A 72,089-nucleotide genomic window follows, 5' to 3' on the forward strand; every position below is an offset into this window, starting at 1 on the left:
TATTTGGATGTTTATTGTATAAGTATATTGGTTTAGTTTAATAGGGGGGTATAAGGAAAAACAAGCAAGAATGTAAAAGAATGGCTCAAGATAAGCCAATTCTCTGCAAATACTTAAAGATTAAGAGACACTGTAGGACAGGTAAAGACCCAGGAGCACAAAACATGAAAAGAACTATAGTGAGGTTAAAAAGTATCCAGAAGAAGAGATAGCAGTTGTTCAGGGGAACCAGGCTGAGACACAGGTACCTGACGGGGTGTCTGGAGAAATTAGACCTGCTCAGGGATGGTGAGCTTTTAGGTATTATAGACATGTGTAGACTGTTTTAAAAGGATTTTTTTCTCTAAAAGCTTAGCTGCTACTGTTAAAATAAATAATATTTTGGTTTGAAGAAAACTGTTTGATCACTGTATACCACTGGTCACGAGCTCCCAAAGGGAAGAAACACAGGTGCCAAATGTTTTGGACCTGCTTGGGTAAAAACGGTGAATACACAGGGTGCTGTAGCCCAGCGTCTGGTCTAAGAGCAGGAGAATTGTGGAATTCCACCTCAGGCAAGGTAAAGGCATGAGGCCGGACACCTGAGGGGTGCCCTCAGACAGACCAGAAAGGGGACAGAGGTGCAGCAAGCTCTGTACTGGTATAGCTTCATATAAGCCAAAAACAATAACCACTTCTGAACCAGTAAAAGTATGTGTCATTATTTTGCCTTTAGCAAATCTCTCTCTAATACAGTTATATATACAAAAACATAAGTAAAGATGCACACAGAGCACAGGCACATACATATTCTCATTTATCTTAAATGAGTGCTTTATGTGACCTCGTTCCAAGAAATATAAACCAAAGACTTTTACTGATACACATTACAAGCTGTATACCTCCTTTTATATAAATTCAAATGTGCAGTAAGAAATGCCACCTTGTAAAATTTTCCTTTTCACATTTGGGCATAATGTAGTTTAGAGGCAGGATATAATGGTTTTATATTTGAGACAACCCCATATAAGCAAGCTTCATAATAAGGATTTAGGTTTGCATTTATTCATCAGTAAGATAATAAGTGCAGCCTCTTTTTCCCCGGTCAAGTGTATGCAGTGCCAAAAAGGGTAAGGCATTACAGCAGATTACTTTACATTCATTTTAATAATGTAGTTTAAGTAAAGATATAAAACTCTTTATGTAACATTGGTACCATACAGCCTTCCTCAAAGGTTACCCAAGCAAAAGTGATAGTTTCAAAGACATACTATTTCAGTACCTTTAGAATTTTCATTTTGGTGCGGTTGCTTGATAATCTTGCATTTTCCAGTTCCTGTATTTATCTTTCTTGCACGATTTCCAAGATTGCTATTCATTCTCCACCTTTTGAGGACTGTTTCTTGCAATTTTTTCTGACATGGAAATCTATCTCTTATGACCCTTAAGACCACCAAATGAGGCCATGCGACACAATTCAAGGGCATTCCTAAGCCCATTTCTCTACCATCCTATCTCCTGCCTCATCACCATAAATACCTCTTTGTCCCTAAAGTGTTGCTTATGAGAAGGATTGCCAAAGATGTATGGCAGGTGAGAGTTGTAGGTGTAGGAATAGTGATTTACCAGGGTAGAGGTTTTTATTCCTGGTATTTTCTTAACCCAAAGAACAAGAGATTTGCAGGGCCGTCCAGAGGGGGGACAAGTGGGGCAATTTGCCCCAGGCCCCGGGCCTCGCAGGGGCCCTCATGAGAATATAGTATTCTATAGTATTGCAACTTTTTTTTATGGAAGGGGCCCCCGAAATTGCTTTGCCCTAGGCCCCCTGAATCCACTGGGCAGCCCTGGAGATTTGTGTCCCATTATCCAGAGGTCTCTCACAAAAATAGAAATCAGAATGATTATTACCTTTTCTCTGGCTGCACAATAATAGTTTGGGACCCTTGAATTTTAAGCTGCCTTCTTCCACATCCCAGTAAAAAGAAAACACAGGCAATATGACAAGCTAAGTGATGACTGTTACCTGTATGAGGTACTACTTTATGGACTGGGTACAGCTTCCAGAGTATGTACTGAGGGCGTGTCTAGATGAACAGTTAGTGTGCTATAAACTGGGTGTAAATCTACAGCATACTAGCCTGCCACTCACTAACTGTTGATACGGACCCTGGCACCGCGCACTAAAAGTTCCCTAGTGCACTTTGTTCTACTCCTTTTTCAAAGCAGAGTAAATAAAAGCTCCCTAGGATACTTTAGTGCATGGCACCAGGATTCACATGGACAGTTAGTATGTGGCATGTAAGTGTGTTGTCGATTTACACGCCAACTGTCGCTCACGAACTGGTCATCCTGACAAGATCTAAGACTCCAATTTAGGAAAGCACTTATACATGTACTTAAAATAAAGCACCCTTTCTGAATAGGGATATGTTTGTGAATGGTGGCTGATATTTCTTGACTGATGATGTCCTCTTATTAAGAAGACTGGCTTTTAAGAGTGCACCCAAGTGAATGGTTAGTTCTCATTCTCAAGGGATTTTGGTACTTGTTCAAATCACTGAAATTGAGAGTAAATTTGAAAAAATTCTAAATCATACCTAGTCATTGACATTAGTAGAAAACTCTCTGAATTCCAGATGAGCCAATATTATGTTTTCCAGACTCTACTTTTCCTCCCACTGTTCCCTTTGCTCTTTGTGATATATGGTCTTGAATTAAGTATAATATACCTGATGGTTGTTCATGCAGCAGTGCTGCTTTTGTATAGTTAAATTAATACAACTTTGGTGGGAGGTTTTTTTTTTGGTTGGTTGGTTGGTTAATTTTAGTACAATTTACAAGTGCATTGTTCAGTAACTTCCCGATTACCCCCTCAAACACACCACAATCAAAATACAAGCAATTATAGCACTATTTACAAGCATAGAAATAAGTCAGGAGTAAACATGCTTGAATATTGTCAAATAACTTTTTATTATTAATTCAAATTCTGAATACTTAGCTCAGTGATATTGGTACAATTCACTAACAATAACACAAACGTGGTTTTGTTCATACAAAGGTTTATCCTTTGTGCTAAAATACACTCCCATATACACCAGGGTACTAGTATGTGAATAATATTTTAATTTGCTATTTGTCATTTGTTACTCCTTAAGCTTTAATCTTCTGTCAGCCAATCAGGGTGCAGAAACAACACTATTTGATGTAGGTGCCTACTCACACAACATGAACAATAAACTGTTTTCAAACCACCTGCAGTGTGAAAATTGTTTGGTAAATACTTACAAATAAAGATTACATTCACAGAAATCAGGATTTGTCCATGAACAATTGACAACTCATCAGATATTTTATTCAAAGCAAATAAATCAAGCAGCGCTGGACTGAAATTGATGAAAAAGTGGATACATTTTTCAAAAATGCCTACGTGACTTAGGAACCTAAGTCACATTGATTTTCAATGAGTCCTAGGCTCCTAGGGGCCCAGGTTTACAAAGGTATGTGAGTATGCAGATACGCACTTAGTAAAATTTTCAGAAGCAGGTTAGTCATCTCATTCCCATTGAAAGTCTATAGCACTTATGTCCCTAAGTACCAAAGTCCATTCTGAAAATAGTCTTTTAGGCATTTTTAAAAATTTTATCCTGAGTCACTAAAAAGCAACTGCCCATTACAGACTGAAAAAAATAATTTTAAATACCTTGGTATCCACCTGACATTTAGCTCAAATGAAAAATATTAAGCTATGTCCTACTTTTGAGCTATATCAGTAAAGATGTGGAAAACTGGTGTATCACCTCCTTGTTAAATTGGCCATCTTAAATTGCCACTAAAATTGTTACATGCCCAAATCTGATATGTTTGTTTTCATTGTTATCTATCCATTTACCCAATTCTTTTGAAAGTTACAGACAATTATTAACACATTTATGCAGAAATGCAAAAGACCTGAAATCTAAAGAGCTACTCTAAATGACCATGAAGATTTGAATGAGATGGACATTCTTAGCTTTCCTTCATCATTTCTGGGTACAAGAACTGGTTATTGTCTTCCTCGACATGGCACAACATGACAACATTGGGAAATTCTTTTGTTAGTGTATTTGTGCTCTCAACCATGTCTCTATTGTTCCTAAATGAGAAATGTATTTCACCTCCAGACACTCAAAGCAAAATAAATAAATCTTGTATTTTTTTTTTGGTGATATTTCGCTGGATTATTATGCCACAAAAGCTTCAAGGGTTCATCATGTCACTCAACCTCCCAAAAATACAGAAAAAGTGGTCTTACTTTGTCTGAAGGGTCTATTTACAACATAGTTTATCAAGAGTTAATAAATGATTAATAGACATACTAATAAATGATTAATCAGTTGTTGATTTTTATAAAGTACATCAGGTCAACAGGTTGCTTAATACCCTGTCTTATGTAACACTTTTTAATGATCTATTATACATTCTTATAAATATCTATAATACCTACTGTTCATGTCTTATAGCTTCTGTTAATTATTTATTAACCCTTGAAAAATCATTTGTAAATAAAATGTTTATACAAAGGATGACCGAAAAAGTTTTATTTTCATAATCATTAAGAGGTTATTATCCAGCATCAATAAAGACACTGAAAATCTTAGAAGGAACAAACCATGATTTTTAGAATACTGTCACAATGATCTTAGCGTCTCAGCCTCATAATGTGACAAATTATAGAAATACATATTTATATTCTCTACTTCCTATATGTCCCAGGAACCACAGAGAAAATTAGGGCTTTATCCACAAAGGGATGTAGGTGCCTAAGTGTCACTTTAGTCCCCTAAATCCAAAATTTAGATCTTTAAAATCCCACTCAGCAGCTGCCTAACACTGTAGTTGTGTAAAGTCCCTAGGCACCTAAAATTCCACTGCTGAAGTCCAGTAGGCACCTCAATTTCTGCCACTGGACATATGTACAGCTGCCTCAGTCCTGGCACACAGATACCTAGCTCATGCTTAAGTCCCAGTAGGATCCTCAAACTAGGCATTGCTCTATCTATCTCGCCTGCAGGGCTCGAGTCAGTAGACATTTTCAGAGGCCACCCATACATCAGACCATATACAAAATGGTGATTGTACACTATTTTTACCCAATAGCCCAGTGGTTAGAGCACTCATATAGGATATGGGAGACCCAGGTTCAAACCCCACTCTGCTTGATATGGCGCAGGGATTGATTGCAGGTCTCCTATCTCCCAGTGGCCTAACCACTGGGGTACAGGGTATACCAGGGTCAGTCTCCCTCAGTCTCTCCTGTTGAAGCAGTTCCACAATGTATAATATATTTGAATATGCATTGGGCCAGAGAAAAAGTTAAAATGACTCTATATCTCAGTGCTTGGAGCACTCACCCAGGATATGGAAAATCCAACTTCAATTTCCTGCACCAAAGTATTTTATACAAAGTGGCACAACTTCAAAAGGAGAGATTCAGAGAGACGTTTGTGTAAAATAAAATTTTAAAAGCCAGTAGGAAGGAAAAAATGAACAAATTACACACAAAAACATACTTTATGCAGAGAAAGTACATTTTATTTTTACTTATATATGTGTGTGTGTGTGTGTTTAAATATAAATATAGATATATAGCTAAATATATTTAAAACACACATATATAATTGAAATAGTAACATTTTAATAGGATTATTTCATTAACACTTTATAAAAGTAATCAAAGAACAGTATAAAATATTGTAAATATGTCAATTTTTAATATGTGAAGAGCTTGTTTCTGTCATATGTGATCTGTCACTGATTTCACCTTATTTTAATAATTAATAACTTCTTTCATATTGAATCAGTGGCTACATGTTGAAAGTTTAATGTCATAAATTCTGGCTCTATTGACATCAGTGGCAAAATTCCCATTGATTTCAGGATTCAGAGGGGTAGCAGTGTTAGTCTGTATCAGCAAAAACAATGAGAAGTCCTTGTGGCACCTTAGAGACTAACAAATTTATTTGGGCATAAGCTTTCATGGGCTATAACCCACTTCATCAGATGTATGGAATGAAAAATACAGTAAGCAGGTATAAATACACAGCACATGAAAAGATGGGAGTTGCCTGACCGAGTGGGGGGTCAGTGCTAATGAGGCCAATTCAATTAGGGTGGATATGGCCCATTTCCAACAGTTGACAAGGTGTGAGTATCAACAGAGGGAAAATTACTTTTTGTAGTGACTCAGCCACTCCCAGTCTTTATTCAGGCCTAATTTGATGGTGTCAAGTTTGCAAATTAATTCCAGTTCTGCAGTTTCTCGTTGAAGTCTGTTTTTGAAAAAAATGAAGAATTGCCACTTTTAAGTCTGTTATTGAGTGTCCAGGAAGTCATCTACTACAGGACAGGCCCAACAAAGAAAGTAATAGAATGCCACTAGCCATCACCTACAGCCCCCAACTAAAACCTCTCCAGCGCATCATCAAAGATCTACAACCTATCCTGAAGGATGATCCCTCACTCTCACAGACCCTGGGAGACAGGCCAGTCCTCACTTACAGACAGCCCCCAACCTGAAGCAAATACTCACCAGCAACTACACACCACACAACAGAAACACTAACACAGGAACCAATCCCTGCAACAAACCACATTGCCTACTCTGTCTGCATAGCTATTCAAGGACACCATCATAGGACCTAACCACATCAGCCGCACCATCAGGGGCTCATTCACCTGCATATCTACCAATGTGGTATATGCCATCATGTGCCAGCAATGCCCCTCTGCCATGTATATTGGCCAAACCGGACAGTCTCTACACAAACGTATAAATGGACACAAATCAGACATCAAGAATGGTAACATTCAAAAACCAGTAGGAGAGCACTTCAATCTCCCTGGACACTCAATAACAGGCTTAAAAGTGGCCAATCTTCAACAGAAAAACTTCAAAAACAGACTTCACCGAGAAACTGAAGAACCAGAATTAATTTGCAACTTGACACCATCAAATTAGGCCTGAATAAAGACTGGGAGTGGCTGGGTCACTACAAAAATAATTTCCCCTCTGTTGATACTCACGCCTTCTTGTCAACTGTTGGAAATGGGCCACATCCACCCTAATTGAATTGGCCTCATTAGCACTGACCCCCCACTCGGTCAGGCAACTCCCATCTTTTCATGTGCTGTATTTTTATACCTGCCTACTGCATTTTCTACTCCATGAATCTGATGAAGTGGGTTATAGCCCACGAAAGCTTATGCCCAAATAAATTTGCTAGTCTCTAAGGTGCCACAAGGATTCCTCATTGTTTTTCCATTGATTTCAGTGGGGTCAGGATTTCACCCATCATCTCCATTCAATTGCATAAGCCTTAACCATGCTAACTATGTGGGTCCTGATTCAGCAAAACACTTAAGCACATGAGTAATCCTCTGCCTATTCAGCAAAGCATTTAATCATGTTCTTAAAGTTAACATGTGGGTAAGTGATTTGCTGAACTGAGTTGGGGCTAGGGCCTGTATCTCTATTATTCTCCATTTTCACTATATTGCCAGTAGTCCCAGAGCCTTGAGCTCCAACCAACATGCCCAGGATTGTGAGAATTAACTCTGACTGGGCAGCTGCTAGAAATCAGTGTAATACCAGAGCTGGAATGAATTGTAGGTGCAGTTGCCAAAGCTTTCCTAGCCTCTCCTCCCTTACTTCTGCTAGCCCATTGACCAAGCCCTTGCAGTGAGCTCAGTGAAACTCCTTTAATTGTGTTTACAGGCAGTCAGCAGAGCCCTTCAGCAGACTAGGCAGAGCTGTTATGAAACAGGATAAATTAGCAAAGTTCTAAAGCAGCCAACCAACCCCGAGATGTGGTATGTCAAAGGAAAACACTGGCAAAACCTGATTCAGGAAAGCATCTCCATAAGGAGCAGCACTGCAATGTAGACCACCATCTTGGAGATGGCCCCTTCCCTTCAGTTCTTGTGAAGTACCAGTAAACCATTATTGTATATTTCCTGCTTATAGATTGTACTTCATCCAATATTGCATATTGTTTGCCATCTGTTTCAGCCTTCCTTAACCTCTTCTCCAATAGTCCTTATGTCACTCTAATTATCTGTACTCTTTTTGCCCCTGCAGAGCCAAATAGCCATGGCTGGGCAATATGCCATCCTCTGACCCAACAAGCCAGTACCTCTGAACTGTCTGATCTGGATTTGGCCATGGTAACCACCAGGCTGATTATTGTAACATACTACATCTAGGAATCAAATCGCTGACCTTAAAAAGGCTACAACTGGTTCAGAATGCAGAGGCCTTTCTGCCGAGCAACTGAGGCCTCCAAGAGCACATCAACTCAGCTGTCCCACTGGACCAGTTTCAAAGTTTGGTCCTCATCTTCAAAGTCCTATGTGGGATTGGCCCAGTTTACCCAAGGAACCTCTCCACCCTATGTGATCATGATGACTTCCCACAGCAGAACTGTGCCACTGAAATAATAGAACTGTCAGCTTCAAGAGTCACCCACCTGCTCACAGGACACACAGCTTTCTCAGGGACTGGCCCATGACTCCTGAGCTCATTTCCAGATGAGATCAGAATGACATCAAACCTCAGCATCTTCATAGTACAAATAAAAATGCACATCTTTTACCTAGCTCTTTTACAATAATGCCCCTGAAAAGCAACTCTCACTGACTGGTGGCTGGAGTCAATTAGAGAACCTTGTGTTTATTTAAGGGGAAAATGTGCCAAATGTTCAGATACAATGGGGATGGGCACAGTATAAAAAATTAGATATGAAGCTGGCAAATTATCTATTTATCTGTCTAACTATCTATCTATCTAAAAAATTAAAATTTGAGCCCAACATCATAGGCAGTAGCCTTTTAAAGAGTAACTCATGGTTCAAAGGAAATCTTAAAAGCATACTAATACATTTAGAAACAACTCTGCTTAGACAATAGATACTGCATCTGGTATCTTTTTCCTTGCAGATACTAAGACTATTTGCCAAAAAGCATGAGCTTTGTTTTTCACAGCTTCTCCTGACCTTCTTTATGCCCTTCTTATTTTTGTATATTGTATACTTTGTAAAACACGATTCAGTGAACTAGTCTGTGTAAGTCGCTAAGCTTTCTCTGGCTATGGTAAGATTTTTATACTGCCCCCTATCACCATAGTCTCTGAGCCTTCTTTATAAAATGGACTTCTTGATGTATGGGGCTCTTCTCCCTTTTTGGTACACAAAATACTCTTCTTTGGGGTACAGTTATGTTTTGTTTCCTTGGTTGCTTTGTAATTATGGGGAGGTATTAGAGACATTGAATTTTAGGGGGACAGGATTAGTATTGTGAGCATTGTTCTTGTTACGGTTTTCCATAGAGGAAAGATTTAGAAGCATTTCCTAAAGATAGTCAGACCTTGGATTGGCTGGATCTCCTCTGGAAGTTAGCAGGAACTAGTATCCTATCATGCCAAGCTTCAGTTTAGCATCTTCTCTTGACTTTAAGGCTCCATCTAATTTACTTTTGTAGTGATAGCAGGGCAAAGCTGGTCAATTTGCTTTATCCTAGATACAGAATCATGTGAGTCTTTGCCGAGTCTATAAAAATTAATGTATATTGCACATGCCATTTTCCCCTTTTGTTTCCTATTCTAGTATATGCATGTAAAGTGGTTTAGATTGCTAAGAAGTATCTGCATAATATATATTCTGTATTTTTGTGGCTGACAGTGACTTAGGTTTTGAGAGAGATATGCCAGTAAAAAGGTAACTATGTTAGTAGGAAGGGATTGACTATAAACATGTTTACAGTATGGCTCTTCTCTCAGATTATTTTAGTAGGGGAACATTTGACTTCTACACACGCCTCAGGAATCCTCAAACACACCAGTTTTCTGCAGCACTAATTGCATGGAAGACTGGAGTTATATGTATAGTAATTTCTTGTAGGAAAGCATTGATTTTTCTAAACACTTAATTGAAAAAATAGTATTGTGTATGCCTTTCAGTTTTCTCTAGCCAAATCCTTCTGTCCTGTGTTGGGCGTTTAAGACTCAAGGTGTGAGAGCATTGTACACCCTCCTGTTACATACAGAGGCAGCAGAGTTGAGATCTGAGAGGCAATGAAGAGACCAGGTAGCATGGGAGCTGCTCAGCCAATGTTCCCACACTGTCAGCTGGAGGGGAAAAGGAACTAGAAGAAAGGTGGCAGGGGAAAGGACCAGAGACAGAAAAGAAAGTGAACTGGATGGAGAGAAAAGGAAGAGCAAGTGTGGGGAAGGAGAGGGTCATGATGGACATTTACAGGGAAAAGAGAGATGAGGAAAGCTGTTGGCTCCTACAGCCCAGGATGCCAGCCTCCATCGCCCACTTGTTAAATTTTTAAACAAGCACCTTTGTGTTTTCTCCCATGCTGCCCCTCATCCTTGGGAGGAGCTCCCTAAAAACATCTGCTAAATTTGTTATTAGCCTCCTCCAAATCTGTCCTCAAAACTCTATATTTGCTGTGATGCCTACAAATAGCTTGACAACGGTGTGGTCACTGATGTGCCGAGATCACTGCCTGTCGTGCTGACCAATACTGTCTCATTGTTTCCTTATATTCCCATGTCTGTCTGTATCCATCTGTTTTCTCTTGTCTTATAGTCAGATCATAAACTCTTTGGCACAGGACCATGTTTTGTTCTGTATTTGTACAGCAACTATCACAATGGGGTCCTTGTCCATGACTATGGCTTACATGTATAATAATAATAATTAATAATAATTAATAATAGGAAGGCAAAGAGGAAAATATAGGAAGTCAGACAAAAAATGAAGGGACATAGAAGTAAGGGGTCATCAGCAGATTTGAAAAGCAATAAAGTGAAGTCTTCACTTTCAAGAGGGTGAAAGATGTGGAGTTTTCTATGCTACTAAATTCAGCTTCCTCAAATATAAGAAATATAAACAGGACACTAGAGGTACCCTTATTTGGGTGTATTGCCATGACCTGGAAAAACAAAAGTAAAGAAAGCTGCAGGAATGTGATCAGTTGAAAATACATGTTGATGAATAACAGAACCTGTTTGCTGGGTGAATTCAATGAGCAATGGCATTATGCAATGATGATAATAATTATAATTTTATTTCTCTGGAAGTGAAGGTGGCATAGAGCCACTAAGTGAACTCTACATATGCCACCTAGGGATCCCCTTACACAATGAAATCTCCAGGTGTCTGGTTAATCCTGCTCTTCAACTGCTTTGAACCACTGAAGCAGTTCAAGAAGCCAGCATGGGGCTCAGAAACTCTCTGTTTCAGTCTATCGCTGTATCTCAGTCCACCATGTGTCTATTTTAAGCACTTAAAATATATTTATCACTACAGTAGCTAGACTTCTTTCATGATCTGAATCCTGCCTGCGCTATTAGATGTTGCTTATGGCATGAATGATGCTCTGCCATCCCCGTCTATCTTGACCGTGTACTCTATGCTGTTGAATCCTGGAATTTTCCCCTCTCTAAGGCCTGGTCTACACTAACCCCCCAAATCAAACTAAGGTACGCAGCTTCAGCTACGTGAATAACGTAGATGAAGTCGACGTACCTTAGTTCGAACTTACCGCGGTCCAGATGCAGCAGGCAGGCTCCCCCGTCGACTCCGAGTACTCCTCGCGACGAGCAGGATTACCAGAGTCGACGGGGAGCACTTCTGGGTTCGATTTATCGCGTCCAGACAAGACGCGATAAATCGAACCCAGAAGTTCGATTGCCAGCCGCCGAACCAGCGCGTAAGTATAGACAAGCCCTTAGTAGTGTTTGATGGAAGGATTCTTTTGGTCAGTCCCTTTTGTGCATTCCTCCAGTTGCCCAATGGCATGCCTGCCATGGCAGACTCTGGCTTCATTTTTAACACATGTCCCAAACACTTCCCTCTTCTCTTCTGAATAACTTTAAAGACAAAGGTTGTTGAACTCTCTGACTAAGCTCAATGTTGTTAAAAAATAATTCCATTTAATATCTGGTATTTTTCTAAGGCATTTGCTTTCAATGGCATTTAAACATCTGTCTGTACCTTTGGTGGATTTCCTACATTCACATCATAGGTTAATATGAAAACAACATTTGAGTTGAAAATTCATAGTTTGGTCCTTAAACTGTAGATTTTATATGACCAGATCTTGTATAACTCATAAATGCAGCTGCCACCTTGCAAGTTCATGACATTATTTCCTTGTAGACATCCCCATTGACTTGCATGTCACTGCCAAGGTAAGTAAATCGACTCACTTCTTTTACTCCTTTGCCACTCATGTTATTAGAAGTACATAAACAAACTTGGGGGGTTCCAATTTTGGTCAATCTAGGCTACAAAAAGTCTTAATCCATTCCTGTTTGAGTTCTATGTATGAAAACTATAGTGGTTTCCATTAAATGTAATGAATCAGTTGTTAATCTGATTGAAAGCTGAGGGATCCAGTTATGTGTATCAAAAATAATCTTTATCAATCAATTTTGGTTTCTTTAATGAGGTAATACTGGTTAATATACTCATTGGATATTGAAAATTGCTGTATAATTAACAACACCACAGTGCTGAATGATTTAAAAGGAAGAACCCAAACAAGGTATGATAATGTGGTTGCAACTAAAAGTTGTGGTACAATATCTGTCACCTCTACATTTTGAATGGAAGGATGGTCTTGTGGTTAAATCACTGAACTGAGACTAAGAAGATCTAAGCTCAGTTCCCAGCCCTGTCACAGATTTTCTGTGTAACCCTGGGCAAGGTATTTAATCTTTCTAAGCATCACTTTCCTATCTGTAAAATGGAGATAAAAATACTTCCTGTTACCTACCTGTCGGTCTGCCAAGTTAGACTGTGAGCTCTTCCGGGCAGGTACTGTCTGTCACTGGATGTTTGTACAGTGCCTTGTACAAAGGGACTTCAGGCATTATGATAATACAGATAAATAATAATCTACTACAGAAACCCCCTCTAATAATCCAACAGATTTTCAAAAATGGCAAGCAATTTTGGGTGTCAGTTTTAGAGACATTTTAAAAGGGGCCTGATTTTCAGCCAAAAATTAAGTGTGGCCAGTGTACTGAAGTGCATGCCTTACAGAAATGAAGCTATGGATGCATAGTATATTGGTGGTAGCCAAATTACAATGAGTTTCCAAAAGTTCAGATGCTTTTCTGAAGCTTTTTGAAACTCGATGCTTCCCATTTCCAAACAGATCAGAAATGCCACAAGAAAAGCCCCTCTTTTAATGTTTTACTACTCATCCATCTGGAAAATCAGAGAAACCAGGAAGTTCAGAGAACAGTAAATGAAGGGCAAAAACTCAAACATTTAACCAAACCAATTTGAACCTTGTTTTGACCCTGTTCTGTTTGGCTTCCTACTGGGTAAACTTTCGGGGGAATTCATTCAAACGAATCCATCCTTAATACACATGCAAAAATTTGTTCATCTATTTAGTTTATTCATGGACCAGTGTCGGTTTTAATAAAGCACCATGTGAAACCAATGGCCAGTTTACCTGCCCTTTCAGAACTCAAAGAAATCTTTTTTTTAACAGTAAGCAGGGAAACAACTCAACACAAGTGTAAAGAATATGTTACACTCAGGGATCGGCAACCTTTGGCACATGGCTCTCTAAGGTAAGCCCCCTGGTGGGCCAGGCCAGTTTGTTTACCTGCCGCCTCCACAGGTTCGGCTGATCACGGCTCCCACTGGCCGTGGTTCGCCGCTCCAGGCCAACGGGGGCTGCGGGAAGCAGCAGCCAGCACATCCCTCGGCCCGCACCGCTTTCTGCAGCCCCGCAGCCCCCACTGGCCTGGAGCGGCGAACCGCGGCCAGTGGGAGCCGCGATCAGCCGTACCTGAGGATGTGGCAGGTAAACAAACCAGCCCGGCCCGCCAGGGGACTTACCCTGGTGAGCCGCGTGCCAAAGGTTGATGACCCTGCTTAAAGTACTAACCACCAGAACTTAACAATCAGTTTAGTCCCACTTAGAAAACTACAATAAAAACAATGCATCTTACAACCTTATGAAGTGCTGCCATGAACTGAGGCAGAAGAGTTTGTTCCACTGCAGTTGAGACACTCCAAGAATTTCACTCATAAATCACACTTTTAGGACATTTATACTATAAAAAGGAATAAAACTGGGCTGAAAGGTGCAGTAAACATCCTGTACTTCACAGAATGTCCTGTGTGACTCTGTGAACTAAGTCTGAGGGGTTTCTGCTGCAACTTACTTTGAGTCACTGCTCCCAAATTTGTTCCTAAAGTTGCATCCCCGGAGTGAGCCCTCCCTGCCCTTTCCCTGCTCCCTTATCGTCTGTTCCCATCTTTCATCTCAGCTAGCCTCCACATAGCTTATTCCAGCTCTGTGTTAGAATAAGTTAGGCATTTAGTTGATGGAGTATTTCCTTGGCTGGAGGGAAAGGGTAGTCCAGGACTGGAATGCAGCTGTGGATGGAACATGCTTCTTACTTTCTCGCCAGCCATGCTCCTTCTCTCTGATTGCCCAAAGCTATGACACTAGCAATTAATAATTATTATCAGATTTGTATGGCAGTAGCACCAAAATGCCCCATCACGGCTGAGACACCATTGGACTATGTGCTATACGAACACACAGGACGACATGGTCACTACCCTGATAAAACAAGCTAAAATGAGTGAATGTGATGAACAATAGAACAGAGGATAAAAAGAACAATAGTTAAATCACATGTTTACAGAGACTAGCTCTGAGCACAAGGTGATGGCTCAAAAGCATTTGAAAAAAAATTCTGTTTGAAATAAATAATATCAGCTCCCCCTGAGTGCCAATCCACCTAGCCATCATTCACTGGGCAATTTCTTGAAGCTATCACTGCAACAATGAGCCCAGAGTAGATCTGGTTGGAAAATTTAGTTGAAAAAAATAAAACAGAGGGAAATAGTGTCTGCAATATTTTTCATGAAATATTTTTTCCACTGTCTAACAGCTTAAAAGCACTTAGGAAGAGTTCACTGAAAACAAAAAAACTGACAACAACTGAAAAAAATGTCTGATGAAAATTTTCCTCAAAAACCCCACCATCACCATCATCAAGGACATTGATTTTGCAACTGGCTTTCATCTTGAGAAGGACTTCAAAGGAGAACAGGGCCTTGTGGCTTAATTCACCATGGTGTAGAGAACATGCACAAACCAGTTTGTGAGAAGCTTGTACACAAGGGTACTGAGGGCTGGCATCATTGGCAGAGCAATCTGGGGAGGTCATGTGATAAGTAAGAGATGAGCAGAGAAATACAGAGGGAAGCAGAGTTGTAAACATTAACCTGAGAGGCTTGTGTTCAAGTGGAAAAGTCAGTGAAGGGATTCAAAAAAAGAGGTGACATAGTCAGAGAGCAAGAAAGATGCTCTTACCAGCTGCTTTTTTGTATTGACCTGGGAGGGGAGAAGGGCATGATATGGGTATCAGAGTACAGTACAGTATAGTGCAGTAATTAAGATGCTGAGAGCCTGAACAAGAGTTTTAGCAGTGTGGGCAGAGAAAAAAGGACAGATATTTTTTAATCTGTAGGAAGAAGCAGCAGGATTTGGAAACAGCCTTGGATGTGCACGGCAAGGGAAAGTCAAGGGAGCTGGTGCCCTTTTGTTCTCATTCTCCCAGGGCTGAGGTGGTATAGCACATGGGTGAGTTCGCTGCCAATCACCACAGATGATCAGAGTGCAGTTTTGTACACAAGGCAGCCCATATTTTGGCCCCTGGGTTGTAAGGTCTGCCATGGTCTGAAGTCATCAAAGGATTATATGCTGCCAAATGAGGAAATCTGGCCCCCTGCACAATGCCAAAATATACACATAAATAGCATAAAGGGAGTGAAACCCTCCCCACCCCCTAAAGGCCTGGTATGGAATTCTTGTGCAGTTCAATCGGAGCTGGTGCCACAGCTTAGTGGACGTAGGAGCAGCCCCAGTCTGCTGCATTGCCCCCTACATAGTGTTTGTGACCAGTCTGCCCATTCAAGGTGTGTTCTTGCCATTCTCCCAGCCAGTCCAGAAACTCAGCCACATTCCCATGGATAAAATTACCCTGGCATGGGCTTCCACCCTGCACAGTGGGTGGTCCTGCAGAGTACGTCTGCTGCCTCACAACTTCCTAGTCCCTTCTCTCAGAAGAACCATGTCAGTTCTCCTGCATTTCACTCTTACCAGGCCCAGAAGGAGCCACACATACAATAAATAATAACCAACATAACCACACTTGTGAGGTTGTGCTAGACCTTGCATTAGGGCATTAGCATCCATGCACTTGTTCCCTAGACTAGGTTACCATCCCCAGGTTGATTTTCTTCTAATCACACAGTACATTAAGTGGAGTTTAGTCTTGTAGTAGCTGAGCATGAAATTTCATAAAGACCTCATACCTGCGTGGCTGCTCTTTTTAAAACTCCCTCTACACCCAGGCTGCTCCACTCAGCCAACTACCACAGACTGACATTTCAAAAATGAAAGAACATTCTTGCCATTAAACAATCTGTTCCTTGTAATCAACATGTCTCAAGATTATAAATGTCTTACTAGTGAGCCACAGCCCTGGTCCTTCAAGTAGGAGCTTGTCTCTTAAAATCTGAAAAATCTCTTGGAATCCTAGAAACAATGGGTCAAATTTAGTCTGTGGCTTCAAGACACACTTTTTGTCTGAAATACATGTGGAAAGTTAAATGCACTAAAAAACATCTCAAGGCATAAGACAAAGGGATGTGGGCAGAGGGTCCCAAAAGGAAAAAAAAGACTTACAACTTGACCATGCAGCTCTTCTGTACATAGAACTCCTATTGACTGCAGTTGGAGTTGTGTGTGAGAAGAAGCTACAGAATAGGATTTCATCATTTCAAAATTAAAAACAATCAGAGAGTTAAAAACTCCCTCATACTATAGAACATTACTTAATTAAATGACTCTGATTCAAAGGAAGTTAGGTATAGAATAGTAGGTGAATCCAAGTATGTACTTCCTAATGGACCAGACTATTAGTGTTAGCCTGTTGATTCATTTTTTTTAAGGAAAGGCAATTGACCAAATTTATACCTTGTGTGACTCACTTGATTTTTGAGCAACAATACTCTTGTATTTCCTAGCCATATAAGGGCTCAATTTTGTAGCTTATCAGATAACTCCCACTGAAGCTAGTTGTAGAATTAAGTCCTAAATCTTTTGCTGGAATTCCAAGCTAATGTTTTGATTGAGATGCTGTTTATAGCTTTAACTTTCCAACTACAGTCCTGACTTCAGACAAAAAAAAAAGCATATGGATTGTTTATGCTCAGTTCTTTAAATTCAACAGACAAGCTTCTCACAGCTGGTCAATTACATATGTCCTGCTTGCCCTTTCATAGTAATCCCTTTCTTGTACACAAGTCCCTTATGATGTGTCAATTAAGCATTAAAAACAATATGAAGTTACTTCAGAATCAAGATGAAGGAATAACCTTTGTCTGAATGACACATGTCTGGTGCTTACTTATGTTTTGCTTCTCCAGCATAAGTGTCCACAAAATTAATCTTTTGTATTTGTCTTTATAAAAATTTTAAAATAGGGCAATTTTATTCCTATGAGACTTTTAAAATTACCACAAAAGATTACACTGGTAAAATTAGATTTACATAAAAATGTCTGCTCAATGGAGATGCCAATGAGACTCCCTAAAATTCTTCTTTAAAAGAACTGGATTGGATGTTTGAGCAGTGGAATAAAATAAATAAATAAAAAGCACCTTGTACTATTATGTTCACAGATGACATCTCAGTTTTCTATTTATGAGCAACTACAGGATTATGATTTTGGGATGATTTTACAGTTACTGATCTAAAATTTAAGGCCACCCTGAGTCCCTAGTGCTATTTTTTTCCTCACAATTCATCCTACCAAACCAATGTAAACAAATTAATACAGGCTATAATGTGTCATTTTAGTTATAGCCTGTATTTGTGTTTAGGGTTATTGGGTAGCTCCAATACAGAGGAGCTACTAAATAGCAGGGGTCTATGGAATAGATCTGGCTGAGTCCTCAATTCCTCTGGGAGATCTGGAGAATCACATGCCAGAGAGCTTGCTCAGCCTTTTTAGATAGTTCAGTGTGTGCTGCCCCTACTCATTCTAGTATTTCTTTCACTATTTGCTTCTGCTAGCATAGCCTAGGCCAAAAGGTGTTTTCAGTGTAAGGTATACTCCATGTAGCCTCTGCTGCTGGGGTCTGTTCTGAGACCCAACCTCAGTTTACAGCTGCCCTCCCCAAGGAGAATCCAGGGAAGGTGATGGTGCAAACCCAAATTCCACCCATGAGGGGTTAATCCCTTAGGTACAGCGGCTCTTTCTGGTACAGAAAGCAGAGATAACTCTCAAGCCCAGTAGCTCTCTAAAATCAATTGTGTTAGAAATGGGTCAGTCATTCATATGGTCTAGTTAAGTTTGGTCCCTATAATATCTTTGTTGGAACGTCTCCTTCCTCTCTGGATGCTATTAGCAGAAGGCAGGTGGCTTGTTACAGCTTGGAGCGGAATCCTGGAATATCAATTTGCTGGCTAAATTGCAAGAGTGGGCTCACTGGAAATAATAGGTTGGGAGCAACAGATTTCACAGCATTCCCTCTAGTTTATTCAGTAGAGCATCAGATTATAGTGGCTCTTGCTTCAGTACATTATCCCTACCATATCTTATTGCTATATTCCCACGTGCAAGCCTGAAAACAGCCCTTTTGCAAAGGCAAAGATTCAGCAAAGGCAAAGATTTTTTTAAGGACCAATAATAGTTCTTCCCTTCAGTTGACAGATAAAGACCCAAATGGTATGGGTAACAAATTGAACATAAATAATTTCAGGCATTAATGGTAAAATAACAAGGAAAATGCTTGCACGCACACTCTGTCAGGGAATTCTCATTTAACTTGCAGCATACATAAGGCTAAGACCTCTCTCTGTTTGTGTCAGTGCCTTTACGGTGTGGCTGTACACCGTCAGCAGAAGCAGTGGAGTTACAGATTTTGGACTTCTTTAACGGGGCCAATCAATTAGAGTGAATTTTCATTATATCTATCTCCATACACAGTTGACAGTTTCCATATTAATCTTGTGAGAAGGACCAATTTAGCTCTAATAGTGTTATTTAACCTGGCCATTTGAAAAGTTAAAACTTTTTTAATGTAGCCATTTATCTAGCACTCACATCTTTAGACAGCTGATGTGTTTTGTTTGTTTGTTTTTATGAATGTCTGAAATGTGAATTTTTGGTTTCTCATCTAACAGGCCAGATAGTACTTTTTTTTTCCTCAAGGATTTTTATAACACTTGAACCTGCAATATTTTTTCCATCCATCATGGTCTGAGAATACTCATCTTTCTTCTCCTTACTTTGCTTAATCTTCATAGATATTTTCTTGCACATATTTAATGGCATTTTAGGCATTCTCTGTCCCTGAAGTGGCAGTATGCTGTACAGTGGAGATTGGTATATTGTTTCTGTAACGGAATTGTAGCAGATGACCTGGTTATTTGGATGTTTATTGTATAAGTATATTGGTTTAGTTTAATAGGGGGGTATAAGGAAAAACAAGCAAGAATGTAAAAGAATGGCTCAAGATAAGCCAATTCTCTGCAAATACTTAAAGATTAAGAGACACTGTAGGACAGGTAAAGACCCAGGAGCACAAAACATGAAAAGAACTATAGTGAGGTTAAAAAGTATCCAGAAGAAGAGATAGCAGTTGTTCAGGGGAACCAGGCTGAGACACAGGTACCTGACGGGGTGTCTGGAGAAATTAGACCTGCTCAGGGATGGTGAGCTTTTAGGTATTATAGACATGTGTAGACTGTTTTAAAAGGATTTTTTTCTCTAAAAGCTTAGCTGCTACTGTTAAAATAAATAATATTTTGGTTTGAAGAAAACTGTTTGATCACTGTATACCACTGGTCACGAGCTCCCAAAGGGAAGAAACACAGGTGCCAAATGTTTTGGACCTGCTTGGGTAAAAACGGTGAATACACAGGGTGCTGTAGCCCAGCGTCTGGTCTAAGAGCAGGAGAATTGTGGAATTCCACCTCAGGCAAGGTAAAGGCATGAGGCCGGACACCTGAGGGGTGCCCTCAGACAGACCAGAAAGGGGACAGAGGTGCAGCAAGCTCTGTACTGGTATAGCTTCATATAAGCCAAAAACAATAACCACTTCTGAACCAGTAAAAGTATGTGTCATTATTTTGCCTTTAGCAAATCTCTCTCTAATACAGTTATATATACAAAAACATAAGTAAAGATGCACACAGAGCACAGGCACATACATATTCTCATTTATCTTAAATGAGTGCTTTATGTGACCTCGTTCCAAGAAATATAAACCAAAGACTTTTACTGATACACATTACAAGCTGTATACCTCCTTTTATATAAATTCAAATGTGCAGTAAGAAATGCCACCTTGTAAAATTTTCCTTTTCACATTTGGGCATAATGTAGTTTAGAGGCAGGATATAATGGTTTTATATTTGAGACAACCCCATATAAGCAAGCTTCATAATAAGGATTTAGGTTTGCATTTATTCATCAGTAAGATAATAAGTGCAGCCTCTTTTTCCCCGGTCAAGTGTATGCAGTGCCAAAAAGGGTAAGGCATTACAGCAGATTACTTTACATTCATTTTAATAATGTAGTTTAAGTAAAGATATAAAACTCTTTATGTAACATTGGTACCATACAGCCTTCCTCAAAGGTTACCCAAGCAAAAGTGATAGTTTCAAAGACATACTATTTCAGTACCTTTAGAATTTTCATTTTGGTGCGGTTGCTTGATAATCTTGCATTTTCCAGTTCCTGTATTTATCTTTCTTGCACGATTTCCAAGATTGCTATTCATTCTCCACCTTTTGAGGACTGTTTCTTGCAATTTTTTCTGACATGGAAATCTATCTCTTATGACCCTTAAGACCACCAAATGAGGCCATGCGACACAATTCAAGGGCATTCCTAAGCCCATTTCTCTACCATCCTATCTCCTGCCTCATCACCATAAATACCTCTTTGTCCCTAAAGTGTTGCTTATGAGAAGGATTGCCAAAGATGTATGGCAGGTGAGAGTTGTAGGTGTAGGAATAGTGATTTACCAGGGTAGAGGTTTTTATTCCTGGTATTTTCTTAACCCAAAGAACAAGAGATTTGCAGGGCCGTCCAGAGGGGGGACAAGTGGGGCAATTTGCCCCAGGCCCCGGGCCTCGCAGGGGCCCTCATGAGAATATAGTATTCTATAGTATTGCAACTTTTTTTTATGGAAGGGGCCCCCGAAATTGCTTTGCCCTAGGCCCCCTGAATCCACTGGGCAGCCCTGGAGATTTGTGTCCCATTATCCAGAGGTCTCTCACAAAAATAGAAATCAGAATGATTATTACCTTTTCTCTGGCTGCACAATAATAGTTTGGGACCCTTGAATTTTAAGCTGCCTTCTTCCACATCCCAGTAAAAAGAAAACACAGGCAATATGACAAGCTAAGTGATGACTGTTACCTGTATGAGGTACTACTTTATGGACTGGGTACAGCTTCCAGAGTATGTACTGAGGGCGTGTCTAGATGAACAGTTAGTGTGCTATAAACTGGGTGTAAATCTACAGCATACTAGCCTGCCACTCACTAACTGTTGATACGGACCCTGGCACCGCGCACTAAAAGTTCCCTAGTGCACTTTGTTCTACTCCTTTTTCAAAGCAGAGTAAATAAAAGCTCCCTAGGATACTTTAGTGCATGGCACCAGGATTCACATGGACAGTTAGTATGTGGCATGTAAGTGTGTTGTCGATTTACACGCCAACTGTCGCTCACGAACTGGTCATCCTGACAAGATCTAAGACTCCAATTTAGGAAAGCACTTATACATGTACTTAAAATAAAGCACCCTTTCTGAATAGGGATATGTTTGTGAATGGTGGCTGATATTTCTTGACTGATGATGTCCTCTTATTAAGAAGACTGGCTTTTAAGAGTGCACCCAAGTGAATGGTTAGTTCTCATTCTCAAGGGATTTTGGTACTTGTTCAAATCACTGAAATTGAGAGTAAATTTGAAAAAATTCTAAATCATACCTAGTCATTGACATTAGTAGAAAACTCTCTGAATTCCAGATGAGCCAATATTATGTTTTCCAGACTCTACTTTTCCTCCCACTGTTCCCTTTGCTCTTTGTGATATATGGTCTTGAATTAAGTATAATATACCTGATGGTTGTTCATGCAGCAGTGCTGCTTTTGTATAGTTAAATTAATACAACTTTGGTGGGAGGTTTTTTTTTTGGTTGGTTGGTTGGTTAATTTTAGTACAATTTACAAGTGCATTGTTCAGTAACTTCCCGATTACCCCCTCAAACACACCACAATCAAAATACAAGCAATTATAGCACTATTTACAAGCATAGAAATAAGTCAGGAGTAAACATGCTTGAATATTGTCAAATAACTTTTTATTATTAATTCAAATTCTGAATACTTAGCTCAGTGATATTGGTACAATTCACTAACAATAACACAAACGTGGTTTTGTTCATACAAAGGTTTATCCTTTGTGCTAAAATACACTCCCATATACACCAGGGTACTAGTATGTGAATAATATTTTAATTTGCTATTTGTCATTTGTTACTCCTTAAGCTTTAATCTTCTGTCAGCCAATCAGGGTGCAGAAACAACACTATTTGATGTAGGTGCCTACTCACACAACATGAACAATAAACTGTTTTCAAACCACCTGCAGTGTGAAAATTGTTTGGTAAATACTTACAAATAAAGATTACATTCACAGAAATCAGGATTTGTCCATGAACAATTGACAACTCATCAGATATTTTATTCAAAGCAAATAAATCAAGCAGCGCTGGACTGAAATTGATGAAAAAGTGGATACATTTTTCAAAAATGCCTACGTGACTTAGGAACCTAAGTCACATTGATTTTCAATGAGTCCTAGGCTCCTAGGGGCCCAGGTTTACAAAGGTATGTGAGTATGCAGATACGCACTTAGTAAAATTTTCAGAAGCAGGTTAGTCATCTCATTCCCATTGAAAGTCTATAGCACTTATGTCCCTAAGTACCAAAGTCCATTCTGAAAATAGTCTTTTAGGCATTTTTAAAAATTTTATCCTGAGTCACTAAAAAGCAACTGCCCATTACAGACTGAAAAAAATAATTTTAAATACCTTGGTATCCACCTGACATTTAGCTCAAATGAAAAATATTAAGCTATGTCCTACTTTTGAGCTATATCAGTAAAGATGTGGAAAACTGGTGTATCACCTCCTTGTTAAATTGGCCATCTTAAATTGCCACTAAAATTGTTACATGCCCAAATCTGATATGTTTGTTTTCATTGTTATCTATCCATTTACCCAATTCTTTTGAAAGTTACAGACAATTATTAACACATTTATGCAGAAATGCAAAAGACCTGAAATCTAAAGAGCTACTCTAAATGACCATGAAGATTTGAATGAGATGGACATTCTTAGCTTTCCTTCATCATTTCTGGGTACAAGAACTGGTTATTGTCTTCCTCGACATGGCACAACATGACAACATTGGGAAATTCTTTTGTTAGTGTATTTGTGCTCTCAACCATGTCTCTATTGTTCCTAAATGAGAAATGTATTTCACCTCCAGACACTCAAAGCAAAATAAATAAATCTTGTATTTTTTTTTTGGTGATATTTCGCTGGATTATTATGCCACAAAAGCTTCAAGGGTTCATCATGTCACTCAACCTCCCAAAAATACAGAAAAAGTGGTCTTACTTTGTCTGAAGGGTCTATTTACAACATAGTTTATCAAGAGTTAATAAATGATTAATAGACATACTAATAAATGATTAATCAGTTGTTGATTTTTATAAAGTACATCAGGTCAACAGGTTGCTTAATACCCTGTCTTATGTAACACTTTTTAATGATCTATTATACATTCTTATAAATATCTATAATACCTACTGTTCATGTCTTATAGCTTCTGTTAATTATTTATTAACCCTTGAAAAATCATTTGTAAATAAAATGTTTATACAAAGGATGACCGAAAAAGTTTTATTTTCATAATCATTAAGAGGTTATTATCCAGCATCAATAAAGACACTGAAAATCTTAGAAGGAACAAACCATGATTTTTAGAATACTGTCACAATGATCTTAGCGTCTCAGCCTCATAATGTGACAAATTATAGAAATACATATTTATATTCTCTACTTCCTATATGTCCCAGGAACCACAGAGAAAATTAGGGCTTTATCCACAAAGGGATGTAGGTGCCTAAGTGTCACTTTAGTCCCCTAAATCCAAAATTTAGATCTTTAAAATCCCACTCAGCAGCTGCCTAACACTGTAGTTGTGTAAAGTCCCTAGGCACCTAAAATTCCACTGCTGAAGTCCAGTAGGCACCTCAATTTCTGCCACTGGACATATGTACAGCTGCCTCAGTCCTGGCACACAGATACCTAGCTCATGCTTAAGTCCCAGTAGGATCCTCAAACTAGGCATTGCTCTATCTATCTCGCCTGCAGGGCTCGAGTCAGTAGACATTTTCAGAGGCCACCCATACATCAGACCATATACAAAATGGTGATTGTACACTATTTTTACCCAATAGCCCAGTGGTTAGAGCACTCATATAGGATATGGGAGACCCAGGTTCAAACCCCACTCTGCTTGATATGGCGCAGGGATTGATTGCAGGTCTCCTATCTCCCAGTGGCCTAACCACTGGGGTACAGGGTATACCAGGGTCAGTCTCCCTCAGTCTCTCCTGTTGAAGCAGTTCCACAATGTATAATATATTTGAATATGCATTGGGCCAGAGAAAAAGTTAAAATGACTCTATATCTCAGTGCTTGGAGCACTCACCCAGGATATGGAAAATCCAACTTCAATTTCCTGCACCAAAGTATTTTATACAAAGTGGCACAACTTCAAAAGGAGAGATTCAGAGAGACGTTTGTGTAAAATAAAATTTTAAAAGCCAGTAGGAAGGAAAAAATGAACAAATTACACACAAAAACATACTTTATGCAGAGAAAGTACATTTTATTTTTACTTATATATGTGTGTGTGTGTGTGTTTAAATATAAATATAGATATATAGCTAAATATATTTAAAACACACATATATAATTGAAATAGTAACATTTTAATAGGATTATTTCATTAACACTTTATAAAAGTAATCAAAGAACAGTATAAAATATTGTAAATATGTCAATTTTTAATATGTGAAGAGCTTGTTTCTGTCATATGTGATCTGTCACTGATTTCACCTTATTTTAATAATTAATAACTTCTTTCATATTGAATCAGTGGCTACATGTTGAAAGTTTAATGTCATAAATTCTGGCTCTATTGACATCAGTGGCAAAATTCCCATTGATTTCAGGATTCAGAGGGGTAGCAGTGTTAGTCTGTATCAGCAAAAACAATGAGAAGTCCTTGTGGCACCTTAGAGACTAACAAATTTATTTGGGCATAAGCTTTCATGGGCTATAACCCACTTCATCAGATGTATGGAATGAAAAATACAGTAAGCAGGTATAAATACACAGCACATGAAAAGATGGGAGTTGCCTGACCGAGTGGGGGGTCAGTGCTAATGAGGCCAATTCAATTAGGGTGGATATGGCCCATTTCCAACAGTTGACAAGGTGTGAGTATCAACAGAGGGAAAATTACTTTTTGTAGTGACTCAGCCACTCCCAGTCTTTATTCAGGCCTAATTTGATGGTGTCAAGTTTGCAAATTAATTCCAGTTCTGCAGTTTCTCGTTGAAGTCTGTTTTTGAAAAAAATGAAGAATTGCCACTTTTAAGTCTGTTATTGAGTGTCCAGGAAGTCATCTACTACAGGACAGGCCCAACAAAGAAAGTAATAGAATGCCACTAGCCATCACCTACAGCCCCCAACTAAAACCTCTCCAGCGCATCATCAAAGATCTACAACCTATCCTGAAGGATGATCCCTCACTCTCACAGACCCTGGGAGACAGGCCAGTCCTCACTTACAGACAGCCCCCAACCTGAAGCAAATACTCACCAGCAACTACACACCACACAACAGAAACACTAACACAGGAACCAATCCCTGCAACAAACCACATTGCCTACTCTGTCTGCATAGCTATTCAAGGACACCATCATAGGACCTAACCACATCAGCCGCACCATCAGGGGCTCATTCACCTGCATATCTACCAATGTGGTATATGCCATCATGTGCCAGCAATGCCCCTCTGCCATGTATATTGGCCAAACCGGACAGTCTCTACACAAACGTATAAATGGACACAAATCAGACATCAAGAATGGTAACATTCAAAAACCAGTAGGAGAGCACTTCAATCTCCCTGGACACTCAATAACAGGCTTAAAAGTGGCCAATCTTCAACAGAAAAACTTCAAAAACAGACTTCACCGAGAAACTGAAGAACCAGAATTAATTTGCAACTTGACACCATCAAATTAGGCCTGAATAAAGACTGGGAGTGGCTGGGTCACTACAAAAATAATTTCCCCTCTGTTGATACTCACGCCTTCTTGTCAACTGTTGGAAATGGGCCACATCCACCCTAATTGAATTGGCCTCATTAGCACTGACCCCCCACTCGGTCAGGCAACTCCCATCTTTTCATGTGCTGTATTTTTATACCTGCCTACTGCATTTTCTACTCCATGAATCTGATGAAGTGGGTTATAGCCCACGAAAGCTTATGCCCAAATAAATTTGCTAGTCTCTAAGGTGCCACAAGGATTCCTCATTGTTTTTCCATTGATTTCAGTGGGGTCAGGATTTCACCCATCATCTCCATTCAATTGCATAAGCCTTAACCATGCTAACTATGTGGGTCCTGATTCAGCAAAACACTTAAGCACATGAGTAATCCTCTGCCTATTCAGCAAAGCATTTAATCATGTTCTTAAAGTTAACATGTGGGTAAGTGATTTGCTGAACTGAGTTGGGGCTAGGGCCTGTATCTCTATTATTCTCCATTTTCACTATATTGCCAGTAGTCCCAGAGCCTTGAGCTCCAACCAACATGCCCAGGATTGTGAGAATTAACTCTGACTGGGCAGCTGCTAGAAATCAGTGTAATACCAGAGCTGGAATGAATTGTAGGTGCAGTTGCCAAAGCTTTCCTAGCCTCTCCTCCCTTACTTCTGCTAGCCCATTGACCAAGCCCTTGCAGTGAGCTCAGTGAAACTCCTTTAATTGTGTTTACAGGCAGTCAGCAGAGCCCTTCAGCAGACTAGGCAGAGCTGTTATGAAACAGGATAAATTAGCAAAGTTCTAAAGCAGCCAACCAACCCCGAGATGTGGTATGTCAAAGGAAAACACTGGCAAAACCTGATTCAGGAAAGCATCTCCATAAGGAGCAGCACTGCAATGTAGACCACCATCTTGGAGATGGCCCCTTCCCTTCAGTTCTTGTGAAGTACCAGTAAACCATTATTGTATATTTCCTGCTTATAGATTGTACTTCATCCAATATTGCATATTGTTTGCCATCTGTTTCAGCCTTCCTTAACCTCTTCTCCAATAGTCCTTATGTCACTCTAATTATCTGTACTCTTTTTGCCCCTGCAGAGCCAAATAGCCATGGCTGGGCAATATGCCATCCTCTGACCCAACAAGCCAGTACCTCTGAACTGTCTGATCTGGATTTGGCCATGGTAACCACCAGGCTGATTATTGTAACATACTACATCTAGGAATCAAATCGCTGACCTTAAAAAGGCTACAACTGGTTCAGAATGCAGAGGCCTTTCTGCCGAGCAACTGAGGCCTCCAAGAGCACATCAACTCAGCTGTCCCACTGGACCAGTTTCAAAGTTTGGTCCTCATCTTCAAAGTCCTATGTGGGATTGGCCCAGTTTACCCAAGGAACCTCTCCACCCTATGTGATCATGATGACTTCCCACAGCAGAACTGTGCCACTGAAATAATAGAACTGTCAGCTTCAAGAGTCACCCACCTGCTCACAGGACACACAGCTTTCTCAGGGACTGGCCCATGACTCCTGAGCTCATTTCCAGATGAGATCAGAATGACATCAAACCTCAGCATCTTCATAGTACAAATAAAAATGCACATCTTTTACCTAGCTCTTTTACAATAATGCCCCTGAAAAGCAACTCTCACTGACTGGTGGCTGGAGTCAATTAGAGAACCTTGTGTTTATTTAAGGGGAAAATGTGCCAAATGTTCAGATACAATGGGGATGGGCACAGTATAAAAAATTAGATATGAAGCTGGCAAATTATCTATTTATCTGTCTAACTATCTATCTATCTAAAAAATTAAAATTTGAGCCCAACATCATAGGCAGTAGCCTTTTAAAGAGTAACTCATGGTTCAAAGGAAATCTTAAAAGCATACTAATACATTTAGAAACAACTCTGCTTAGACAATAGATACTGCATCTGGTATCTTTTTCCTTGCAGATACTAAGACTATTTGCCAAAAAGCATGAGCTTTGTTTTTCACAGCTTCTCCTGACCTTCTTTATGCCCTTCTTATTTTTGTATATTGTATACTTTGTAAAACACGATTCAGTGAACTAGTCTGTGTAAGTCGCTAAGCTTTCTCTGGCTATGGTAAGATTTTTATACTGCCCCCTATCACCATAGTCTCTGAGCCTTCTTTATAAAATGGACTTCTTGATGTATGGGGCTCTTCTCCCTTTTTGGTACACAAAATACTCTTCTTTGGGGTACAGTTATGTTTTGTTTCCTTGGTTGCTTTGTAATTATGGGGAGGTATTAGAGACATTGAATTTTAGGGGGACAGGATTAGTATTGTGAGCATTGTTCTTGTTACGGTTTTCCATAGAGGAAAGATTTAGAAGCATTTCCTAAAGATAGTCAGACCTTGGATTGGCTGGATCTCCTCTGGAAGTTAGCAGGAACTAGTATCCTATCATGCCAAGCTTCAGTTTAGCATCTTCTCTTGACTTTAAGGCTCCATCTAATTTACTTTTGTAGTGATAGCAGGGCAAAGCTGGTCAATTTGCTTTATCCTAGATACAGAATCATGTGAGTCTTTGCCGAGTCTATAAAAATTAATGTATATTGCACATGCCATTTTCCCCTTTTGTTTCCTATTCTAGTATATGCATGTAAAGTGGTTTAGATTGCTAAGAAGTATCTGCATAATATATATTCTGTATTTTTGTGGCTGACAGTGACTTAGGTTTTGAGAGAGATATGCCAGTAAAAAGGTAACTATGTTAGTAGGAAGGGATTGACTATAAACATGTTTACAGTATGGCTCTTCTCTCAGATTATTTTAGTAGGGGAACATTTGACTTCTACACACGCCTCAGGAATCCTCAAACACACCAGTTTTCTGCAGCACTAATTGCATGGAAGACTGGAGTTATATGTATAGTAATTTCTTGTAGGAAAGCATTGATTTTTCTAAACACTTAATTGAAAAAATAGTATTGTGTATGCCTTTCAGTTTTCTCTAGCCAAATCCTTCTGTCCTGTGTTGGGCGTTTAAGACTCAAGGTGTGAGAGCATTGTACACCCTCCTGTTACATACAGAGGCAGCAGAGTTGAGATCTGAGAGGCAATGAAGAGACCAGGTAGCATGGGAGCTGCTCAGCCAATGTTCCCACACTGTCAGCTGGAGGGGAAAAGGAACTAGAAGAAAGGTGGCAGGGGAAAGGACCAGAGACAGAAAAGAAAGTGAACTGGATGGAGAGAAAAGGAAGAGCAAGTGTGGGGAAGGAGAGGGTCATGATGGACATTTACAGGGAAAAGAGAGATGAGGAAAGCTGTTGGCTCCTACAGCCCAGGATGCCAGCCTCCATCGCCCACTTGTTAAATTTTTAAACAAGCACCTTTGTGTTTTCTCCCATGCTGCCCCTCATCCTTGGGAGGAGCTCCCTAAAAACATCTGCTAAATTTGTTATTAGCCTCCTCCAAATCTGTCCTCAAAACTCTATATTTGCTGTGATGCCTACAAATAGCTTGACAACGGTGTGGTCACTGATGTGCCGAGATCACTGCCTGTCGTGCTGACCAATACTGTCTCATTGTTTCCTTATATTCCCATGTCTGTCTGTATCCATCTGTTTTCTCTTGTCTTATAGTCAGATCATAAACTCTTTGGCACAGGACCATGTTTTGTTCTGTATTTGTACAGCAACTATCACAATGGGGTCCTTGTCCATGACTATGGCTTACATGTATAATAATAATAATTAATAATAATTAATAATAGGAAGGCAAAGAGGAAAATATAGGAAGTCAGACAAAAAATGAAGGGACATAGAAGTAAGGGGTCATCAGCAGATTTGAAAAGCAATAAAGTGAAGTCTTCACTTTCAAGAGGGTGAAAGATGTGGAGTTTTCTATGCTACTAAATTCAGCTTCCTCAAATATAAGAAATATAAACAGGACACTAGAGGTACCCTTATTTGGGTGTATTGCCATGACCTGGAAAAACAAAAGTAAAGAAAGCTGCAGGAATGTGATCAGTTGAAAATACATGTTGATGAATAACAGAACCTGTTTGCTGGGTGAATTCAATGAGCAATGGCATTATGCAATGATGATAATAATTATAATTTTATTTCTCTGGAAGTGAAGGTGGCATAGAGCCACTAAGTGAACTCTACATATGCCACCTAGGGATCCCCTTACACAATGAAATCTCCAGGTGTCTGGTTAATCCTGCTCTTCAACTGCTTTGAACCACTGAAGCAGTTCAAGAAGCCAGCATGGGGCTCAGAAACTCTCTGTTTCAGTCTATCGCTGTATCTCAGTCCACCATGTGTCTATTTTAAGCACTTAAAATATATTTATCACTACAGTAGCTAGACTTCTTTCATGATCTGAATCCTGCCTGCGCTATTAGATGTTGCTTATGGCATGAATGATGCTCTGCCATCCCCGTCTATCTTGACCGTGTACTCTATGCTGTTGAATCCTGGAATTTTCCCCTCTCTAAGGCCTGGTCTACACTAACCCCCCAAATCAAACTAAGGTACGCAGCTTCAGCTACGTGAATAACGTAGATGAAGTCGACGTACCTTAGTTCGAACTTACCGCGGTCCAGATGCAGCAGGCAGGCTCCCCCGTCGACTCCGAGTACTCCTCGCGACGAGCAGGATTACCAGAGTCGACGGGGAGCACTTCTGGGTTCGATTTATCGCGTCCAGACAAGACGCGATAAATCGAACCCAGAAGTTCGATTGCCAGCCGCCGAACCAGCGCGTAAGTATAGACAAGCCCTTAGTAGTGTTTGATGGAAGGATTCTTTTGGTCAGTCCCTTTTGTGCATTCCTCCAGTTGCCCAATGGCATGCCTGCCATGGCAGACTCTGGCTTCATTTTTAACACATGTCCCAAACACTTCCCTCTTCTCTTCTGAATAACTTTAAAGACAAAGGTTGTTGAACTCTCTGACTAAGCTCAATGTTGTTAAAAAATAATTCCATTTAATATCTGGTATTTTTCTAAGGCATTTGCTTTCAATGGCATTTAAACATCTGTCTGTACCTTTGGTGGATTTCCTACATTCACATCATAGGTTAATATGAAAACAACATTTGAGTTGAAAATTCATAGTTTGGTCCTTAAACTGTAGATTTTATATGACCAGATCTTGTATAACTCATAAATGCAGCTGCCACCTTGCAAGTTCATGACATTATTTCCTTGTAGACATCCCCATTGACTTGCATGTCACTGCCAAGGTAAGTAAATCGACTCACTTCTTTTACTCCTTTGCCACTCATGTTATTAGAAGTACATAAACAAACTTGGGGGGTTCCAATTTTGGTCAATCTAGGCTACAAAAAGTCTTAATCCATTCCTGTTTGAGTTCTATGTATGAAAACTATAGTGGTTTCCATTAAATGTAATGAATCAGTTGTTAATCTGATTGAAAGCTGAGGGATCCAGTTATGTGTATCAAAAATAATCTTTATCAATCAATTTTGGTTTCTTTAATGAGGTAATACTGGTTAATATACTCATTGGATATTGAAAATTGCTGTATAATTAACAACACCACAGTGCTGAATGATTTAAAAGGAAGAACCCAAACAAGGTATGATAATGTGGTTGCAACTAAAAGTTGTGGTACAATATCTGTCACCTCTACATTTTGAATGGAAGGATGGTCTTGTGGTTAAATCACTGAACTGAGACTAAGAAGATCTAAGCTCAGTTCCCAGCCCTGTCACAGATTTTCTGTGTAACCCTGGGCAAGGTATTTAATCTTTCTAAGCATCACTTTCCTATCTGTAAAATGGAGATAAAAATACTTCCTGTTACCTACCTGTCGGTCTGCCAAGTTAGACTGTGAGCTCTTCCGGGCAGGTACTGTCTGTCACTGGATGTTTGTACAGTGCCTTGTACAAAGGGACTTCAGGCATTATGATAATACAGATAAATAATAATCTACTACAGAAACCCCCTCTAATAATCCAACAGATTTTCAAAAATGGCAAGCAATTTTGGGTGTCAGTTTTAGAGACATTTTAAAAGGGGCCTGATTTTCAGCCAAAAATTAAGTGTGGCCAGTGTACTGAAGTGCATGCCTTACAGAAATGAAGCTATGGATGCATAGTATATTGGTGGTAGCCAAATTACAATGAGTTTCCAAAAGTTCAGATGCTTTTCTGAAGCTTTTTGAAACTCGATGCTTCCCATTTCCAAACAGATCAGAAATGCCACAAGAAAAGCCCCTCTTTTAATGTTTTACTACTCATCCATCTGGAAAATCAGAGAAACCAGGAAGTTCAGAGAACAGTAAATGAAGGGCAAAAACTCAAACATTTAACCAAACCAATTTGAACCTTGTTTTGACCCTGTTCTGTTTGGCTTCCTACTGGGTAAACTTTCGGGGGAATTCATTCAAACGAATCCATCCTTAATACACATGCAAAAATTTGTTCATCTATTTAGTTTATTCATGGACCAGTGTCGGTTTTAATAAAGCACCATGTGAAACCAATGGCCAGTTTACCTGCCCTTTCAGAACTCAAAGAAATCTTTTTTTTAACAGTAAGCAGGGAAACAACTCAACACAAGTGTAAAGAATATGTTACACTCAGGGATCGGCAACCTTTGGCACATGGCTCTCTAAGGTAAGCCCCCTGGTGGGCCAGGCCAGTTTGTTTACCTGCCGCCTCCACAGGTTCGGCTGATCACGGCTCCCACTGGCCGTGGTTCGCCGCTCCAGGCCAACGGGGGCTGCGGGAAGCAGCAGCCAGCACATCCCTCGGCCCGCACCGCTTTCTGCAGCCCCGCAGCCCCCACTGGCCTGGAGCGGCGAACCGCGGCCAGTGGGAGCCGCGATCAGCCGTACCTGAGGATGTGGCAGGTAAACAAACCAGCCCGGCCCGCCAGGGGACTTACCCTGGTGAGCCGCGTGCCAAAGGTTGATGACCCTGCTTAAAGTACTAACCACCAGAACTTAACAATCAGTTTAGTCCCACTTAGAAAACTACAATAAAAACAATGCATCTTACAACCTTATGAAGTGCTGCCATGAACTGAGGCAGAAGAGTTTGTTCCACTGCAGTTGAGACACTCCAAGAATTTCACTCATAAATCACACTTTTAGGACATTTATACTATAAAAAGGAATAAAACTGGGCTGAAAGGTGCAGTAAACATCCTGTACTTCACAGAATGTCCTGTGTGACTCTGTGAACTAAGTCTGAGGGGTTTCTGCTGCAACTTACTTTGAGTCACTGCTCCCAAATTTGTTCCTAAAGTTGCATCCCCGGAGTGAGCCCTCCCTGCCCTTTCCCTGCTCCCTTATCGTCTGTTCCCATCTTTCATCTCAGCTAGCCTCCACATAGCTTATTCCAGCTCTGTGTTAGAATAAGTTAGGCATTTAGTTGATGGAGTATTTCCTTGGCTGGAGGGAAAGGGTAGTCCAGGACTGGAATGCAGCTGTGGATGGAACATGCTTCTTACTTTCTCGCCAGCCATGCTCCTTCTCTCTGATTGCCCAAAGCTATGACACTAGCAATTAATAATTATTATCAGATTTGTATGGCAGTAGCACCAAAATGCCCCATCACGGCTGAGACACCATTGGACTATGTGCTATACGAACACACAGGACGACATGGTCACTACCCTGATAAAACAAGCTAAAATGAGTGAATGTGATGAACAATAGAACAGAGGATAAAAAGAACAATAGTTAAATCACATGTTTACAGAGACTAGCTCTGAGCACAAGGTGATGGCTCAAAAGCATTTGAAAAAAAATTCTGTTTGAAATAAATAATATCAGCTCCCCCTGAGTGCCAATCCACCTAGCCATCATTCACTGGGCAATTTCTTGAAGCTATCACTGCAACAATGAGCCCAGAGTAGATCTGGTTGGAAAATTTAGTTGAAAAAAATAAAACAGAGGGAAATAGTGTCTGCAATATTTTTCATGAAATATTTTTTCCACTGTCTAACAGCTTAAAAGCACTTAGGAAGAGTTCACTGAAAACAAAAAAACTGACAACAACTGAAAAAAATGTCTGATGAAAATTTTCCTCAAAAACCCCACCATCACCATCATCAAGGACATTGATTTTGCAACTGGCTTTCATCTTGAGAAGGACTTCAAAGGAGAACAGGGCCTTGTGGCTTAATTCACCATGGTGTAGAGAACATGCACAAACCAGTTTGTGAGAAGCTTGTACACAAGGGTACTGAGGGCTGGCATCATTGGCAGAGCAATCTGGGGAGGTCATGTGATAAGTAAGAGATGAGCAGAGAAATACAGAGGGAAGCAGAGTTGTAAACATTAACCTGAGAGGCTTGTGTTCAAGTGGAAAAGTCAGTGAAGGGATTCAAAAAAAGAGGTGACATAGTCAGAGAGCAAGAAAGATGCTCTTACCAGCTGCTTTTTTGTATTGACCTGGGAGGGGAGAAGGGCATGATATGGGTATCAGAGTACAGTACAGTATAGTGCAGTAATTAAGATGCTGAGAGCCTGAACAAGAGTTTTAGCAGTGTGGGCAGAGAAAAAAGGACAGATATTTTTTAATCTGTAGGAAGAAGCAGCAGGATTTGGAAACAGCCTTGGATGTGCACGGCAAGGGAAAGTCAAGGGAGCTGGTGCCCTTTTGTTCTCATTCTCCCAGGGCTGAGGTGGTATAGCACATGGGTGAGTTCGCTGCCAATCACCACAGATGATCAGAGTGCAGTTTTGTACACAAGGCAGCCCATATTTTGGCCCCTGGGTTGTAAGGTCTGCCATGGTCTGAAGTCATCAAAGGATTATATGCTGCCAAATGAGGAAATCTGGCCCCCTGCACAATGCCAAAATATACACATAAATAGCATAAAGGGAGTGAAACCCTCCCCACCCCCTAAAGGCCTGGTATGGAATTCTTGTGCAGTTCAATCGGAGCTGGTGCCACAGCTTAGTGGACGTAGGAGCAGCCCCAGTCTGCTGCATTGCCCCCTACATAGTGTTTGTGACCAGTCTGCCCATTCAAGGTGTGTTCTTGCCATTCTCCCAGCCAGTCCAGAAACTCAGCCACATTCCCATGGATAAAATTACCCTGGCATGGGCTTCCACCCTGCACAGTGGGTGGTCCTGCAGAGTACGTCTGCTGCCTCACAACTTCCTAGTCCCTTCTCTCAGAAGAACCATGTCAGTTCTCCTGCATTTCACTCTTACCAGGCCCAGAAGGAGCCACACATACATAGGTGGAAAAGAGAAGGTTAACACTGAATTCACAGCCTTTACACTGAACACTACTGCCGTGTGGGTTTAAAGGGACAAGGTCAGTGAGGTAGTATCTTTTATTGGACCAACTTCTGTTGGCGATAGAGACAAGCTTTCAAGCTCACCCAGAGCTCTTCTTCAGGGTCCGATGTTACTTCATCCTTCATGTGTGGTTTAATCTGGTAGTCCTATATGTACTTTTTACGGGAACTGGTAATATAACACTAACCAATTCAAATCACCATTGTCTGAATTCCAGAATAGGTGGAATTATAACTACAAGTGAATAATATTTATTCACAACATTGCTTAATATACATGTTAAATATAAACCAGTGACAATTTACAGCCTGTAACTTACTTGAAAATATTAGTTCCAGAAGTTTTTCTGGTCATTCCCCTTTACTTAAGATGCCAACTAATGTCCAGCCCTAATAACTCTCAGTTCAAGGCATTTGGAAAAAGAGCTCTCAACAGCCATGGTAAACACATGGGATAATTCTTGTGTTTTGTGAAACAAGTGTTTGTCTGAGCGCTTACAGGAGAACAGGGGAGGGTAATCAGAAATGCTGATTGCTGGGTTGGCTGTTTAAACCACAAAGAGTTTTAAAGCAATCCAGCTCTGCCGCATGCTAATTATTTTTCTTTGATAGCTTGGAAAGAGGAATCAATTAAACCACAAGATTTCAAAAAATGTTTAACTCCCTTTCTTGTATTGTTTCTCTTTAGTTGTCTGCCATTGTGTGGAGAAGCAGCATGGTCCAGCAGATGACATGTTGGACTGGAAGGCAGGAGACTGGATTCTTTTCCCAGCTCTGTCACTGACTTGGGTCTGTGACCTTGGGCAAGTCATTTCACCTCTTTGTGCCTCTGCTTCCCCTCCATCATTTGTCTCTCATGTTTATTTAGACTGTATACGTTCCAAGGCAGTGACTGTCTCTTGATGTACAGCATCCACCACAATGAGGCTGTAGCGCACAGAGGACCACAAACAGGGCAATTTGAGAGGGGGAGAAGGAGATCCCCCTGCTGAACAAACATGGTGCGATTACTAACCTTGGGGTGAGTGAGTTTGTTTGGCTATATGTGTTTTTCCTTTTCTTTCAGGTTATTTCAGTTACAGAGTCAGTTGGAATTGTGTGTCTGGGGACTGTTTGAGCCTTTGTTCCCCTGGATCATCCGTAATCATCTTTGCTCAGCCTCAATCAGCCTTGTAATTACCCTCGCGCTGTGTGATTAACGAGGGGATAGGACTGACCCAGGAGAGAAGTCCTTAAAAGCCAGAGGCTAAGTGACACTGGCTGCTGGTTACTTCTGGCAGCAGGCAGTGCTCCACCCCTACTCCCAACCCACCCACCATGGTGATGGAAAATCGTTATGCTGCCCTGGCAATGAGAGATGAGGAATCACCCTGAAAGGTAGAGGAGGAGGAGCCATGTACCCCCAAAGCTAGGAGGATCACAGCCACCACTCCCAGGAGGAAATGTAGGGTTGTGGTGGATGGTGACTGTCTTCTGAGGGGCCAGCGGTACCCATCTGTAATCCTGACGTGGCATCTTGGGAGGTATGCTGCCTGTCAGGGGCCCGTATCTGAGACGTTATGGAGGTATTGACAAGGATCATCCGGATCTCTGACTACTACCCCATGCTACTCATCCATGTGAACACTAATGATACTGCAAGGTAGGACATCCCTCAGCAGATCAGAAGCGACTACAGGGCTCTGGGAGTAAGGGTGAAGGAGTTGGGAGTGCAGATTTGATCCTTCCAGTCAAGGGTAGGGGCCCAGGCAGAGACAGATGCATCCTGGAGGTGAATGCCTGGCTGCGAGGATGGTTTCGCCAGGAGGGCTTCGGCTTCCTTGACCACAGGATGCTGTTCCAGGAAGAATGGTTGCTAAGCAGAGATGGGGTCCACCTATCGAGGAAGGGGAAAAGCATATTTGGATACAGACTGGCTAAGCTAGTGAGGAGGGCTTTAAAGTAGGTTCAAAGGGGGCAAGTGACCAAAGCCCACAGCTAAGTCAAAAACATGGAGACCTGGTAGAAGGGTCATAATTTTGGGGGAGCATGGGTTATTATAGCAGGGATAAGGGAGAGACAAGACAGAACTGGGGGGTAGGGAATCAAATCAATATCTTAGATGTCTGTAAACTAATGCAAGAAGTATGGGAAATAAGCGGAAAGAACTCAAACTGCTAATAAATAAACATAACTATGACATCACAGAGATTTGGTGGGATAATATGCATGACTGGAATATTGGTATAGAAGGGTATAGCTTGCTCAGGAAGGACAGGCAGGGGAAAAAAGGAGAAGGTGTTGCCTTATATATTAAATATGTATACACTTGGGCTGAGGTTGAGATGGAAATAGGCGACAGACTTGTTGAAAGTCTTTGGATAAGGATAAAGTGGGTAAAAAAACAGGGTGATGTCATGGTAGAGATCTATTACAGACCACCTAACCAGGAAGAAGAGGTGGATGGGGCTTTTTTTTTTACAGTTAACAAAATCATCCAAAGCACAGTATTCGGTGGTGATGATGGACTTCAACTACTCAGACATCTGCTGGGAAAATAACACGGCAGGGCACAGATTATCCAACAAGTTCTTGGAATGTATTGGAGAATTTTTTTTATTTCAGAAGGTGGAGAAAGCTACTAGGGGAGAGGCCTTTCTGGATTTGATTTTGACAAATAGGGAGGAAATGGTTGAGAATTTGGAAGTGGAAGCCAGTTTGGGTGAAAGTGATCATGAAATGGTAGAGTTCATGATTCTAAGGAATGCTTGGAGGGAGAACAGGAAAATAAAGACAATGGTTTTCAAGAAGGCAGGCTTTAGAAAACTCAGGGAGTTGGTAGGTAAGATCTGATGGGAAGAAAGTCTCAGAGGAAAAACAACTGAAGATAGTTGGCAGTTTTTCAAAGAGACATTATTAAGGCACAAGAGCAAGTTACCCATTGCGTAGGAAAGATAGGAAGTATGGCAAGAGACCACCCTGGCTTAACCACATCTTCAATGATCTAAAAATCAAAAAAGAGTCCTACAAAAAGTGGAAACAAGGTCAAATTACAAAGGATAAATATAAACAAATATCACAAGTATGTAGGGACAAAATTAGAAAGGCCAAGGCACAAAACGAGATCAAACTAACTAGAGTCATAAAGGGTAACAAGAAAACATTCTACAAATACATTAGAATCAAGAGGAAGACCAAGGACAGGGTAGGCCCATTACTCAATGAAGGGGAAAAAACAGTAACAGAAAATGTGGAAATGGCAGAGGTGCTTAATGACTTCTTTGTTTTGGTTTTCACCAAGAAAGTTGGTGATGATTGGACGTCTATCATAGTGAATGCCAGTGAAAATGAGGTAGGATCAGAGGCTAAAATAGGAAAAGAACAAGTTCAAAATTACTTAGACAAGTTAGATGTCTTCAAGTCACCAGGACCTGATGAAACACATCTTAGAATACTCAAGGAGCTAACTGAGGAGATATCTGAGGCATTAGCTATTATCTTTGAAAAGTCATGGAAGATGGGAGAGATTCCAGAAGACTGGAAAAAGGCAACTATAGTGACAATCTATAAAAAGGGAAAACTGGGGAATTATAGACTAGTCAGCTTAACTTCTGTACCCAGAAAGATAATGGAGCAAATAATTAAGCAATTAATTTGCAAACATCTAGAAGATAATAAGGTGATAAGTAACAGCATGGATTTGTCAAGAACAAATCATGTTAAAGCAACCTGAAAGCTTTCTTTGACAGGGTAACAAGCCTTGTGGATGGGGAGAAATGGTAGATATGGTATATCTTCAAAAACAACTCGGAGTCCGGTGGCACCTTACAGACTAACAGATTTATTTGGGCATAAGCTTTAATGGGTAAAAAACCCCACTTCTTCAGATGCATGGAGTGAAATTTAAAAATACAGTCATAAATATATTGGCGCATGAAGAAAAGGGAGTTACCTTATGAGTGGAGAACCAGTGTTAACAAGACCAATTCAGTCAGGGTGGATATGGTCCACTCCCAATAATTGATGAGGAAGTGTCAATACCAAGAGAGGGAAAATTGCTTTTGTAGTGAGCCAGCCACTCCCAGTCCCTATTCAAGGGATACTAAATGCAGCCTTGGCACAAGAGGGTACAAAACCCATTAAAGCTAATGTGATTTGTGTGCTCTTGTCCCAAGACTGAATTTGGCACAGGATAAATATTTTGGATCTCTGGACCTTTTTCGTGGTCTGGCTATCATCTATTCCAGTTGGAGGTCAGGGGTCACCTAAGCTCCTCTTAGAGTATGGTGGTATTTCATTGGTTCATCCACAGACTGATGGAACATCAATTTCAGATGGCTCTAAAGCAATGGTGGGCAACCTGCGGCTGCATGCGGCCCATCAGGGCAATCTGATTGCAGGCTGCGAGACATTTTGCTGATGTTGACCATCTGCAGGAATGGCCCCCCACAGTTCCCAATAACTGTGGTTCACTGTTCCCAGCCAATCGGAGCTGTGGTAAGCAACAGCCAGCATGTCCCTGCTGCCCACGCCACTTCCCGCAGTTCCCAGTGGCCGGGAATGGCGAACTGCAGCCACTGGGAGCTGCGGGGGGCTGTTCCTGTGGACGGTCAACATCAGTAAAATGTCTCACAGCCCGCAATCAGATTACCCAGATGGGCCACCGGTTGCTCACCACTGCTCTAAAGGATAATACTTTACAGCTGGTGGGCCATTCTATGAGTGGCCTGATATCAACTGTTGTTCACTTAGACTTTCTCCTAGACTTCCTCTTCCCATTATGTGTTACCCTCACAGATCATCTTAGTATACAGATGGTTTGATAGAGATGAGACAGAATGTCAATGGTGCAAAATGACCAGTTCCTTAAGCCCTATCTATAATATGTAGGGGGAAACAAGCTGCATTATTATGGGAGACTTCAATCTGAGTGACACATACTGGCAGTCTCATGCTGCCAGTAATAAAATGTCCTCAGAACTTCTAAGTATTATAGATGACAACTCCCTAACTGAAAAAGTGTTGCATCCAACACAGAGGAATTGTATTAGACTTCATCTTGGCAGATAAGGATGAATTGATCACAGAACTAAAAATTAGTGGAAGCTTAGGTACTAGTGACCATGACTAGACTATTCTGTTTACATAGTCAAACAAATATAAAGTCCAAACTAGTAATAAATATCCTTGTGCCTATAAAAGGGCCATTTTCACAAACCTGATAATTACGAGCCAATTCAGGTGGGATAAAGAATATAAACAGAAAAATGTGAATGATAATTGTGTAAGAACATTCTACTAGATGCCCAAAAATCCACAATTGAGAGTGAATGCCAGCCTGATTAAAAAAACAACCTGCCACCTGGCTTAGTGAGGAAGCGAAAGCATATATATATATACAGCTAATGGGAAAAAGGGGAAGTAATTAATATAAATCAGAAGTTAGGTATTATAGAAAATTGATCAGGAAAGCAAAAAAACAAAAGGAGAAATCTATTGGCCAGTAGAGTTAAGGACAATAAGTAGTTTTTTAAGTATATTAGGACTGAAAAGAAACCTAACAACAGTATTGGTCCACTACTAGATGGAAATGGTAAAATTATCAATAATAATGCAGAAAAGCCAGAAGTGTTCAATGTATATTTCTCTTGTGTATTTGGGAAATGATCCAGATGACGTAGTCATATCGTATGAGATGATGAAGTAGTTTCTGTTCCAACAGCAACTAAGGAAGATGGTAAACATCAACTACTAAATTTGACATTTTAAAATCAGCAGTCCATATAACTGGCATCTAAAAAGCTGGCCAACGATCTGTCTGGACCATTAATGTTGATTTTCAATAAATCTTGGTGCACTGGGGAAGTTCCAGAAGCCTGGAAATAAGCTAATGTTGTACCAATATTTAAAAAGGGTATATGGGTTGACCCAGGCAATAATAGACTTGTCAGTCTGACATCGATCCTGGACAAAATAATGGTACAGCTGAGAGGGATTTGATTAATAAAGAATTAAAGGAGGGGAATATAATTAATGCCAATCAACATGGAAAATAGAGCCTGTCAAAATAACTTGATATCTTTTTTTTAATGAGATTACAAGTTTTGGTTGATAAAAGTAATAGTGTATATGTAATGTATTTAGACTTCTGCCTTTGTACCATATGCTATTTTTATTAATAAACTAGAGAAATACCAAATCAACATGGCACATAATTAAATGGATTAAACTGATAAGTCTCAAAAATGTACAATAAATCGGGAATCATCACTGAACTCCACTGTGTTTCTTGTGGAGTCCCAAAGAAATAGATTCTTGCCCTACACTATTTAACATTTTTATCAATGACATGGAAGAAAACATAAAATTATCACTGATTAAGTTTTCAGATGGCGCAAAGATTGGAGGATAGGTAAATAATGAAGAGGATAGGTGACTGATACTGAGCTTTCTGGAACACTTGACAATTTGTGTTTCAATATGGCAGAATGTAAATGTATACATCTAGGAACAAAGAAGTAGGCATTCCTTCAGTGATCCTGAAAGGAGTCCTGGATGATAATCAGCTGAATATGGGCTCCCACTACAATACAGTCAAAAAGGGCTAATGCGGTCCTTGGATGTATATACAGGGGAATATCATGTAGAAGTAGGGAGGTTATATTACCTCTATATTTGTCACTGATGTAACTGCTACTGGAAAACTGTGTCAGATTCAAGGAGGATGTTGAAAAAAAGTGGAGAGGGTTCAGAGAAAAGGGTGAGTAAGGCCTGGAAAACATATCTTACAGTGGTAGACTGAAGGAGCTCAATGTATTTACTGATCAAATAGCCGGTGACTTTATCACAGTTTTTACATACCTATGTTGAGGAATAGATATCTGATCATAGAAGGCTCTTCAATCTAGAAGACAAAGGTATAATGGCTGGAAGTAGAAGCTAGACAAATTAAGACTAGAAATAGGGGACAAATTTTAACAGTGAGGGAAATTAACCATTGAAACAGCTTACCAAAGATTGTGGAAGATTCTCTATCACTGGCATATTTTAAATCCAGATCAGATGTTTTTCTCAAAGATATGGTCTAGTTCAAACAGGAATTAATTCAGGGAAGTTCTGTGGCCTGTGTTATACAGGATGTCACACTAGATGATCACAGTGGTCCCTTCTGCCCTTAAAATCTGTAAATCTGTGAAAATCATATGCAGTAGTTGTCATGGAGGAGAGAATAAAGAACGCCTCTCTATAACAGTATCTGCAAGATGTTCTCCTTAGTACTTTGTTGAATAGATCAGATCTTCAAGGAAATATATATTCCCTTGGTACTTGCAAGTTAATGACTGTTAAAGGCGTACAGTTACTAAGGGGGTAAAGAAATAGTGGTGATTAGTTTTATACAGTATATAAAAATATCAGTTGTTCTTGCATTTGCAGCAGCACTAGCAAACTGATTCTTACTCTCTTCAGCCTATGAGCATCAGCTCATTTATTTCTATTCTTGAAGTCATTCTTACCCTCCTCCCCCAAACTCCTGTTTATAGAAAGCACTTATTCACAATCTTTTGCTCACTCCATTAATGATGGCCAGTGATTAGATGGCCAATACCTATTGTATGAGCTCTGAGGAATGCTGTACCTGGTTTACAAACTGTATTCTCACCTTAATTCTTCTCCATGTTCCATACTTGAATGAGTGGTTCATTTTCTACAGTAGCTTCTAACGTTTCGACAGCTGTGCCTTTAAGAAACATTATTTCCCAGGCACGGAATCTTGGTGGTGTTTGGTCACTGAAGTAAAGAGAACTGACAAATAAACACCTGGCTCAAGTCTACTTTGTTTGAGATTTAGCAGGTGGAATTTAAGATTATAAAAATCCATTTTTAAAGAAAGTGACAAATATGACAGTTTGTTGCTTATGTGCCATGCTAGATGAGAACATTTTAAAAGGAGAAAAATTTACTACATTGAAATATCTCTTGTTCTGTCACTCCAGCCTAGATGATCAATCCTACCTATTAAAAACATGGAATGGCTTAGCAGCTAGTGGAGCAATGGGTTGACCCAGGGCCAACTCTAACTTTTTTGCTGCCCCAGGAAAAAAAGAAGAGCACTGCCCCCCCTCGTGAGCGCTTCGCAGCCAAACCCCCCCCAGCGCCGCCGAAATCCCTGCCCCCCCCAGCACTACGCCGTCCGAAGCCCCGCCCCCCAGAACGCCACGCCGCCTGAAGCCCCTCCCCCTCCAAGCGCCGCACCAAGCCCCTGCCCCCTCCGAGCACCATGCCGCACCAGCCCCCGCCCCCCCCAGCGCCGCACCAAGCCCCCGCCCCCCAAGCGCCGCACCGCCTGAAGCCCCGCCCCCCTGAGTGCCGCACCGCGGAAACAAAAAAAACCCTCCAGCGCTGCCCCGACAAACCAATAAAGAAAGAAAGAAAAACCCAAGTGCCGCCCCACCCCAAGGTGCCGCCCCAAGCACATGCTTGGTCGGCTGGTGCCTGGAGCCGGCCCTGGGTTGACCATTCAGGAAGTTGTCAGCCCTCATGTCCCCACCCCAGTATCAACATGCTGATGCTATTCATAAAGACAAACATAGAAGTGTAGGACAGTGTAGCAGAGGTGAACCCCATGGATGCCCTGCCAAAAAGGCTGGCCGCACCCTGCTTCCAGGCAGAGTGGCCAACTGCAGGGGCCCAGGCACGCAGCAGGGAGCCCAGCGGCGGGCCCTAATGAGGGCGGGCTCAGAGTAATAGGCTGAGCCAATTAGAGACAGCTGGGCTGAGGAGTGGGAGGACTATATAAGCCCTGGGAAAAGCTCAATAAGGGGCTAGCCTGCGAGGAGGCAGGAGGGCTGGATCTCTGCCTGCGTACCAATTGAGGTGAGCCTCAGGGGCCAGGAGACCCTCGGAAGGGTCTCGGGGGAGACAGCTCTCAGGGGAATTGGGGACTGCATGAAACACTGTAAATAAAGACACAAGGGTGCGACAATTGAGAAAGGCATTGGGACTCTTTATTTGACCAGCCTGAGCACAGGGCACAGGCATGAGAGGGTGGAAACCTGTGCAGACCCTGTGACACTGGGGGCTTGTCCGTGATCCTCCTAGCCACCGTGGCTTGTGGCTGACAGCATGGAGGAGAACTTGAAGTGGCTGATGAACACGGTGCAGGAGATGCAACAGTCCTAGCAGACAGAAAGGCAGGCCCTGATGACGTGGCAGGTGGCCAGCACATCCCTTGGCCCGCACCACTTCCCGCAGCCCCCACTGGCTTGGAGCAGCAAACCACGGCCAGTGGGAGCCATGATCAGCCGAACCTGTGGATGCGGCAGGTAAACAAACCAGCCCGGCCCGCCAGGGTGCTTATCCTGGCGAGCCGTGTGCCAAAGGTTGCCAATCCCTGGGTTATTTATTTAACCTATTGCATCATCTACCCCCATCAGAGAGGATTTTGTTGGCATTATAGGACTATGGCCTTGATTCGGGGAGGGGGGTGTTTCTGTGCACTCCAGTGACTGTTAGCCTTTTTTGTTTTTGTTTTTGACAAAATCAAAATTAAAAAACCTCTCCAAGGCCTGTTGTCCTTAAAGAAGATATACGTGCTTTGAAGTCGCCTCCTTTTCCAAAGTCTTAGTAATATGTAATGAGAAGAGAGTGTAGAAGATTACAAAACAACGTAATCAAGTGCAATAATGAATATTTCAATAGGCAGACATTTCAAAGTTTTAATTAAAACTAGTAGTGCTATTGATATTGTAATGTCTTTGGGTAACATTCAGCCGAGTAATCATAGACCTCCCAAATGGACTGCATTACATATGCAATTAATTATAGAAGATGTTGCTGCAGAAACTATCCTGAGATCTCTGAGATTTAAGCAAGTGCTCCAATGTTTAACTACAGAAGGCAGTTCCAATAGCATATATAGCAGATTAACTATGATACTTAACCAAAATACCACATCTCTGTGCTGCGGTACAGATCCATTCTGCTAGGAACGATCTTTACTCATCTTCTTTAATAATACAAATGCTTCTCCTGTTGCCTAAAGTGAAAGCTTCTTTTTTTAAACATAGGCCATGAGAGTTTGGAAAAAAACAACAACAACAATATAGTAAGAAGCTCTTTTAACAAAAAGCCCTCCAAACTGCAAGGAGAAGAAAAAAATAATCAAAGTACAATGTTTCCTCTGATTTTTGTCTTGCTCTGACACTGCATCCATCCAGTGCTCCCACTCTGATGCTTCTTCAAGAAGCTCATGCTTTTCTAAAATTAACTTTGTCACAAGGGAGAAAGTTTTGAGCCATCAGACCGGGGTATCTTGTAATTACTCTCAATCCACAAAATAATGGCTTCATTTAGTACATCGAGGTGTTGTTTAGAACCTGCCACTTTAAACCAGACCCATTTTCACTTTCTCCCTGCCACTATCAGAGGACCTGGATGCATAGTTAAAAACAAGAGCCTCCTAAATGAAATGAAATCATTATTTTGAGACCTGATCCTGATTCTAAGATCCTCTGAATAAATCTCTCCCTTAACACATTCCACCTCAGTCCCAAAGCTTACTGTCAGAAAAAGCGAGAGCCTAGTCTCAGAGCATTCTTGCTTATACATTTGTGAACTGCATGCAGTGTGGGATCAAATGTATTTTAAAATAAATGAAGAGGTGAGGCACTAGCTTTCTTGTGACCTTTCCTATCTGTTTCCAAGACAAATGCTCTGCTCCTAACGTGACAGGTGCCTTTCTCCAAATGGGTCCCCAAGCACATTACAAACTTTACTGACTGAATATAAAATTTTAAGACCAGGCCTGGCCCTATTGACGGCAATGGGAGTTTTACAGAAACAGACCCTTAGGAGTGAATTCATTCCAGCCCTGCCCCCAAATTCCTCTTTGAGCTGAGTCAGGCAACTCCAAGTTCTGCCATAGGTTTAGGGGTCCTTAATGTATCTTGCAACAGTGGAGGATTGCCATCCCCTCTATGTCAGGAAGGTGCAGGTGCCAGCTACAGAACAGATCAACAGGGAGAGTTCTCCTATGCCAGGCTAGTTCTCTGCAAGGCATTTGGAGCTGGCCCTCAGTGGTGCCCAAGCAGCTGTCACCCAGTTAGAGAATTTGGCTCTTAATCTGCAAGATCTAGGGCACTATGCAATAGCTATTCAACAGGACAGAGCAGTTGCACACAAGAGAAGAACTGGTGTTTTGCATGACCCTTCACTGACACTGTTAACACACCCATTGAAAATGTCCATTGAAAATAACAACATTCAGCATGGCTTTTGTTAGCAACTGTCTCAGAGAACTGAAAATGTCACTTACGATATGTCCACACTGAAAAAAAAAAAAAAAAAACCAAACCCCACGGCTGTGAGTCTCAGAGCCTGGGTCAACTGCCTTGGGCTCACACTGAGGCTAAAAATAGCAGTGTAGACATTTGGGCTTATGCTGGAACCCGGGCTCTGAAACCCAACAAGAGGAGTGGGTTTTGGAGTCCCGGGTCCAGCCCAAGTGGGAACATCTGTACTGCTATTTTTAGCCCTGTAGCACAAGACTGAGTCAGGTAACCTGGGCTCTGAGACGCGCTGCCACAGGGGATGTTTTTTGCAGCATGCACATACACTCAGAGACAAACGGAGGCATTTAACCTGATGTGCAGGATTATACAGCCTGCTGTCCACCCCTGTGCGGACAGTCCATTTGCCATGGCCCCACCTCTTCTCAGCCTCTTTTGCAGTACAGCAAGACAGCAGTCTTGGCACACCCTCTGCTGTGTCAGGCCTTGTGCTGGCTGTGCATGGGGTGGAGAGTGAGTAATCCTCACACCATCTGGACCCGAGAGGGGGAGGGAGAGGCACCTTCTAATAATGTGATTAATATACCCCAGCCTTGTTTATCTCATGTCAATGTTTTTAAATATAAACACCCTTGGGGAGAGGTCTCTAATCTGAATTTAAAACTGGCTGCCGGACTAAATTCTTGTTCATGAGTTCTTAGATCCGGCAAAATGTTTCAAATTAGGAACAAATTTTCGCAAAAGTGACTAAAACTCAGTGTGACTGGTTTGTAGTTAGTGGGGACAGGAAGAAATGTGGCCCATTTTTATATTTTCCTACATATCACTTGGGAAATTAGCTTCTTTTTTGTACAAAAAGAGAGCGAGAGGAGAGTTTTTGCAGGTCTTTAATCTGTTATTAGATTAATTGCTTTTGGTATCTTAAAAAAATATCAAATGGTTGAGTTATTGCTGGAAAAGTGGCTTTCTCTGACATTTCTAAGCCTCTTATTATGGTGATTTCTTAGCACTAAACAAGAATTAAAGGTAGCACTGAAAAATTGTACTATAATCTGCATTAGCAGCAACTAATTACTTTCTGTTCCTTTTTTTTTTTTTTTTTCTTTAAGCATGAACTCTTTCTTGTGGAACCTGTAGCATGCTAATGTGTGCAGTTGTATTGATTTCAATAGACCTATACTTTCCATTTGTACTAGTTCTAGTAATATCTCATTAATACCTGATGCAGATGTGTCAATGATCCACAAATTCACTAAGTTATGCTACACCATGACAAAATACCGCCTAACAGTTACAAAAGAGCACAGGGAAGATTTTATCAGTACTCTGCCAGTCACCAATGGTACTCCATTTCTACCCACGTGGTATTTTCAGCTGCATCAGTGTAGCTGCAAAACACCTTTGCAAGGATTGAATTGGAGCTCTCCACACATCAAACAGTTGGACACATTGGGTTTTATGCCTTATTATGGTGAATTTAAAAGGCAAAGGCACTTGCAGTAATTTTATTTTTTAAATGTTAAGGGCCATCCAGTCAGCTGCTGTGCATGAATATCCGTTTATTGCTTGTATCAGCAGGTCAGCCTTTGGACATTACTCTCCAGAAAAAATGCATCCCCCAAGACAGGAGAAAGGTGGAGCAGTAAAGTGGTATTATTCCACAGGGACCTACATCCAGCCCACTGTCGTCAAATTGAGAGTCCCTATAACATATAACCTATGAGCCTTTTAAGGAAGGGAGCAATGGCGGGAAATGCCAGAGGATCCCTCCAGAAAAGTTACTAAAGTTGAAATTCTTCCACATGCAGACAGCTCACATAAGGCTCTTCACTTCATTTAAGTCTACGTTAAAGGCAACAGTTATGGGGTTCTCACCAGACTCAGGTCAAGACTTTAAAATATGGATGTCTAAAGCTAGGTTCCAAAATTTATATTTAGTCACCAAACTAAGAGGCCTGATTTTTCAGAAGCACTGATCACTCAGCAGCTCCCATTGATTTTAGTGACTCGGCACTTGTGAAAAATCAGGCCACTTATTTTGGGGCCCATGTTTCCAGTACCCATTTCCGAAACTCTTGGAACAGGAGAATTTCACCCTAAGTCCTTGAACCTGCAATTGATTTCAGTGGGGGGTGTATGCAGGTGCAGGTTACAGCGATGAACAGTCATTTGCAGAGTAGGGGCCTAAATTAGTTTCACACACTGAGAAAAGTGAGGAAATCCCAAGTAAAAGCTATTAATCCTAATACAGCTTATCAGAATGTGTCTTTATTACGGTGGTCTTAAAGGACACAAGTGGAATATAAAATACAGTGTGTTGTATACCATCACACACCACTGAATATACCTTAGCATGGATTTCCTGACTTGTGTTAATTTATGTCACAACTATAATACTGTTACACCATTTTACCCTAATTAATATAAACATACCTGTGTATTCTTAATATCACAAATCTGTTTAGTGGCATAGATATGATGCTGAGATATTAAGTCATGGGGTTGAGAGATTTCTATCTCAGATCAGTTTGGACCAATTTCTTGCAGTCAGTTATGAACTTTGCAATGTAATGGTCAGGCATTAACCTCTGCTGTGGACAGGACACTAGACCTGGTTTGGCCAGTAGGCTGATCTGGCATAATAAACCCTGTGTTTTCCTATGCAAACATGTGATGTGGTATAATTAAATTGTTGTTGAGAGAGGCATGTCTTCATTGAATGCAGGCATTGATAGAAAAGCTGCCGTGGATCCATTCATACTATATTTGTGAATTTCCAGTTTCAAAGTAGTGACTACCCAATGCATGGGAAGCCTTTGCCATCTGTCAGTCTTCACTTTTTATTGTATGATCAAACACAAATTACTCAAGATTACTTTTCCCTATCTCTAGCAAATACAATACCTTAATTTAGACATACAGTAAAGTCAGATTATTAATGGCATCAAAAGGCACCACAGAATATTCACAGATATAGAGCACCATGCTAACATAACCAATGTTACAGCCCATGTGTTCCATATGAGACAGACTTTGCCAGGAGAATGCCAAGTGCATTAGCTTAAACAACAAACTCATGGTGATTCCAGAAGAACTTGCACTATAATTCATCACTGAATGGCTTTTCATATATCTAGATAAAGAGGTAGGGAGGACAGTCAGGGACATTAAGAACGTTAAGTGTACAAGCTCTACAATTTAATGCTGAAATGAACTCACTTATTCAGTAAGGAGGAAGAGCTTGTATATTTTTTCAGTGCAGAGAAAATAGCTTTTGGGAAACTTATGGGGAATAACTCAGAATGAATGTTGTCAACACCTCCTTTAAAATGCCTCCATTAGATGGCAATATATGGGTAGCCTAGTCATCACTCAATCACATTAAGTTCTATAAACTCCTGAAAGCTGTTGAGCGGAGAGCTTAGATGAATTTGGATGAGCTAGTTACTTATAAGGCATATTTGCAGGGAGTTATTTATTCCATACCAGTGTTTGAGATTCACCTAGACAGATGAATGAAAAAGAAATCAAATGAAAGCGTGGAAATGTGAAATAAGTTGAGCTTTACTACAGAGTGCTTACCACAAGCACTTTTCTACAGCCAATGGTCCTTAATGGTGTTTGCTTTATAATCTTTCTACCAAAACGAGAGCCTGCCATACTCATTTGAAGGAAGATATTCCTACAATGAGCGCGCTTTCAGCAATTTGTATGAGCAAAAGATTAACCATGGGGATTCTCTTAATCAAAAGACCCCATTATTAAAAATACATATTTTTGGCTTTGAAAGCTTGCAAAATTGTACTCCTAAACATGTGAAATGGAAATTGATCATTTTTACCCATGATTTTCTTGGGGTCGGGAGGAATACCTGACATTTCTAATTAAGAAATAATTAGCTGGTAATCTATCAGGGAATAAGCATGATCTGGGTTGATCTGTCCCTTTTTTTCCTCCTCTTTTTTTCTTCTATCCTCCTTAATTGTCTATGAAAAATCCACTTTGGATGGTAGGTAGAAGTAGGAGAATTAGTCACAGTGGAAATTATAATTACTGTCAGGGGCAGCTTCCCTTCTCCCTGCCCCTGAACCTCTGCCCCATCCAACCCTCCCCACTTTCTGTCCCTTGACTGCCCTGCCCCCTAGCCACATCCCTGCCCTCTGACAGGCCCCCCCGACCCATCCAACCACCCCGCTCCCTGTTCCTTAACTGCCCCAACCCTGCTCCACAAACCCGCCCCCTGATAGCCCCCCCCAGAATTCCCGACCCATCCAACCTCACCCCCCCCAGCTCCCTGTCTCTTGACTACCCGCCAGGACCCCCTACCCCTTCTCCACGCCCACCCCCGGCCTCCTTAACGTGCCACTCAGACCAGCGTTTCTGGCTCAGACATGCTGCCGTGCTCCCCCGCAGAGCGCATAACTCCGCCCCCCTCCCCCGAGAGCTGGGACTGCAGGGGAGGGGGGGGCAGGGGAGAGGCTCTAGCTGATGGAGGCCCCATGCGAGCGACTCAATCTGGCCAAGCCACCCTGTCAGCCGCACCACGCTCTGCATTGGGAGGGAAATCCCAGACCTTTTGAGAGTTTTACAAATTCCTCCCGGATGGTTATTTAAAACTCCAAAAGCCGGACATGTCTGTGAAAATACGGACGTATGATAACCCTAGTAGTATGCCCAAGGAGTAGGCTTTGGCCCAGATATCCCCTTCAGAAGACTTCTCCAGACTGGATTACGGATACTGGTGTGACCTCACCTTGCAGCCCCCAAAGAAGGAATTGGGTGGACTAAATGGACAGTGCACCTCTCTATCTGAAGCCTAGCAAGGGAGGTATGTGGATCCCACCAGAAGTTAAAATGATAAGTAAGGGAGGAGAGGCTCTACTAGAGGACCTGGGCAGCTTTAGATACAGTACCAGGCACGAAGGAGGATTTCCACTTCTGAGCCATGGAAGCAGAAATTGACTTTTCCTTTCCAGATTTAGCTAATATTCAGAAAGGGAATTTAGCACCTGCCTTCCAGATTTGAACACCTCAAAATTCAGGAGTGCTCAAGCTCAGTTGGGGCAGCTGTTACTTCATTTCTCCCAAATCAAATATACTGATCCACTGTAACTTGCTGTAGAAAAAGTAGAATAAAATTGAGCAAGAAATGCTTCCCAGTGGTCATTAGGACTGGAATTGCTATTTTCAACAGCCATTGCTTTTTTTTTTTTTTTAGTTTTATTTGTTTAAAAGGAAGACAGTGATATTGCATTGGCAAATTCCCCCTAGAAACAAAGAGTGGAACAAAAGAATAATAACGGCACCTCAACTTTTCCTCATTTATGCAGGACAGTCTTATAATATGCATCCAGATATCCTCCAATCACATAAGCTGAAAATTGTTCCTCTTTACTGCAGTTCTGTAACCATATGGGAACCAATCCTGACTGTGTTCTGTGCACATCCAAAATTCCTGCTGAATGACCCACCCTGGGAGCGAGTTACCAGTGACCCATGGCTGGGGCGGAAGGAGGGTGCAGGTGGGGGGGAGAGCCCAGGGCTGGGGTGGCAGGGGGTTGGGGAGGGGCACTGGGTGGGAGGGAAGTGGGGAGCCCAGAGCTGGGGCGGCAGGGGATGCGGGTGGGGGAGGAGAGCCCAGGGCTGGGACAGCAGGGGAGTGTGGCAAGAAGCCCAGGGCTGGGGGGGGGGGGGGGGGGGGGGGCGGCCAAATTTTTTTTTGCTTGAGGTGGCAAAAAAACCTAGAGCCGGCCCTGATTACTGTGGACCTTTTTCACTGGAATGACAGTCATCTGCTCCACCGGGAGCCAGTAAAGATCCATTTCAGGGAGAGTAGTGCCCCCTGGTGTCAACACCTCCCACATACTATGACCTATAATGTGGCCCTTACAGGGGATTGAAGTGCCTCCTTACTCCCCTGCATGGCTGTATGTCTTGCCCATGCTTATCTTCTTTTATGGATATTAAAATACCCAAGGAATGATAGGCAGAACTATATGCAGAGCTAGAGATTGTACCAAACATTAACCAGATCTCTTGTTGGGAGTAACTTGTAGATCCTACCCTTGAACAGAAAAAGGGAAGTGAAGAATGACAAAAAGCTGTTGTACCAGACTTTTTTTCCTATGGATACAGAATGCACAGCCTGCCTGAATTCAGGCATTGCCTAACTTTTGACTTTGCAACCTTAATAGTATTTTAATGGAATTCTAAGGAAGTTCCTTGTTCAGCATTCGAAGAAAGTGACTTTTCCTGTGATTCTTGTCCCATGACAGTCAGTATTGATGATAATGTGTCTATAGGTCAAGTTGTGTCAGGAATCAGGCATCTTAGTGATTTTCTGGAACCCATTCAAATTTTGTTGGAAAGCAAATGAGAAACGGCAGTTTAGTCTTTCTAATGGGAGACATGGCTCTGAAGTCTTCTACAAATACCAGAAAGAGCAAAGTATTCGACAGGACACAGCATGTGAACCTGCCATTTAAATGAACACAGGGATGTTAATGTCATGAAACATTTCCATAGAACAGAAAGGACTTGGGAAAAAGTTCAGCTGAGGAAAACTAGCTTCCAGTTACTGGAGGATCAACAACTTTAACTTCTGTAGTGTCTTCTTGTGCCAAGGCTTTTCAAAACATTTGCCTAGTCTTTCTGTTGGGGTGATATGAAGCTAATTTACATAAACTGGACTTCCAGATCTTTGTGCCCCTTCTTAGTCAGTTTCTCTGCACAGTGCTAAAGTAGGTCAGACCTACTGTCATCCTTGCTTACATTTTCACCATGCCATGTTTGGTTTGGTTTTCATTACCCATCTAAGTTTTTAGTGATAGACAATGACAAAAGTTCTTCAAAACAAACACTTTAAATTAATTTTGAAAACATTAGCCTGTCTTTGTAAATGCATTCTGTCAAAACTTCTGCTTCAGAACTTTGCAGAAACTGTGACAGAAGTACCTGTGAATCTTAAAATACTGAGCAGATGAAAGTCCATTCATTGTGGGGTAATATTTCATGATTATTATACTTTCCATAAGTAGATAGGCTTCTTCTTTTTCTCAAACATGCTGCAATTCCAAGCATTCCGCTTCCTGGCTATGTCCAGCTGCCATTGCTGCAAACTGCTGTCTTGAAAATCATGGAGAGTTTCAGAAAGATGAATTTCCTAAGCACAGAATCTACAGATATAGAGCACTGACTCAATCCATTAAAGCAAAGACTGGCTGACAGTCTAATTCCATTACTTTCAAGGGAGCTGAATTTGTGACAGCCACTCAATAATAATAATAAAAGCAGAAGCAGAAAGCAAAAACAGAACCCAAAACTAAAGAGCACTATTTTTTTAGGTTGGCAGAGAAAATGCTCAATTCAAGTGAGCCTGGACTCTATAATGCACAAGTTTGAGATAACCTCAAACCTGAGCAATGTGACAATTGTGAACACCAAAGTAAATGCAAATATACCACATGACGTACAGTGTGCTTCTGTTCTCACGTCACCAGTTTCACATTGGTGTGACTCCCACTAACTTCAGCTGAGTTACTCCTTATATACTCTGGTGTAAATGAGAGGAAAATCAGCCTTATATTTGCCAAAATATGCCTAGCCCAAGAGGAAGTCGTTCATCCAGTATCATGCATCATTCACCTCGCTGTGCCAACAGATTGTTTTGAAAGTGAAGCTGGTGGGCAGAAAAGAAAATCTGAGGGGTGGGGGAGGAAACTGGAGAATCTAAGGCGTAAGATGCCATAAATGTGTGGCAGGTGCTAATCTAGGAAACATAGATAGTGACACAGTTTCCTAAGGTTAAAATATGTTGCTTACCTGTTCACCTTTGGACTTTTACTGAACTAGGTAAGCAAAGACATTGCCCACTAGAGCAGTGGGCTATAGCAATTGCAAAGTATCAAATAATCATATCTGTCTCTTAGTCTGCCCTATGGAGGGTGACTTTTATTCCAGAGAAAGAGGGGCAAGGTGATCCAGTGGATAGGGCACTGGGCTGGGACTCAGGGGGGCTCTGTTCTGTTCCTGGCTCTGTTGTGACCTCAGGTAAGTTACCTCACCTCCCTGTGTGATTTCCCTGCCACATGTTTTAGATTGTAAATAGACAAGGGGACGCTACAGAGAGAAAAGCTATTGGGGACATAAAAATAGTTTCTGCCCCCTATCGCCAATATTGTTATTAGTTTTATTAATATTACACTAGTGCCCAGATGCCCCAATGTGGATTGGGTAGGTGTTGTTTTAAAACATATGAAGACCCCTTGCTTTGTGAGAGCCATCATGTTTGTTTGGATACTAAAGGAAAACCTGAGTCCCAAAATTCTAACTTTGGAGGCACCTGGATCACTGCTTGAATCAGCCCATCTTTGCTTAAGAGACTATTAGAATTTTAAAAGTCAAATGTTTACATACTGTATATCAGGCAAAGACCCTATAATTAACTGAGTCTATGTTGACCTAAAACTTACAGGCTTCTATTTTTCTGCAAAATTTGGGAATATTTTTCCTTCCTCTTTGACGCAGGCTGCAGACCCAGAATTCCAGGGTCTGGAATTTCTGGAAGCAAAGGATAACAGTGATTCAAGGCCTATAATTCTACCAGAGTTGTCAATTTTTCACTGTCGAGCATGCTAATTTCTTTAAGGTCCATCTATTGTTGTTCTGCTCTGCTGTCTCCATGGACACTGACTTGCGAGTATATAACACATGCAGCGACTCAACTTCAGGGGCATCCAACTACCGGCTCATTACCTTGCATCTCCTGCTGTTTCCACCATCCGAGAGACAATGATTTGACCCTGGTAAGTATATTTGTCAGGGATGGAGCTGTCCAAATAATATTGTGGTCTGAGGAAAATATGACTCTGCAATGATGCTGATGTGGTATGCTGATAATAGGTATCACTGACACTGACAAATCTTAGCAGGGAAATGAATACTTCATAATGTGAAATAGTCCAGGGACCTTTTTAAATCACAGTTTACTATGTGGCAATTATATGGCTTAACTCATTGTCATCCAACACACACACAGAGAATGGCAATGTCATGACTGTACTAGCAGCAAGGCTAAGAGAACCCATGGGATTTAAAAAAAAAAACAATTGCAGGCATCAAGGGGATAGTGTAAGAAGTCACAGCTGAGATTTTGACTGTATATCATGCGACTCCTGCTTGGGTCACTCTTGTTCACCTGAGGCAGGAGAACTTAATCTGTCAATTTTAAAAAAACAATAATCAGGGGGGGCCAGTATTTAGTACTACCCTGAATGCTGCCGTGCTTTCAACAGGACATGAAACAGCCCCTGCTCACCTTACCCATGCAATAATGACTCTGATGGGAGTTATTTTATTGGAAGTAAATGGCATATGAGAGAGGTGAGGATTTGGCTCTAAGAGAGTGTCTGTATTTAATGATATTGAGATAACAGAAATAGTTTACAATAGCTGGAGAATCTACAACTTTTCTATATTAAAACTTCTCTTTAAGAAAACTATATGAAAATAAACAAAGGAAAGCAAGAAAAGAGAAAAATGCGAGGGCATAATTTCACACAACTGGTGGGCTGCTATTTTACACACCTAATTCAATCTTTATTTTCTTTTCCCCTCTAATCTGATCATATGCCATTATTCTATTCCCCACACATGTCACCCATAAGTATTTCTTTAATACAGAAGGAATGTTTTTGGTTACCAACTACACATATATATTTTGTTATGTAAAGGCTCCAAAAGAATAAAATTATATAATATATATTACAGTAGAGCCTGGAAGTCTCCACTGAGCTTGGGCCCCTATTGTGCTAGCAATTTCCATATACCTAGTAAGAGACAACCCCTCTCTGGAGGAATTTACAGTTCAAGGGTCTAATACAACTTCACTGAGGATCATGGAAAGACTTCTATTGACTTCCATGGGAGTCAGATCAGGTTCTAAATAGACAGGACAGACAAAAGGTAGAAGAGAAAACAGAGGCACCAAAATGTTAAGTGATTTGCCCAAGGCCACATAGCAAATCACTGGCAGGATTGGGAATAGATTCCAGGTTTCCTGACTTCTTCAACATTACATAGTATATTTATTTACTATATTTTTATTACTATAAATTAAATAATATCCACTGGCTGGAAAATGAGCACTTTACTCTTAACTATGGGCTGCTCTTGCATTCTTTGTATACCGCAAGCTCCCAGGGATTTTAGTGGGAGCTTTGGGTACACAAAGAACGCAAGATCAGGATCTCTATCTGTTCTCTTTAAAGATATGTTGTTTGCTTTCTTCTAAAGAACTTTCATTTTATTTTTGTATTTAATAAAGACAAATGGTAATAAAAACATTCATGGCATTTCAGCATGACACAGAAACCAAACACGACTACATAGGTTACCATAAATACTTAAGAAGAGGGGATGATGAAAAGGAATAATAAAAGAGAAAGTAGACATTATGGGTAAAACTTTCAAACCACTTAATGAGGAGCCTAAGTCCCATTTTTCAAAAATGCACAAGTGTCTCGGGAACCTATGTTGTAATGGGGCCACTTAAGCATTTTAGAAATTGTTGCCTGGTAGCGATATCTCTTTATCTTTACATCCCTCAGTCAAATCTATAGGGATACCCTGATATATGCAAAATTGCAAGAAAAGTGAAACTGACTGGTGAGTCCAAACCCACAGTCACAATACTATGAACTCCTTATTCCCACTGGTTAGTAATAAAATGTATGCAAGTTTTCAATAGACATGGGAACATTGATACCCTAATATTTTAAATGGACTGGGGCAGTCTAAAAATTAAATTTTGCAAAGATAGATGAGTCTACATTACTGGAGAAGGAGAAACAATATTTGATAGCCTGACTTATTAACATTATCCTCTAGCCTGGCATTTGTCATATATCAGTTGAGATGGATCCAAATCAAAAGTCAGACCTGAACACCCATGAACTTTTAGGAAGTTCATATCCATGCCCAGTTCTGAAATTTGTGACCAGTCCCTCTCTCTATAATGGGAGAAATCAAAACCTCCTCAACATGGGGGGGAGTGGGGATATCTGGATCCAGGTCTGGATCCTAGCTTTGGACCCAATTCATCAAATCAATTAAGCACCTGTTTAAGTGCTTTGCAGAGTAAGGATAGATTGGGGCCTCTATGCTCAGGCCCATCTCTAAATATTTCAAAATAATTGACCAGACAAAAAATGGTGTCAGGATTAGACACTGAACAATTAAGGGGGAACTTATGGGCCGCAGTACCATTCCCCAGTTTTCAGTAATGTCTTTATCAAGTTTTAATACATTAGAAATTAAAAAACAAACCCAAACGTGGCTTGCAGCGCTATCGTACTTTGAAATATGAAACAATAACTAGGCTGTTGCGTGCACATTCTACCGCAATTGCCAAAGAAGTGTCCCATTGGTCTTGACAATTTGTGAATAATGAGAGGACGTGAAGTGACCTGAAAATAACATCATCACATAACCGACAAATGAAAATAAAGGACGAAAAATGATGTGACTGCAAGGTCAGGCTATCAAACACACGAGAATAAAAGCCTAATAAAAGCTGTAATAGGATTGCTCGTGTTTAAATATTCATGCATATGAGGGGTAATTCAGTCCAATAAAATTACACCTCGTTTACACTCACTGTTGTCCATGTCATTCTTTATTCGATTGTCTGTGGAAAGCTTAGTATGAATAAAATCAATAAACAGATTTAAGATAAATACAAAACCCTATTTGGACATGGCCTTGTTCAGGGGCTTCAGAGATTGTAAATCTGAATCATTTAGATATAGGCCAATATTTCCTGGCCTGAGATGGGGCGGGGGGCATTCATACAGTTACAAGGCCAGGCAAATGTACACCGGGCAAAGAAGAGGACTGATGAGTTGATGGAAACATGCATGACATTGGATCTTCAGCTTTGCAAACACACTCACATCAGTAAATAAATAGTGGTCAGCTCTTTGAAAGATACCATGCCACTTTCCTGTTCTACTCCCACAATAGCCCCTAATGCCACTGCTAGTCACAGCAGTAGATCACATGTGCAGGACTTCAGATTGCAAAGTCTTACTAAGTTTTACTAAGTGGCATCTCTCTTGCAATGCCAGGGCCCAAAGAAATCCTGCTGTGTGTTGTCTTATACCAAAAGTAGCAGGGGACGGTAAGTATCCAGACCAGGAGGGATGTGTTAAATATACCTATGAGTTTGAGGCCATTTAAAATCCCCCCAGTGTAGTCTGAAGCAGTGGAATGATATTCATGACTCTCACATCTCCAGTAATTACTTCCAGGCTGGAAAAGCTCATTGTGCCTAAAATGCCATCCTTGATCAATCGCAAATCTAAGGCCTATTCTGCAAGGATCACAGTAATTTTCAACACAATTTTAAACCCATGGGCTTTCTGAAAACTCGCATTACACTTGTTTTACTTGTAATAATAAAGTCATGTACTACTTGGTTATGTAGAACAACTCCTGCTCTTTTTATCTTAATCAGCATGTCGCAGCGTAGAAATATGAGATCCTTTAAGGTCTGAAGCACAATGGGAGGAGTTTGTCTGTTTTTTGGTTGTTTGTTCTTTCTTAAATCTTGTGATGAATTTTGAACCCCTTGGCAGTGAAAGTACTGGGACTGACAGCCATTCTGAACAGAACTAACTCATAGGAGAAATTATAGCTGTGGTTTAAAGAGCTGCTGATATGCACAGTAGGTGCATAGCATTCACCCCCACACACATACACTCATACACAATATTTGCATTTATCATAGCATGTTTTTTTATCTAGCACTTGTTAACACACAGTGAAGAGCGTATAACTATTGCCCTTTACTATATTTATTATTCCCTTTTGGTCAGGTTGCAACTGTGCAATATTTTGTCATGTTTGTCAACTACCTAACAGAATTAAAAAGCAGCCAGAGTTTTAGCCTCTTCTACTCACCAACATGAATAACCTAAATAACAAATTACTGCATTAAAAAATCATTCTACTCTTGAAGCAAGCATTCTATTTATATTTAGACAGAGAGACAGAAACAACAGGAACATGTAGGTTTTCTCTTTGCGTATTACCATACCACATTTCGAATCAATGAGATACTCGTGGCAGGAAGCAGACACATAAGCAAGTCAGTTCCCAAGTGTCCATAATCAGCAGCTTTAAAAGTGTTCTCTTAATAATTCAAGCCAGTAACAGTGTGGAAGATTGTCTCAATATCTCGTAGCTGTGGGAAAGAAGGGAAAATACTAGCATCATGACAATCAATATAAGGGAAAATGAACACCCCTAAGAAAAGGTGGGGGAGAGGATAGCTATGTAGAACCAAGAAATTATGTTTAGAAAAAAATCAGGAGGAGGAATATAACCAAGCTGCATACAATAAAAAAGCTACATAATATGAAGCAAAAACAAACAAAAAAAAGAGATAAGAGAGAAACTCAGAAGAGAGGGACTAGTATTGCAATGGAGAGAACACAACCAGATACACACTTACCTGGAACAGCTCGATTTTAAGAGGAGAACAGTAAGGTAACAAAGAAAAATGTCTATATATCTTTGGACATGGACATAATCTCTTTGAAAGAAGGTCAGCGTTTTGTACCCAAAGCCACCTAATTCCTGAGCCAAAGGTGACTTGGGCTATTAATAGTTATTCTTTATTTTACTATTATTTATTACTTACCTACCAGTAATGCCATGAATCTGCCATGGTGCTTTAGAAAACAGAGAAAGAACTAGTCCCTTCTCCCAAAGAATGTACACCCTGCGGGCCTGCCACTAGTCCTATTGAATTCCAAAGCAAGCCATTTTTATTGGCAAGCTTAAATATGGATGTAGATACTGAACTTTAGCCTCCCAAGCATGTCTGCCTTTTTAAATGGTTATTTCAAAAGTCTTCGTAATTATGGCCAGCATGTAGATAAATTATGTTAAGAGTGAGCAAGGTGGCTTTAGTGCCATAGATATCCCTGTGTGCAAGGGCAGGATGATATATAGACCATTGAACAAGTTGGTTTTCTTGTTTTTACTCAGACAAAAACCCAGCATTTAGCAATAGAGGGAGTGTTTCACAGCTCCTGAAGCCTACTGGAGTGGAAGGTGGATCCTTTTCCTCAAGGACACTGTCAGGTCTAGGATAGACAACATTCAGCCAATCGCAATTGCTCCCCTCCCACCTAATAACTAGTGGAGGAGGAGCGGGACCACCTAACAGCAGGAGGGAATGGGCTGGTACCCGATCACCAGGCATCAATGATGAGAAGGGGTCCAGGGCAAAGGGGTGGTGGCTGTGTGTGCATTCTCGGAGTACTGCATTGGTATAGAACCTGCACCTCCAAGTTAACTTGGCCCATTGCTAAAGCCATGCTAAGGTACAGTGCAGGGTTTGATTTGTGTGGTCCACATTAAACAGACACTGCAGGATTCTCCCAGTCCTACTGTTAGCAGCACTTTGGGCTATTGGCTGAGCCACAAACAACTCAGGGGGAAAGTGCCCCTTGCCAAATCAGCAATGTTGCCACTGATCAGGGGGAATCAGACACAGTGCCCATTCCTGCAGCACCTGGACACTGCTTAGAAGACTCCTGTCTCAATATGACCAAGTCTGGCCCTGCTTCATAGATTCTGAGATCTGACAGGATCACACAACTCAATGTGGTACAGCAGCAAGGTCCGCAATAGAATGGCAATTCGAACTGATGTTTAGCACAACTGACACATGGAATAACTCTGATTTAAGTGGAGGCTTCAGACTTTTAAATAGATAATCATAATAGAAAAATGTATTTGTATCTTATTTTCATAGAGGAAATTGATATATATAGTTATCTGCGCTTAAAATCACATCTGGCTTGGCAAGATAGAAATCTTGGCAGCATTATAACTGAGAAACGGTTTGCAAAAATTCTCATGTTAAATTTCTCAGCCCTTCGTTACTGTCATCAGATTAGAACTTTACAAATAGAGGGCCGAATTCATCCCTGCTTTAATGTCATTGGAAATACAGCAGAAGTGCATTTAGCCCAGTAAGATCTAAGTCACTCTAGTCCTCAATTTTAGGCAGTGCTGAGTATTTAGACTCTGAGGGTCTGAGCCACTGTCCTTTGATTTCTATGGACATTGGACTGGGCCTTGAATGGAATCACAGTATGGGTACCAGAGCCTGCATCAGCTATGCCTTATGTGACACTGACAGACCAGCTCAGGCCAGAGCCTGAGCCAACTCACTTTTGTGTGAATATCAGAGTTAAATGTTTCAGAGGAGCAGCCGTGTTAGTCTGTATCCGCAAAAAGAACAGGAGTACTTGTGGCACCTTAGAGACTAACAAATTTATTAGAGCATAAGCTTTCGTGGACTACAGCTATATGCATCCGAAGAAGTGGGCTGTAGTCCACGAAAGCTTATGCTCTAATAAATTTGTTAGAGTTAAATGTATTAGTATATTTTCAGGCCAATTCACTTGTGTGTTAATAGAGATCAAAGGAGATATTAACTGTATTGTTTTTGCCTATCTATATCCTGTTGTTTACTTTTACATTACATTTACATTATGTATACCCGGTAATTAAATAACCCGATGTCAAAATGTGTGCTAATGTAAGAGTGCAGTCAGGTGTTGGAACTTCATGAAAACTAATGGAATGTTACTTGTATTGCTTTCACTTATCTACTCCTCTTATAAGGCATTTACATTATGTATGTCCCTGTGACTAAATAACTCATAGACTGCAAATGAAGAAGAGTGCTAAATTCAAAGCAATTGGCCATTATGTGAAGACAGACACGTGTCAGATTGTTGTCTGTGAAAAGAAGCTACAAGTACTGATTCAAAGAGAGATTCTTTATCTCTGGACTGTTTGGATTCTAACAAGGCAGAATAACTGAACAAGAAGATGGAGATCCCCAGAGTTATTCCAGGTAGTCCTGGGAAAGATATTGGGGAAACTGGCAGTTTATTACACCACTGCCACTATTTGGAGTTACAGACTGTGATTTACGTGTTATTGTATTTTATCTGCTTTAACCTCCCAATAATTCTCGTTCTTTTTTCTTAGCTAATAAACCTTTAGTTAGTTTACTATAGAATTGGCTGCCAGAGTTGTGTTTGGTGTGAGATCGACCGTACCAATTGATCTGGGGGTAAGTAACTGGTCCTTTGGGATGTGGAGAAACCTGATGCAGTGTGATTTTTGGTTTATGTGACCATTATCACTAAGTGAACTTTGTCTGGGTGGCAAGATAGGCTGTAGAGTCTGAGGGACCTGTCTGTGACTCCATGGTAAGACTGGTATAGTGATCGAGTTCACATTTGGTATTGACTTGGTGAGATCTAATTATAGAACACACCACCAATTTGGGGGGGTGCCCTATTTTCTGACAGTCTTCCCTGAGATAGGCACCCCCAGTTCTGAGCCCCCTTAAATAAAGCATCGAAGTGGAAGCAGACAAGGCTGTATGTGAAGTGCCATTGTGATGTGCTGATGAGAGAGGCAGCCAAGCAGCAGTTTTAAAACCACCTTTTTTATTCTGCTGAAAGCAACTGCAGGGCTTTGTCTCTCAGAAGCGCCTTGATGCAGAACTTCATATGTGGCCCAACACTGCCTCTTCTTCTTAGCTCATAGGAAGTCCCATAGGCACATCATTCCTATTACATCGTCAAAATTGAGAAGGTGGGGGAACCTTTCACAGAAATAAAAAATTATGAGTCAAGCCTCAGAAAAAATATGATTTTGTCTCAAAAATCATGAGATTTAAAAACTAAGACAGTTGGGGTTCTTTTTATTTGCCTTTTGGTTTTTTGAGCTTTAGGGTTCATACTTTCTAGCTCTTCTCTGGAAGCTCAGATTCTCCCATAATCAAATGACTCCAGAGGCTAGGACTTTAGGAAAAACACCAAATATTCTGAGACCAGCATTACTTTTGGGAGAGTTGGCAATACTGGGATGCATGAAAAAGTAAGCAGGAAAGTAACATTGATACTATTATAATGTTATTGGCTTAATGAATGGCATAGTATCATTTGTCCTAATCCACTTAATTTATCTTTTTTTTAAAAAAAAATCAGTTATAGATGAAGTCCAGAGAGGAATAGTGAAAATGGTTAGAGGCATGGAAAAACTTCCATGTGAGGAGAGAGGGAAAAAATGAGGACTGTGTGATTGAGAGAGGCTGAAATAAGCAAGGTCGTGATAGACCTTCACAGATAATGAAAGGTAAAGAGAAGATAAATCAGGCATACTTATTTACTCTTTCTCATAAGAGAAGAACAAGGGGCCATAATTATCCTGTGGAACTCACTGCTACAGTATATTGAGGCCAAGAACTTAGAAAGATTCTAAAAGGAATTAAACATGCATAATGATAGTGTGAACATTCATTTACACTTGGTGGGAGCAGTCTAATCTTTCTAGACAGTAGAGGGGTTAATAATAAACTTAGTGGGGATGAGTTGGGGGGAAGGGTGCAAGGAGGCATATTTCAGAATAATAACTTAGAAGTGTGCATGTCACTTAGTAATAAACATTGCTTGGACTAAAACTTTATTCGGTATAAACATGTTGCCTTTTAACTCATCACCTTGTAAACAAGGAGCATCATCAAGTTATCAGCTAAATAACAGAAAACTCAGTGTGACCTATATTAATAAAACTGTATGTGAGCATGTCTAATCTACAGAGGAAACTGCTTCAAATTTTACTTAAATCCCCATTTAAATGTATATTATATGAAAGGCCTGTTCTCTCATCCTTCAAAAACTACTCCCCAAGTAGTTTAAACTTGATGGCTTGTCCTTTTTGTTAAGGCTACATTTCAGTCATGGGTATTTTTAGTAAAAGTCATGGACAGGTTACAGGCAGTAAACAAGAATTCACAGCCTGTGACCTGTCCATGACTTGTACTATATAAGCCTGACTAAATCTTGGAGTGGGGTGGCCCATGGGGTCCCACGGGTGCTCGTGGGGGAGCAGCCCAAGGGGCACCATGGATGCTTGTGGGGGGGTGGCATGGGGGCACTGCGGGTTCTTGGGGGGGCAGCCTAGGGGGAAGCAGCCCAGGATCCCCACTAGTGCTGGGGGGAGGGCTGGCGGGGCTAGCAGGCTCCCTACCCAACTCCTCGTGGTTCCCCGGAAGTGGCAACATCCCCCTCCCTCAACTCCTAGCTCCGTGTGCTGCCCCCGCCCCAAGCACCGGCTCCACAACTCTCATTGGCCAGGAACCACAGCCAATGAGAGCTGCAGGGGCAGTGCCTGTGGGCGGAGGCAGCGCCTGAGGGCGGAGGCAGCATGTGGAGCTAGGAGTTGAGGGAGGGGGATATTGCGACTTCCGGGGAGCACCCCCAAAGTAAGCGCTGCCCAGAACCCTCACCCCCTCCTGTGCCCCAACCCCCAACCCTGAGCCCCCTCCCACATATACCCAAACTCCTGCTGCTGCTGCTGGGGGAGGGGGAGGGCAGTGGCCCGAGACTGCCCTGGCAGCGGCAGGTGCGGCTGGCCCAGAGACTTCCCAAGCTGCTCAGACAGCCCCCACACCAGGCGCACCGACCAGTGCAGAAGTCCTGGAGGTCCCAGAAAGTCACAGAATCCTTGACTTCCATGACCTCCACGACAAACTCACAGCCTTACTTTTTGTTTGTATTGATTTTTTTTATTTGTTTCATATGACACTAATAACACTGCTCTACAGCCAAAATGCTTCTGAAATAAATGTAGTCAAACTTTACTAATTCTGGGTCACTGAGAACAAAAATGATGCTTAAAATTGTTGATTAGCTCTAGTTTTCAAGATATGCTATTGGGTCAGTATATACGACCCTTAACTTGGGAATGGCGGAGGATAAGTGAGTTCTAAAGGGAAGGGATCTCAATTTAAACCAGAAATTACTCAAATACATCTTTGACTGGATCTATGAATAAATCTATGACTGGGTTTGGACAGTACTTGCTTTTTAGGCAAAACAATGAATGATGCAATCTGAAGCTGGTATTGCATCATACATGATATGAATTGCATCATGTTATTCCTAGAAGTCATGGATGATGCAATCATAACGAAGCTTACATCACTCTGCTGAACAAATTGCCCTATATCAGCTCTAGAAATCATACAATGTCGTTATCTCTTATTTGTCAGTGTTTGATTTTGCAAAGGGACACATTTCTGTTTAGCCAAAGTGAGCAGAGATGCCTCGTACTTGTGTGAACAGTGCAGATAACTTCTGTATGTTTGTGGTGAAGTGACTTTTGCATCACAAAAGCGCAGTATAACCACTATGGTTAAGAAAGCCTATCACCTTTATTTTGGCTGCAAAATTGGAGATCAGGACAAGAGGTGGGCCCCACACAGATGCTGCAACACTTGTGCAACAAATCTTTGCCAGTGGTTGAACAGGAAAAGGAAATCTATGCCTTTTGTAGTGCCAATGATTTTGGAGAGAGCCAACAGATCATACCAGCAATTGTTACTTCTGCATGGTGCCTCCAGTTGGGAAAGGTGTGTCAAAGAAGAAAAAGTGGACTGTGCATTATCCAAATATTCCATCAGCTATACGCCCTGTACCCCATGGAGGACTGCCGGTTCCTGATGCACCAGAATCATTCTCACTTGAGTCAGACGAGGAAGATGAAACTTCTGGTCCTGAACCATCAATGTCACATGACCCACATTTCTCCCATCCTCCTCCTCTGAACCACACCTCATAACACAAGGTGAACTGAATGACTTTATCAGGGATTTGGAACTACTCAAGAGTAAGGCAGAGCTGTTGGGCTCCAGACTACAGCAGTGGAATCTCCTGACAGTTGATGTTAGGGTTTCCATGTTCCGTGACCGTCAAAAGGATCTTGTCCCATTCTTCTTCATGGAAGGTGATCTTGTAGCCTGCAACAGCATCGATGGTGTGATGGCAGCCCTCAACATCGTTCACGATCCAGATGAGTGGAGACTGTTCATTGATTCATCGAAGACGAATCTTAAAGCTGTTTTACTGCATAATGGCAACGTTTTGCCATCAATTCCAGTTGGTCATGCAGTCCATATGAAGGAAACCTATGACAACATGAAACAACTTTTGAGGTGCATAAACTATAATCAACATCAGTGGCAGCTTTGTGGCGATTTGAAGATTGTTGCTCTCTTGCTTGGTCTGCAGACTGGATACACAAAGTACTGCTGTTTTCTCTGCGAATGGGATAGTCATGCAAGAGATTCCCAATACATCAAGAAAGATTGGCCACTCCGACAGTCATTGGAGCCTGGGAGGAAAAGTGTTCAGCATCCACCACTTGTTGAATCAAGGAAGATTTTGTTACCACCCTTACACATCAAGCTGGGTCTGATGAAGAACTTTGTCAAGGCCATTGACAAAACACAAACAGCTTTCAAGTACCTCCATGGAAAATTTCCAAGGTTGAGTGAAGCTAAGATAAAGGAGGGTGTCTTTGTTGGTCCTCAGATTCGTGAACTTCTTCGAGATGATGCATTTGACCATGCACTGCGTGGCAAGGAAAAGACGGCATGGAAAGCCTTACAGTTAGTGGCAATAAATTTTCTCGGAAACAACAAGGCAGACAACTACAGGTTGTTGGTGGAAAACCTCCTCAAGGCATACAAAAGCCTTGGTTGCAACATGTCACTAAAGATACATTTTTTGCACTCTCATCTAGATTTTTTTCCACCGAACTGCAGAGCAGTGAGCGATGAGCACGGGAGAGATTTCACCAGGGCATTGCAACAATGGACAAACGCTATCAGGGCAAATGGAGCCCATCAATGCTTGCAGACTATTGCTGGACAGTGACAAGAGATGCTCCATTTAATGAATACAAGAGACAAGCCAAGAAGCGCCGAGTAGACACTGAATAGGACTAAACTATGTACATAATAGTTTTTTGCCTTTTGTTTCATAATAAATTTTATTTATATAACCCTTTTGCTGATTTTTAAAGGACAAAAAAATATTAAACATAAACAGGACAGGTGAAATATTATCATGTAAAGCAACCATAAACACATGAAAAGACCTAGGTTTACAATTTATGATTAGAAGTCTACTATCTACACAATATACATAGACATAAAATGTAAAAACTTAAATATCTTAGAAACAGTAGCCAATCAGTTGTTTTAATTGTCATATTTGAATTCAGCACACCAAAATACATCATAAATAGCACATTTTATCTCTGAAGCAGACGACTTCTCAAAAATTGTAGACCAGTGTAATGTGATATATAAGAAAAAAGTAAATAGGGATGTTTGTTAGGGGAATAGGGCAGGGGCTACAGCTTCTCACTAAAGGTTTGTCATATAAAAAGGTGAAAAAAATCAATGAGGTTTGGGTGTTAAAAACAACCGTTATATCCTGGGGGGGTTAAATGTTGAAGGGCACCATTGCATACTGATGACCTCTGTGTGGACCCCGCAAAGATTTGTGATATCATATAACTATGAAACACTTGTTTTTTTATTGGAAAGACAAGAGGATTTATTGAGCCTTTTATCCACCACAGGTGTAGCCTACCCACAAAATACAAATATTTGTCTTTGTACCTACACAATGCCTCTTTGTGACACTAACGGAAAGAAGCTGCTTGAAAAGTATTAATCATTCTTTCTTTTCGTTTAAGGCAAGATGCGGCTGCAGATCTAGCTTTTGAGCTGGAGGGAATGCTTAAGAATTGTAATGGTGACCTCCAGTGGCAACTACTGGGAAATGAAGGATTGTCTCTATGACTATATCATGGAATTAAGTTGTATTAAAATATGTTCTTTACAGAGATATTGGTAATTCTGATGACGTGTAGAAAAAAATAATTATATGTTAGTTCACAAAATCAATGCCACTTCCCCGGTTTTAGTTTTACTAGTTAGATATATCATGAATATATCAAAAGAGGGGTGGAGATACTTTTAAGAATAAAGTACAAATTTTGGAAGCTGAGTGAACCCTAGTTATTCCCTCTCCTCTAAGGAAGGACAATAGGAACATACTTAAATCTGTGGAGATATACCTATCTCATAGAACTGTGTGCTTTTGTGGCATTGCTAACAATATTGTTAACACTTATGGGCAAATGGGTCTGCTTCATCTGAAATATTGTGTACTGTTTGGAGGTCACTTGTGTGATTTTCATTTTGACTGCTATACACTGGATTCTACATGGAAAAAGAATGTTTTTAAAAAGTTTAAGATGTAATATAAATAAGACCATAAATCGTATTTAGGTAGAAATCTTTTTACCATATATATCACGTGACAGGGTATACATCTCTGGTACAGACATCCAAGGCTTCACCTTCAAACATGCCCACAAAGTTTTTCAGATGCACATAAAAATCTGGTTACTGAACATCTAGCTGATTTGCACAATCAAATGCATATTTTCCACATACCTGTGGTTGCATACACATGTGTGAGAGAAAGCTTAGAGGCCTGTTTGAAAATGTGTTCCAAAAAAGTTTGGTTTGTGTAAAAAACTATTAATAGTGATTTATTATTCATACTGTGATAGCATCTAACTGCACCAATTAGGTTTAGGGTGCCATATTGCTACATACTGTCCACATACATAGGAAGACATGGTCCTTGCACCAAATATCTTATAATCTGCTGTGGTAGTAAAAGCAATATAAATGTGTTCTCAACATTTTAAAATCCATGGCGTGTTAAATATTACTTTTATATGTCACTTCTGGATTTTTCTTTAGGGATTTGTTCCCTAAGATATATAGAGCAGCATGTGAAGAAGTTGGGGCCATTGGACACTCTATCACAAAAATAAGAGGAATAGTCCTTGTATGCCTGGTTTTCTGACAGATTCAAGTATGGTGACCAGTATTATAATAGGTATGTGGAATGTGCTGCTTAATCTGGATATTGGACTTACATAAATAATAGGAACATTTCTTGCTTACCTCTGAAACATATAAACACAGTAACATTAAAGCAGTCATGTTTTACCTAGAATAAAAACAATTACAGGTAGCACTGTGCACTATTCAGCATTATTTGTGTTCTAAATGTCATACTGATGTTAATTATTTAATTAGTAAATTTAAGTAAACAATTAAGACACTACTTACATATATACTTCCTTACTTAGTTATCACTGATCATTAAGCATCTTATAGTGTCTTATTCTATGAGTCATTTTTCCATCACATAGTATGTAAATTTTAATTTTCCATCATAAAAATTCCATTGCTTCTTTTATCCAGGATTATTTACAGGTACACATATCCTGAGTGACTGTCCCCTTTTGTTTCAAAGGCATTATATCAAAAAGCTGGAAGATAGCGAAAATGATGCAAAGTCCTTTCACTGACAACAGAGTAGAAGAACATGAATAAACACAGTGAAAATTAGTCAAGTCATAACTTTACCTTTGTTCTACCAGAAAAAAATAAGACATTCCAGTTCTTAAGGAAATACTCATGTATTTCAAAGGAAAATTATTATTACCCAGTATCACCATGCATCGGTGGGTCCCAGCTGAGAATACCAAATTCAGGACAGACAGCTGAGAGATAAGGTGGACTCACCAAACTGGTTGTTATTCTAAGGGCTGGTCTACACTGGGGGGGGGGAGGATTGATCCAAGATACGCAACTTCAGCTACGCGAACAGCGTAGCTGAAGTCAAAGTATCTTGGATCGAATTACCTGGGGTCCACACGGCGCGGGATCGATGGCCGTGGCTCCCCCGTCGACTACGCTACTGCCGCTCACTCTGGTGGAGTTCTGGAGTCGACGGTGAGCGCGTTCGAGGATCGATATATCGTGTCTTAACAAGATGCGATATATCGATCCCGGATAAATCGATTGCTACCCGCCGATACGGCAGATAGTGAAGACATACCCTAACATTAGATTATACCAAGCCAGTAACAAGAATGAACTTCTGTCTCACCACACTAGTTAACAAGAAGTCAAACTGCAGTCTCCTTAGGCATTCCAGCCCTTGGCTCACCAACCAGATACTGAACTTTATGATGAGTGGTTACTGAAAACCAATTTAATCAGATAGAGTGTCCTTCTAATCCCAAGGGATCAGTCACTTAGCCAAATCAATATAAAACTCAGATCTTACCCAATAATCATGCTGATGCCAATCCTTTAGTAACTAAAAACTAACAGTTTAATAAAATAAAAAAGGAAAGAAAAGAAGAGAGTTACTGAATGGTTGAAGGATCATATATATACAAGTGATGTTCAGTGTTCATAGATCAGGACCACAGCAGTAATGGAATAAACTGCTAGCTTGCAAAAATATCTCTGGAATCACCCAAACAGATTGGAGTTCATCAGTCCTTGTTTAGAGCATCCCTGTTAGAAATCCAGTCCAGAGAAATAAAGCAGGAAATGAAGACAAAATGGAGATGTTTCAGGGGGTCTTTTATAACCTCTGCCATGTGCATGCAAAGCCCAGTGCCCCTGTTTGTGGAAAGTTACTCACCCAAGATGGAGTCCAGGATCACATGAACATACCACATATCCTATCATGGCTTGCTGGCTCACAGGGGGCAGCTGTTGGCCTCGGTGGTATCAGGGAGCGCTATCTGGCAAGATGAGTTTCTTCTATGGCCCATTGTTGGAGTGAAGTCTTCTTAATGGGCCATCAACACATAGCTCTCTAACTTTGAGGTAAATCTATTTGTGAGGTGTCACCCAGGAACAAACACATTTAAGATCCCAAGACACAGCCAATATTCATAATTTAAGATACAAAGATGATACATGGATTTAACCAGGATAACCATATTTGATAGGTTGTAACATTTCCATTGACACCTTACATGACATACTTTGTATAAGAGTTGTTGCAATTGTATAACAGTGGTAATATCAATGATATAAATGGTTATATGCAATCATTCAGCATCACACTCAAAAACTCAATGTCCTTGATATTTCCGGAAAATGATTTCCTTTATCTCCCTAAGAACCCTTGAGTAACAGCCAGGAGAGGTACTCTCTAACAGGGCCACATTGAACCCAGATAGATGAGTCTGATATGGAATGAAGGTAGAATACAGCCCTGCATTT

The sequence above is a fragment of the Malaclemys terrapin genome, chromosome 1 (assembly GCF_027887155.1).
Source record: "Malaclemys terrapin pileata isolate rMalTer1 chromosome 1, rMalTer1.hap1, whole genome shotgun sequence".
In the NCBI taxonomy this organism is placed as follows: Eukaryota; Metazoa; Chordata; order Testudines; family Emydidae; genus Malaclemys; species Malaclemys terrapin.